We start from the raw sequence: 52280 nt of genomic DNA, 5'->3' as shown, positions 1-52280 counted from the left end.
ATGGGCAACAGAGTGAAACAAACTCCAAAAAAAAAAAAGAATATCTTGTTTTATACATTTTGGTTGTATCTTGTTCTTTTCCTATTTAAAAATTATTATAAAAATATTTTGATGATGAGAGATAAGAAAGCTATATCTATTTTTTTTTCTTTTTGAGTTGGAGTCCTGCTCTGTCACCCAGGCTGCAGTGCAGTGGCATGCTCACGGCCACCGCAGCCTTGACCTGCTGGGTTCAGGTGATCCTTCCGCCTCAGCCTTCCAAGTAGCCAGAACTACAGGCACGTGCCACCATGCCCGACTGATTTTTTTATCTGTTGTAGAATTGAGATCCCGCCAATTGCCCAGACTGGTCTCGAATCCGTGGACTCAGGCAATCCTCTCGTAAAGTGCTGGGATTATAGGCATGAGCCACTGCGCCCAGCTATCTATTTTGAAAAACAGACAATAAGCTGCTTTTCTGGTTTCCAAATCAATCTCTTATTGGCTTAGCTGAAGAATCAGTTCTTCTGGGTCTGAACTACCATATGTTTACTCACAAAACTAAGCTGCTGGGGAGAAGCAGAGCATGATTGTGGTGTCTCTCTGCAGCTCTGTGTAGTCAGACAGCCTAGGTATCCTGAGCTATTCTGACTGTTGACTCACGAAGCCCTTCCCAAGGAGATACTAATACCCACCTCCCTCACATATGACACTCATGACATGCTAGCACATTGAAGGCGGGACACAAGGAGAAAGCATGTGCTTTCCAGTCAGACAGAGAGACAGACAGAAGAATCCTCTTGGTTTTCTCATCTGTAAAATGCAGGGAATACTGCCTTGCAGAAGTGTTGCCAGGGTTGAATAAGAGAATGCTGGTAAAGCACCCAGCATGCAGAGGGTGCTAAATAAATGGTTGCTACTATTACTGCCCTATGTCCAGATCAAATATAACAAAAATTGCGTTAAGCAAACAGTAACAAGCAAGAAATATTTTATTGTATGCATATTCTCAAAAAAAAAAAACCAAAACACAAAAATAGGAGCAAAGAACAAAATTTTCTAGTATCTCTGGGATACACAGGGCACCATATCTTATAGAAACATAGTGAGTACAAGAACAAAATGTACTAATTAGCATTACCCTTTGCTTCCCCAGTCAAAAAAGGCTATAGAGAAAAACATTTTAAATTGTACTCTAATACAAATTTGTTACACAATTAAACTTCAGCTTACTCAAAGAGTTATTGTATTGTAAACTGCAGAAAATAGAGTAGGCATTCAATAATCTGCTCACAATTAACAATTAAGCAATAGACACTTGATAAATATAGCATGTATTACTTACTTGTTAAACCTCATGTTTATAATGAGCAGATGGTTTACCATTATAGTAACTATTTATTTTTACATTTTAGGAGATACCAGATCTAATAACAGAAGTAGAAAGTGCTTTAATGAAAAGTGATTTTAGAAAAATATCTCCTTGGGTCTGAGTTACTACAGTATTTATTACATATTTGGGTCAGATCCAGTAGTTTAAAAATATAGATACCAACAAACAAATTTTTGAGGGGGAGAACAAAGTGATATATTCTAGAGCAATATTTTTTGTTTATATCCTCAAGGTAGCAGGACAGAGCTAGAACATAGTAAACAGATTTACAATGTAATGAATAATTTGTTTGTATGTAATGCGACAGAGGTATTGCTATCACTTGGACTAAAAAAGCAATTAAAAAACATGTTTTTAAGGAAGAATTGGCACTTCCTTATCACATAAATACTAGATCTAAATATAAAGATCTTCTCTGATATTCTGTATTCCTTAATCCCTATCTGTACAAATTAGCTTGTGTATTCAGGAATGGAAAGGCCAGTAAACTGTTACTAGAAGAACTAATTTAAATGACCCATTTAGGAGAACTATAGTCAAAATAAGGTAATAACTATAAGCCTATCTGTACCTGCCTTGTGTGCCTAGTCAGTAAAATTGAGAAAATAATTTTTGCCCACCTCTATAAAAAAATATTACCCCATTTGCTAAGTAGCGTGTGACAAAGACAAGTCTGGCATATTTGACTTTGAAAAGAAAAAATGAGAACAGGCCCAGTGGAGAGCAAGCTATATTGAAACATTCTCCTTTCTGTATCTAAGATATCTCACCCCAATTCCTCCTTAAATATAAATTTTCTCCTTGATTCACATTAACTTAACCCCTTAGGAGGCACTATAACAACTTAATGTTCTCTATGGAACACAGAATTTTTCATTATGAATTTCTTAAAGTAAAAAAAAAAAAGATTGAAAGCTACACAATATTCTCAGCAGCTGTGATATTCTGTTTAATCTACCATAGACATTAAAAAGTCACATTTTAAAGAAGTTACAAGACCGGGCGTGGTGACTCACACCTATAATCACAGCACTTTGGGAGGCCGAGGTGAGAGGATTGCCCAAGCCCGCCGGTTTGAAACCAGCCTGGGCAACTTGGCAAGACCTCATCTCTACAATAAATCAAAAAAATCAACCGAGCGTGGTGGCGTATGCCTTTAGTTCCAGTTACTTGAAAGGCTGAGGCGGAGGATTGCCTGAGCCCAGCAGTCAAGGCTGTGGTGGCCGGGAGCATGCCACTGCCCTTCAGCCTGGGTGACAGAGTGAGACTCCAACTCAAAAAATAAAAAATAAAATAAAGAAGTTACAAAACCACAGTTCCACACTCTTCCACAGGGCAAGGAATCGATCATATTCTATTTTCCTTTCAGGACATAATAAAATCCTCAGGATAGCACCTTTGTATAGGCTGAATCACTAATGAACTAATGTTAATATAGGAAGCTTAACATTCAACACTGTGGTTGAAAAGTTACCATCACTCAATTTTTCCTTCAGTCTATGTTAGTAATATACATTTTGCAAAGAGTCCAAAAAAAAATTTTTTTTTAAAAATATCCTGGCTGGGTTCGGTGGCTCAGCCTGTAATCCCAGCACTTTGGGAGGCCGAGGTGAGTGGATTGCCTGAGCCTGCGTGTTCGAGACTCGCCTGGGCAATTTGACGAGACCTCATCTCTACAATAAATCAAAAAATTAGCCTGGCGTGATAGCGCACACCTGTAGTTCCAGCTACTTGGAAGGCTGAGGCGGGAGGATCGCCGGAGCCCAGCAGGTCGAGGCTGCGGTGGCCGGAAATGGCCACTATACTCCAGTCTGGGCAATAAAGTGAGACTCCAACTCAAAAAAACCAAAAAAACAAAACAAAACAAAAAAGAAATATCCTAGCTTGGCACAGTGGTCATGCCTGTAATCCCAACACTTTGGGAGACTGAGACAAGAGGACTGCCACAGGCGAATAGGCTCTACCTCATGTGTCTGGTGCACTTCCTCAGGTGCAGGGCTGTGCCTCAAGTTGTGGGCCTCTTCCCCAAGTCAAGGGGCTATTCCCGAGGGGTAGCGGCTCTCCAGGAGGAAAGGTTATTCGAAAGGTGTGTGGGTTTGATAACAGCCTGGGTAACTTGGCGAGACCTTATATCTACAATAAATAAAAAAATTAGCTGGGCGTGGTGGCATGCACTTGTGGTTCAAGCTACTTGGAAGGCTGAGGCAGAAGGATCAACTGAGCCCAGGAGGTGGAGGCTAAGGTGGCCGTGAGCATGTCACTGCACTCTAGCCTGGGCATCAGAGCGAGACTCCTACTCAAAAAGAAAAAGAAAAGAAATGTCTTTTTCAGATGGGGATGTGACACAAAAATTATAAGGAGCAAAAAAAAAAAAAAGCCCTTCAGTGTTATTTCTGAAGACAAGTCAGTTTTTAATGCAGATCATTCCAGAATATGTGCCTGACCTCCTTTCCTTATTATTTGTGCCACATAGCTATGAAGACATCTTAGATTAATTGCCTGACTTAAACTTTTTTGTTATTGTTATAAAACAGATTTAGTCCTTTAGTTCTGTCATACTGAATGACCATATTGTCTTGATATGATCCCAACACAATGACGCAGCTCTGAGTTTTTAAAAATCAACAGCCATTAGAAAGGCTAACAAAGACACTATTGCTATTTATTTTATATTTGTCCATTAGAAAAGTAAGCCCTTCTCCATTCCCGTCCAGAACCCTAAAGTAATAATGTACTACTGTTTAAAAAAACCAAACACATAAGTATTGGAACATTAAAAGATAGGCCCCCATTTCCAATCTTTTTCTCATCCTGGTACTTAGTGCTTAAAAGCTTTAGAAATGCCACTATAAACAACAACGTTTGCTAGTTGTGTTATGAAAGCAGTTTATAAGTTGGGAATTACTGTGCAAGACCTGACTGGCGATTAAAGCTGTGGTTTGCCAACTTCCTTCTATGAGATATGACCAATACTAGTTGCAACTAAAAGTCAACATACTGTCAAAGCTGTGAAGTATATTAAAATCACCAGAATATCACAAAGGCTCATCCTGGAACTACAGATAGAATGTGTCAGTTAGGAGGACTGGGCTGTTCCAAGGAACAGACTGATCATTTCCGACCACAATCATGCTGGTAGCTGGGTTTTCCGTTAGTCTTTACTAACTGCAGTGAGAAAAAGTCAGGTGAATTGTGCGACTTCCATGTTAACAGCACCACAAAAACGTTTTGTCCTCAGAGCACATCTGGAAAAAGGGAAGAATGCAGACTGCCTCAGTTATTATAAAATCACAACTGATTTAATAACAACTGCAAACTTCCCCCATGGCATACTGGCTGGGAAGAGAAACCAAAAGAAGCGAGTACAAGCCGGGCTCGGTGGCTCAGCCTGTAATCCCGCGCCTTTGGGAGGCTGAAGTGAGTGGATTGCCTGAGCCGGCGGGTTCAAGACCCACCTGGGTAGGCGAGACCTCATCTCTACAATAAATAAAAAAATTAGCCGGGCGTGGTAGCTAAGTGCACCTGTAGTTCCAGCTACTTGGAAGGCTGAGGCGGAAGGATTGCTGGAGCCCAGCAGGTCAAGGCTGCGGTGGCCGGGAGCAGCTACTACACTCCAGTCTGGGTGACAGAGTGAGACTCCAACTCTAAAAAAAAAAAAAGCGAATCCAATGCTAAGTGCAGACGATGGCACTACCTGAAAAGAACACGTATCCATGTATCTCTAAGGAGTTTATCAATAGCTAAGTGTAGAAGATATTCACATAGTGTCAGCACATAAGGAGAGATTTCTGGTTTCTTAAATTCCTATTGCCACTCCTCAAGGAAGAGAGGACAAGTCCTCCTGTCCCCAACTCCTGCCCTGACAATAGCCATGGAAGCCCTGAAGGGCCCTCTGGTCCGAGTGGAAGTGTGTTTGTACTTGGGAATGCTTTAAGAAAGTTCTAAGCATTCGTTTTTTTGTTCGATTTTCTTTTTCCCCTCTAAAATTCTAATCTGCTAGATTATTCTTTTACTACACATTAGCACACTGTTCATGAGGAAGTTTCCGTTCCTCAGGAAACCACAACAGATAGATCTTTTCCAAGTTAGTCCCTCAGGTAAGTTCCACAAATGGCCAAAAACACACCTTCACATTTTTTTTCTTTTTAAAAATGTTGATTTGTTTTTAAGTGGTTACTGCCAATTCACAAGACAGTGACTGTGGAGCTACGCAGGAAGGATTGCATTTGGTGGAGTTGCTGTTCTTAGGTGTGGACATCACCCAGCTCCTGGATCAATGTGGAGTAAACCCTGTTGCCAGACTGCAGCCCACCACCGGCGTCATGTCCCATATCTACAAGGAAATAAGAAACGTGGAAGAGGTAGCACTGATCGTGTGGTCTAATAACAAGCGTTAACACAGACGAACTGCTGTTAAACTTGAAAAGGTATCCAAATAATGAATTCTCTCATTCTCTTTTTCCACCACAAAACTTTCTTAAGATTTATACAGCTATAAAACAACGTGGTTCACCAAAACATGAAAGAAACTTATAAGTAGTATGGTGGCACCTAAAATTACATCATAATAATATTTTTACTATAAATTTAAATTTTTTTAAAAGCCCACTGGGAATATAAAATATTTACGTTCCATACTCAAGAGTGGTATTAAGTATAAAAAATTGCTTTAAATGTCTGTGGTAGTGACCTGGGGATTTAATTTTAAAATATGTGGTTATTTCTTAAAATGAAGAGGCCTTCTCCTCAGGATGAAAAGGAATGCTGAAAGGAAGGAACATTTTGAAATGGGGTTGGTGAAGACCCAGGTCAGTGGGGGAAGAGAAAGGCCAGCTCAGCACCCACAGGGATCTAAGGGTGCTAGTTCCTCCCCAGCTCACCTTGCCAGACCTACACAGCACAGGAAAATGCCATGAGGATTAACTACCAGAGAAGGTGTGGAAATTCACAATCAAGCAATTCGTTACTCAAAGTTTTAAACTGGCAATAAGTTACTTATAAAGTCTCGCCAGTTAGAAAGGATGACTGGACAAGAAATGTCCTTAGCCCATTCACAGCACAATGATGGGGCAACTGAACTGAGATGCTAATTGACACAATTAGCCAGCTTACCTTTACAACACGGTCTGTCCCACAGGTGACCATCAGTCCCCTGGCAATGTCCATGGACATGTGGGAAATGTTATGTTTTCCTTCATGAAAGGTTGCTAGAGAAGTTCGACTAATAAAGAGATAAGAGATCACTGAAAACTCACTAGACTATACCTAGAGCTTTGGAATAAGTTTTATTTAGCAAAAGAAATACAATTAAAACTGTTAGCATTTGTCCCTAAAAATGTAGCCATGGTTTTGAAAACTAACCTTACCATTAAAGAAGGAAAGAAAGCATGATAAATTGCAAGACTGTTTTCCAAAATGTTTTATAAAATTCTCAAACTAAATGGTTTTTACTTTATTTTTTTTACTTGAAAAGTTGACACATTCCTAGATGTAAAAACAAGAACCTTTAGCATAGAAGAGAAACTGCACTGAATGAGACTAACTATATGGTATGAGTAAAGCACTCATCAGAGAGCTGCAGGATTCCCTGAAATCTCTCTGCTATCCAGGGAGCAATGCTCTCTTACAGTGCAGGTGCTAACTCGGCCCTGAAGCTGGCAGCCCTAACTCCCACCACTAATTCATTTACCGATACCAGGGATGAGGTACTAGCTTTCTGATTTGGACCTCTGCTAAGGTTTGCCAGTCTGTTACTTTAAAAAATGATTCAAAGAGAAGGAAAACTAAAACAGTGGTTCTGTTCCAATGGATCTGCCTCAGTCAGGGTGGAATGGGGTATACAGACAGATGTATCTTTCATACAAAGAACTATTTAAGAACAGACAGCTAGGTTGGATTTTTGTCGAAGAAAGAAAATTGGTCCCTAGAGCTTTCTCAGTAGTTGAATTTATTTAAGTGTGTAAGCAAACCTCTGGGTACTGATGTATTTGTGGAGAGCCAGCTCAACTACCGCCATCCATGTGCACATGGGCTTGTTCCTGCACAGCACCTGGAGGGACGTGGGGGCTCACAATGTCCACAATGTTGCCGGACTGGCCTTAGCATTTCTCACAGTGTTCAGGAGGAATTTGTCCCCACCAATGGGGCAGCTTGAGATACACAGTAGCATAAGTCATAAAGTTACAAGAGATCCTCTCTTTAGAAATGGTTTATGAAATTCAGAAGAGATAAACACATGGCTAAAAACATATCCATATCATTTCTTGGCTCGTCTCATTTCCAGTACCCATTAGACAGACATAATAAGATGCAGTAAGACAAAGCTATATAAGCACTCACTCTTCATCTTTGATGGAGTCATAACAGGAATCACAAACCCGGACTTGGAACTCGAAGCCCATGACTGGGTAACTGGAGCGCTTGCTGCTGCACTTGCCACAGACAGCCTGCCCGCATTTCCTGCAGTGATGCTTTGGGTGACCGGCAGGAGGAAAATAGGATGTTAGCCTTTGCTTTCATGCACATGGCCTCCCCTTAGATTAGGGGAACAGGAGTGGGATGGGTATGCCTTGAGTTATAATAACCCCCAATTCAATGCATCAATTAATACAAAAGATAGACAATTTCGATACAGGATTTCCAAACAAACTTGCCTTCTTTATTGATCAAATGCTGCTTTTTTCAGTCACTTACATTATTTGTCTACATGTTAACATTATTAAAACCCAGTTCAAGTTCATTTAGAAGTCTAATCACTAAATTTTGGGAAGGAAAAGAAATCTATTCCTACATTAGAGAAAAGTTTTAAAACAAGTTTTAAATGTGCTACACCCTCATTAAGAAATGAATATGCATGAGCATATGTTTTGCTATTTAATCTCTCAAATTGTGATTCCAGAAATAAACCTCACAAACGTTCTAAGAGTCCGATTATTATTACTGATTTTGATATATTCTTTTACCACTAAAAGCTTAGTGACCAACTTTTCTCTCCCTTCTATTATCTGTTAATGCATAAGAGTAAAATTCATTTCTCCATGTTTCCTTTAGAAGCAGGAACTACCTCACCTATCAATTACAATGCACTAGTTACTGCCACCAATGCATTGCAAGGACTTGGCTGATGATAGAATTCAGGTGCTATTTAAGAGCTTCAGACAGTTATGAGCACTAAAATAATTCCTGCATTGCCTGCCAGTCTTATATCAGACTGTATAATAAATAGCTTCGTGAGTAAAACTATAGAAAGCTTATTTTTATTTTTTGCATCGGGGTCTCACTCTGTCATCCAGGCTGGAGTGCAGTGGCATGACCACGGCTCACCACAGCCTTGAGGTCTTGGGCTCAGGGGATTCTTCTGCCTCAGCCTCCTGAGTGGCAGGGACTACAGGCACATGCCACCACACTGGCTGATTTTTATTTTTTTGTAGAGACGGAGTCTTATTATGTTGTCCAGGCTGTCATAAAGTTTATTAACAGTTATAAACTTTAGGCTAATCCTTCATAGAAGTGCAGCCAGTAATAAAAAGAATAAAATCAGCATTCTTTTATACTTACCTGCACGAATTCATTTTCACCCTGAGTAGCTACCTTCATGACTGCTGTAGAAATGTATCTGTTTGAGGAACCCTAGTATTACATGAATACCTGGTGCTAACAGCATCTACAGGCTATTTGGGGCATGTTTCTTTAATTTAAAAAATAGGGCTGGATACAATGGCTCACACCTGTAATCCCAGCACTTTGGGAGGCTGAGGCAGGAGGGTTGCAGGAGTTTGAGACCAGCCTGGGCAACATAGTGAGACCCTGTCTCTACAAAAAAATTTTTTTTTAAATAATTTAAAATAAAATAAAATAAAAAACTATCCAGGCATGGTAGCACACACCTGTAGTTCCAGCTACTGAGGAGGCTGAGGCAGAAGGATTGCCTGACCCCAGGAGGTGAGGTGAGGTATGATCATGACATTGTACTCTAGCCTGGATGACAGAGTAAGACTTTGATTCAAGAATAAAAAAAAATTAATATAACAAAAATATAAAGTGTTCCAGGTATACTTATAATAGAACAATTTAGAACAATCTAAAATGTGTAGGGTCAGAGTATTGTGGTGAGTTCTAGATTTTACTTTTTATCTGTTTGTGACAGTATAAGGCATATAGTTGTCTGCCCTAATTTATTCTAATTTTGTGCCTAGCCAGTAGAAAACACTGACTTTAATAAGTAATAGTCCTCCTAGACTAAAAGATCTTTTACTTATTGAAAGATAGACTCTCAGGACTTTCTGTGTACCCTGCCTCTCCAATCCAGGAAGAACAATGGAATAGTGAGGTAACAGTCTCACTGGTCGCAGGAAAGGTCTTATTCATTGTTAGTCACATGACAATGATATAAAAAAACAAGAATTAACAGCATTTGCAGCCACAAAGTGTAATTCCCCCAAAACTGACAGATTCATTATGCAAATAATAAAATACAGAATCAACCCAGTGATGACGCAACATGGGTTACTCACTTGTCTCAGCCCTAGTGTCTTTGTGTCCCACATCTGCTTTATGTTCCAGAAAAAGGGCTGCTCACATTTCTGACAAGAATCGCTTTCTAACCACTGAGGAGCCTGAGGTGAACAGAAAGTCAAAGCCAATGTCAGTGCATCTGTATATTTATGCTAATGTTTCAGAAATTAGTACAATTCTATATCTCCTGGTGTTAGTATTTCTTTTCAATTCAGCAATATATTCTACCTGGTTGCTATATTTAATACCATGCTTAATTGAGTAATCATGACAATTTTAGCAGTGGTTATAGGGTTGTTCAATTTGTAATCTGTAGGCAAGAGGGAGGAATTCAATTTGCTGTGTGAACTTTTAACAGTTGTCTTTATAGATTTATTTTTTATGCCAAAGTTGTTTGAAATCTACATCCAGCTGAGTAATAACCCATTGCTTGCAGGATCTGGTAAACAACCACTTGGAAAAGCTCAGAAGGTCAGAGGCTACTAATAGGAGAGGAGCAACAAAACACAACTGCCTAGTTGCTCTGGGTGGGCAACACACTGACAAATCTGTCACCCCTCCCCTCCCAGCTCTTAGCAGTGGTCCCTCCCTCCTGGGAGCCACACAGCTGCATGCAGCCTTCCATGAGCAATGAACTCTGGGATGATGTCTTTCTTCCTACTAATCAATGAGTCATCTGTTGGTCTTCTTTTTCTTGAGATAGTCACAGCCTGTCACACAGTAGGTTTTCAATGCATTTTTGTTGAAACAGAGGACTCAAACTCTCAAAATTACTTTATTAAGAACTTAGAAAATATCCTAAGCAAAAACTTACAAACTGTATCAGATGGACCTGTTAAAATTCTCTTTAACCCCAATCGCCTAACAATATATAGGAGCACTAGCAATAGTAGAAAATACTATTTTCTATGAATTAATCTAAATAAAGATTATGGTGTAAGAAATTGTTTTTTATTGACCTTGAAAGTTAACACTCAAGAAAAAAAAATCTGATAAGAGGACACAATGATGGTAGAATCATAGAATTTCTAAATTACATTGGTCCTTAGAAAATACTCAGTGAAGATATGGAACTTTATAGAGATTCTAAAGGGAGTTTTGGTGGTTTCAAGAATGGGTGCCCCTAGTTCATTATTTTGTTTCCTATTGCATCAGAACTTCTGGTATCTTATTTTGTATATGTCACCACAAATATTCCTGCATATGACAGCCATTTCAAAGGTCTTTATTTCGGGGCGGGGTGGGGGTGGGGGAGCCCTCACAAGTAGACTGAAGTGGGCTGAGATAGGAAATTTTTATTTTTTATTTTTATTTTTTGAGTCAGAATCTCATTTTGCCACCCAGACTGGAGTGCAGTAGCATGCTCACAGCCATTACAGTCTCGACCTGCTGGGTTCAGGAGATCCTTCTACCTCAGTCTTCCAAGTAGCTGGAACTACAGGCATGTGCCATCACACCCGACTAATTTTTTCATTTATTGTAGAGATGAGGTCTTGCCAAGTTGCCCGGGTTGGTCTCAAACCCGTGGGCTCAGGCAATCCTCTCACCTTGGCCTCCCAAAGTTCTACATTATAGGTGTGAGTCACTGTGCCCAGCATATAATAAAAATCTTAACAAAACATTAGTTGTCTGGAATTCAGAAGTCTGGCCCTCAACCAAAACAGAAGGGGAATTAAATACTTTCTTTTTTTTTTGAGGAGAGAAACAAACGAGGCTTGTTTATTAGAATGCAAAAGAGAAGAATTTTCCACAAATACAGAGTGCTGCTTCTCAGTCTATATCAAGAGCAAGACAGTTGAAAATCGTATTCCTGAGAAGAAGCCAAAAGTTACCAATTTGCAAACAAACATAACAGGTGATTTAAACAGAAGATTAAAAATTTTTTTTTTTTTTTTTACAAAAACCAAAATTTCAAGTATTATTCCAGATGACATGGCAAACCAAATGTCGGGGAAGTAAAGGCCCATGTGCTCCCCTTGAGCTTTGTGGGGTCTCAGTGGGGAGGGCTGGAGCAGCACAAGGGAGCAGGGTGTCCTGGCGCCTGTGGCCAACCCTGCACTAGGGATGGCAGTCACTCACACCCAGTAGCAAAAGCCGCTCACTTGACATCCACGTCTAAGGTTAGCAGTTTTGGACACTTGAAGATTTTTTTAATAAACAGAAACATATGCTTATTCTTTCAAATACCATACTATACCCAATTTTAGTCAATTTGTAAATTATAAATTACATTATTTGTGCTACAATCTGTGATATTTAAATCTTATTAGAAGCACCAAACCTATTAAAATAAAAAATATATAAAATGCTGTGGCTTTCCCGACAGCAGAGTATTCTGTACATCCTGTAGGCTGTAAACATATGCTCCCTTCTCCTGAAACAGAATGTGATAAACTTTCCCCTTTCTCTCATGAAACTTTTCCTGAAAAGATTTCTGCTCTCACTGTAGCTATGGAAAAGGTACAAAAGAGCAAATCTGTGCTGCCTCTCTGGGGCAGCTGTCTGTCCTCCGGCTACTGTGAGCCCCAACCAGTGCTCACCAGGAGGGTGGGCTGTGCACCCCCAAAGGCCCCCAGGCCTCTTGGTAGAGTCTCACTAGGAAGGTGAAACGCCACAGAAGAGGCCCACCAGAGTCCCTGCCCAGAGCCCTGCATCCCATGGAGGCTGTGAAAATGCCCTAATGTGTGTGGCTTCAGTATTCTCTAAACACACTCTCGTCGCCTCCACGGCTTACAGCAGCTGGGGCCTCCTGGAGCTTAGTTCTTGAACCTCGTCTGTTCACAGATATGATTGAATTTCATCGCGTGGTGAGCCTTCACCTGAGTGCGGCAGAATATGATTTTTAAAATTCTTGAATGAAAAAATCTGCATTTTTCCCCCTTAGCCTCCCATTTATGACATTATTGGTCTGTTTATATCCATAAGTTTTAAAAATCTGTTTCTTGGTTCACAACAGATTAAAATCTGTCCTAGGAGGAATTAAGGTGGGTAGAACTGAAAGCCAGAACACAGCTTCAGGAGAAACTTTGTCAATCCTACATGAAAAAATATTGTATACCGATACAGCACACAATGATCTGTGGTCCAAATGGTAAAACTGCATCACCAAGAAATGAGTAAACAGTATCAAATTTAGACATTTTCATCAAAATTATGGTCTTTAAAAAGGGTTGGCATTTAAAGAATTATGTTTCAATTATCTAGAGCACTCATTTAACATGAAAGGCCTCTGTCTCTGGCAATGGCAGTTAAACAATGGATTTCCTAACATTTTAACCTGTTTTCAAGTGACTCAATTGCAAGAAGGATTTTTAAAAAATATACAAATAGGTCATCTTTACTTTCTCAATTTCTTTCTAATAGTCATAGCAAGTGGTTGTAATAGCCCAGACTCAGGTTAGGATCCCTTGCATTCATATCCTGGCTCTGCCGATTCCCAGTGCTATGTCCTCAGGCACGTTACTTAACTTCTCTGTGCCTAGGTTTCCTTATTCATAAAATGGAATAACAGCAGTATACACCTCATAAGGTTGTGAAGATTAAATGAGCTAATAGTTGTGAAGTATTCTGAATAGTTCCCAGTATACAGTAAGTGCCACATGGCCACTGTCCAGACAGTGTGCCAAGAGTTTTTATATGCTTTATTTCATCTCCTTTCCATCACAACCCTAGGAGACGTTATCCCTAAAGAAGCTGGCTAAGAGACTGAAGCAATTGTCAGTGAATAGACGGGAATCCTGGGAGATTCAGGAATCTGGCCTGCACCCCTCAGCTTGTCTATTACACGTAGACAGCCTCTGTATGTACGTCCTATTCACTTCTATGTGTAGGGGGTCTCCAAAAATGGCTCAGGGTTACGGCAACCAACAGAACTGAACTTCTGCCCCAGCGAGCATGATTCTGCTGAAAGTCTTAAGAAATAATATTACATTGTTGAACAGGAGGGCAGAGAGGCACAAGGGAAGAAAAAGTATGCTTAAAATAACTTGAGATCCATGAAAATCAAAATCAGAAATAAACAAGCTTATTAATCCTTTGTTAGATGGGTCGTTTGCAAATATTTTCTCCCATTCTGTGGGTCATTGCTTCATTTTGTTGATTGTTTCCTTTGCTGTACAGAAGCACTTTAGCTTGATGCGATCCTATTTGTCTACTTTTACTGTGTGTGCATGCTTTTGAGGTCTTACTCAAGAAATATTTACCCAGACCAATGTCCTGGAATGTTTCTCCAGTGTTTTCTGCTAATAGTTTCATAGTTCCAGGTCTTTAATCCCTTTTTATTTGATTTTTGTATATGGTGAGAGAAAGGGGTCTAGTTTCATACTTCTGCATATGGATATCCAGTTTTCATAGCACAATTTATTAAAGAGACTGTTCTTTCCTCACTGTGTCCTTGGCACCTTTGTCAAAAATGTGCTGACTGTAAATACGTGGATTTCTGGGTTTTCTATTCTGTTCCATTGGTCCAGGTGTGTTTTTATGCCAGTACTATGCTGTTTTGGTTATTATAGTTTTGTAGCATAATTTGGCCAGGAAACGTGATGTCTCCAGCTTTGTTCTTTTTGTTCAGGAATGTTTTGGTTATTCTGGGTCTTCATGTTCCACATTTATTTATGGAACATATTTTAATATAAGAAACCCATAATGTTATTTAATGTTCAGAAATTGTTGTTACACTATAAGCTATCATGAGTCACCCTGCTTATGAAGAAAAAGTTTTGTTTTGTGCTGAGTAGAGCAAAAGAGAATATTAATCAAGTATTATGATTGCTTCACTTTCTTTTCCACATCTCGCTCCATCTGCCTACTCTGAACAAAGATGACATGACAAGAATAATTCCACTGCATTACTGTCACTGATCTCTGCACTCATCTATGTTGCACTAGTATATAAAACGTTATACACTCTGTAATCTACTAGTTTAAATAAAGTTCTCTTTCCAAAATGATTTATTCTAATGATCATTACTTTCTCATTTATATTTTGTGTCTACTTCCAAATAAGGAGCCCCTCTAATTATAGTCTGTCAGGGAAGCAAATTTGCTTCCAACCTGATAGTGTGGTGGTTGCCAGCCACAGTGGGTTGGAAAAGCTCCAGTCAGTACTGACAGGGACTTAAAAAGAAATTCCAGGCAAGCATTGCAGCACTAGAGATTCTGGGCTCAATCCTCTAAGTCCTTGTTAAGAAGATCCTACAAATTGTACAAAACCCTAACTCAGGGTCAGAAACTTACAGATAAAGGCTACTTACTTTTATATGACATTTACTCAGTTAGTTTAAAAATGAAACAAAACTACTAAAAATATGCATCTTTCTGACACAATTTGCATTCCCCCCTTTCACAGAGGCAGTGAACTGCTCACACAGGAAGTACCTTGACTGATGGGACTATCTTTTATTTTTCTAGAGGTACAAATACACTTCATGATGATGAAAATTTGAAGGTAGGAATCCCACTTCTACTTTCTAAGTACTTTCTCTAAAAGATTTTACCAAGGATAAGAACAGCAGGCTGAAACTCAGGTTGTAAAACCCTTGGGAGAGCTGCCACTAGCACTGGGCCCCAATTGTCTCCTTCTATCATCATCCAGGAAATATATCCTCTCTCTGAGTTTCCTCCTCTCTCGAATTAAGACTGAGAAATGATGGGTCAAGAGCCCAGAACAATATATGAGCTGTTCTTGGTGTATGTAACTAGTAACTGATAACTATAAAACACAGTTCAAACAAATATTTCCAAAGAAACTAGTATACATTCTATAACATCAAACATGTATGTTTAGCAATGAGTTACTTTAAGCCTTACCAGATGATTTTTAGAAAAGTCAAAAACAGCAAATAACCAGCAGACATGGAATCAAAATTTTCTCTATTTAGCTTGTCTTATAAGGTTACTGAAAAGCCTAGCAATTAGGATGCCTTGGTATTAAAGACTGCATTCAACTACTTATAGGGTACTCTATTTCCTTCACCAGATTACAAGCTTCTTGCAGGTAAGAATCTCTGCATATAGAATATAGTAAACGTAAAGTCTGGATATGAGTAATGTCACCATCGTTTTTAATAGACTAAACTCCCTTGATTACTACTTCTAGGCTGTGCTAAAAATGAAAGTTTAATCAGGGAAAATCAGACTCACAAATAATCAGAGACAGCACAAAACAGATACATGTGCAGGGTTTGTAGAAGACTCTGCATTAATACATCACGTCCATTGCAATGGTGCATAGCACACTGAATTACACATTGCTTTGAAGGACAGCATGCTGAACAGATCGTGTGACATCATGCAACCTAGTAGATATTGCCATGTAGTATCGATAAACCACTTTCTATGTATATTCACCTAAGTTTCCAGACTCTGTGGCCACTCTTTAGGTGCTCAGCAAATATTTATGATGTTGAACTGTAAGTTATGAACATCCTTCATACTCTAAAATCTCTCTGGAATCAACTCTTTTGCTATCTATACCACAGGTTATAGTTGTCACATAGAAAAAGCAGTGCAGGTAGAGATGAGAATGGAAATCCTGCCTGGAAATCATCTGACTACATCTATAAAAAGCATTAAGAATGTATATGTGCTTGGACCCAGAAGGTCTATTTTCAGAAATTTGTCTGAAATAAATAACTGAACAACCACATAACATTTTTCAAAACAGACAAGACAAAAGAGTGATAGTTTAGACAATTGAGAGTGTCTGTCTAAAGAACTGGAAGAGATTTTATAAGTCATTTCATTTGATTTCACTTTTTATGGGTAAGGGAGAGACATTCAGAGAAAAGAAGGCCCTTCCCTACACAAGCTCTCACAACTAGTCAGTGGCCTTACCAAGTTAGAAATTGAAGTCGCTTGAAATAAACACCATGTTGGCATGGACTCAGTGGAACAGAATTCAAAGGGAAGAAAAAGCAGATAAACAGAAACCTATTTTGGAGAAAAACGTCAAGCACTGAGCTATGCCCTGATGGGAGACACCAAGCACCTCTCAAGTTTCTGTGCAGGGATGCGATGGGATCACAACAGTGCTCTGGAGGAGCTCTGTGCCGTCCAGTTCCTGGATGTGCCAGAACACTCTCTCCAAGCATTCTCTCAGTGTGTTTCTTAAGGCTGAGAACCAGCCTAAATGCTGAATGTATGTATTGTGTGTCACTGGCAGACACTCTCAAATGAATGAAGGAAGCAGTAACTGACACGCGGGGCCTTGTCAGACAATAATCCATAAGCAAGCAAGAAGCTGCAACTATTTGCACACTGCCCAGCATTTACAGTCTTCGGGGTGAACAACCAAAAAGCCAAGCTACTGGGGATCTCTCCTGGTCAGCCCTGGTTTCCCTTGCCTCTTACCTCTTCTCTGCTAACATCCGGTTTCCCTTGCCTCTTACCTCTTCTCTGCTAACATCCATGTTCCACACTGCAATCCCACCATCTGAGGAACAGGACACGAGCTGCCTCGTGAGCTGGAGGTAGCACAGCGACTGCACCCGGTCACTGCAAGTGGCACAAACAATGGTCACTCGTTTCAGTGTGGAAAAGCACAGAAACTCTTCATTTAGGCTCACCTCTCTCCCCTCATTAGAATTAGCAAGTGGCATAGCAATATGAATTCTAGTGTAAACTTTACTTGTCATCCTACTACTCCTACTTTCTATAAAATAAACACTAATACTTCCAAATCATCTCAGTTTAGAGATGAGAACTATGGTTTTCTGGACCAGTCATCATGATGTCCCTTTTTCTACTTGCTCAGAAAAAAAGAACAAAGAAAGTGGAACTCTCTTGCTGCAACACAATTCATATGAACAAGCAGTTAAATGCCACGGAGCTCACTAGCAGCATGTGCATATGTGTGTGTGTACACATGCACACACAGAGGGGGTGAAGACATCTGCCCGCTTCCTGCATGCTTCTCAGACTACCCCTCCTCCCTCCCCCCAGATGCCCAAGAAAACGATCTTGGTCTGCTTACTGCATACAACACCTTTCCTTGGCTAATTTTCAACTTGACTGTGATTATAGTAAACAGTTGAGCCTAACCAGAAACAAGGACAAAAAGAAAAGGGGTGAAGAGGTGTTCCTTTTCCTTTCAGGACTAGAAGGCAAGAACCTAAATACTACAATATTCGTTTAGGTGAAGACAACTGTAAAACCATTTATTACTTCTTAATGAAACACTTTTTGGAATAAAAAAGCGAGTTAGGCACCCAGGTCAAGAAAAGCTTAATATGTTGCACATCATCACCTTCTGTGGTCAAAGTCCTCACCCCCAGTTTCTAACCCAGGCCTTCCTTAAGCAGATATTTCGATGGGGGGGAGGATTCCTTGGGAGAGAAAGTAGCAAATGATCCTTGGTCTAACAAGGAAGAAAATCTTGTACCCTTTCTTTTGCTACTGAACACCAGGCACTCAGGGCTGACAGTAAGCAGTTAAAAGCAGACTGAGTCCTATAAAATTATCATCTTCCAAGATGGAATTTGGAGAAAGTGGTATCAGAAAACTAATGCTTTCTCTCCTGGCTCCCCACAAACACAGATTCTTTCCCCACCCCCACAAATGGTCACTCACTGATGGCCCTGAAGTAAGAGCGTGCGGCCTTTCCTTCCTCCAATGTCCCACATGATGATGCTGTTGTCAGATGCTCCTGAGAAGAGTAACCGTTGAATAGGGTCCCACCAGAGACAGGCAACACTACCTAGGGATTTGTGAGAGACCGAGAGAGAAGGGGGAGAAGGGAGGGAGGGAGAGGTAAGATAAAACTACATCAGGACATATACATCTGACAGTTGAAGACCAAACTAGAACCAGCTGAGTCTTTAAGTAAAAAAATGTATCTTAGCCACATAAAATGGGTCATTCAACCATGTTATCAAGAGTATAGAGAAGACACAACACTATTATTCAATGTTGTAAGATTAGAATTTTCAGTTGTGCATCAAACTACTTTAAATACAAGAAACCCCCCTCCCTCCAGGTTTCTTCTTTTTTGACCTACCAGGCTCAGGGGTTTTCTGCCTCAGCCTTCCAAATAGATGAAACTATAGGCATGCATCACCATACCCCGCTAATTTTTTAATTTATTGTAGAGATGAAGTCATGCCAAGTTGCTCATGCTGGTCTCAAACCCCTGGGTTCAGGCAATCCTCTCCCCTTTGCCTCCCAAAGTACTGGAATTACAGGCATAAGCCACCATGCCTGGCTTGAAAACAAGAATTTTTAAAGAAGTTTGTCCTTGCTCTGTACCAAAAAATTATAAAGTAGCTATATATTGAATGTTAGTTCAGAAAAAGTATTTGAAGAAAAAAATGCTACTCATACTTAATAAGAAAAGTTAGCAAAGTTTACTGTGGTCATTTGACATGAGACAAAAATCTAGGTTATTTCAAGTCTCTAGGACATCGCTGGCATTTTACCCCAAGATCCTGATGTTTAAGAAAATTAAATTAAGTGCCTCAAAAAAAGTCTTTAGGTATACCACACAATTATGCCAAATAATTTAGGAAAAATAAAAAAATTCTAAAAGGTATGTTTCACACTCTACATTGGCTAAGTTATCAAATTTGAGATCCTTGGAGAAATCTTTGCTTCTACAGATTTCTCTTTCAATAGATTCCTTCATTGTTCACTAACTACTGTTTGTGTAGAAAAAGATTATTAATAAGCTTAATAAAATTGAGCCAGTCACACAAGCTAATAATAATTTAGTAAGTATACAGAAAATGAACGAAGCAATATTCAAAGGTAAATAAAAGACACTCGTTTATTACATAACTTTCCAAACAAACAAACAAACAAAAAAAGTGTTCTGCAAAGCCAGTTTCAGTTTATTTTGCATAAATTTTGACCTTGTGTGAGCTATGGCCTATATGCTTCAATTAGAAGCTTAACAGCAGATAACATGGTCTTTCAATATCAAAACTACTAAGAAGTTACCAGAACCCATTTTTCGCTTAGAAACCTCGAAAAAAAATCTAAGAGCCTGGGGGTCATAAGATAATTAGTCATAAACAGAAAGTAGTTTCTTCCGAGGCTTGTGCTTCCTGCCCAAATGTATCTTAATTTGCAATTTCCTTTCTTCTTTTTCCCCTATAAAGTCCCTGATCTGATATATTCCATTTCACCCAAATAGATTGCATAGAGAGCATAGAGTATGTTTAACTTGTTACAACTAAAACACTATTGTCCCTTAGTTCCATCATTAATTCTTTTTTTTTTCTTTTGTTTTTTAGAAGCAGGATATATTGAGAGGACAGAAAAGCTTCCACAGTGGGAGGGGACCCAAGGGGGTTGCCCCATCATTAATCCTTACAATAAATTCCCATTTTTCATACATCAGATGGCCTCAAAGCTTATAATTTGTGATTCACATCAAAATTTGATCCTGTGATCTGTATAAAAACGGTATTACGTTACAGCTTAGAATTTAATGACATCTCTTTATTATATGTGTACATGGCGAATTACTCAATACAATAAATGGAATTTTAAAGCCTCTCCACAGAGCTTTGCCAATTCACGGCACTATAGAAATAATGAAATTTCACCCACTAATTTTTTTGTCCTTGAACCCTACTCAGGAAAACAAAAAACAAAAAACCCTACTCAGGTATGTTTCCCAAGTAGAGGCTGAATCAGCCCATACATTTCTTCTAATTGTATCAATCCTTTGGGTCTTGTTCAGTGTCCTAGAAACTGACAAATAAAACTAAAAAATAATACTAATTCCTCCAAAGGCCTTATCACCGAGAAGAAATTTTAAAGGTCTTCAGAAAACAATAAGACTTTTAAAAGGCAAACAATACAGAAAGTATCATCCGCAAAGGCAACTTGGGATTTTGACAATATAAAACAAACCCATCACCCAACCTCACTTAGTTTCCACTCTAAAGCCCATGTCTAGCTTAACAAATTGAAATCTTACAGATCATGAGGAGTTGATCATTCATAAAACCACAGAGCTAAGAACTGAATCCGGATGACCAAATTGGGGAAAGGCTGGTGGGTGATATACAGCCTACCTTCGTGTCCTTTGAGGGTTGTAATAACTGAACTCGTGTTCTGTTCAAGCTTCAGCAGGGTGATCTGTCCAGAATAATCACCAACAAAAGCATACTGAGTGTCAAAGTCATATCTGAGAAGCAGCAGTCAAGGACATAGAACAGAATACCCCGGAAAATCCTACTGGAGAGATACCAGCCTTAGTCAAAGTTAGTTTTCAAGGTTAGAAAATGTGCATCTTACTGAGAATAAACAAAAACCTAAAACCATGACAAAAAAGGAAATACCCAACTAAAAATCATGTAATATGTAAGTATCAAAGGAAAAAAATTAATACAGCAGTCATTACTGGGAAAATTAAGATTCATTCATTCAAGAGTTGAGCACCTGTTACTCTACAAAGTAATATCCTAGAAACTGACAATAAAAAAGATAAGAACTAGTAGAGAAGGCAGATATGAAAATAAGTAGTTATAATCAAAGCATAATGAAGTATAAAAGAGTAAAATTGCTAAATAATGAAAATAGCAAGAAAGCACTGTAACCAACAGCTAGCTATCCATAAAGTATCTCTGAAAATAATGTAAAACTGACAGCAAATACAAGACATAGACCTCTTTCTTGTGGCCTACATAATTTAGCTTAAATGAAAGCGATTATTTTCTTTAAATTATAGTGGACAGTTCAATAGTTCAAAAGGCAGTGATTTGTGGTAGTATTCAATTTAAATTTTAAAAACATATTAACTATTGGTAACAACTCATTACTTTCTCAGTTTGTGGCTTTAGAAATTTGTGGAAAACCAGTAATTTATACAAAATAGGGTAAGTACTATTTACAATAGGATAACTACTACCATTCCAAAACACAGGTCAAAAGAAACACCGCAAGCTAGGCCATGGCTGTGATTCTGAGTCATGTTCTATAAATCCATTATGAGAGGCCTCACACATAACGGGAGCACTCATTGAGCACACCATACATCTGAGTATTCTTCCCTTGTTTGATCTTAAAGTATATGGTAGTATTTTAAATATACCTTGCTGGGCATTCATTTGTAGCAAAATTTTATTTATTAAAAAAAATTTTGTTATTTATAGAGTGGTGGGGTACAAATGAGGATTAACTATATGAGTAGGCTGCATGCAAGTGAAGTTTGGGCTTCCAACTAGGCCTTCACTCCCCCGGTAGTGAACCGGTACTCTTTGTGTTGTCACATGTAGCAAAGATTTTAAATAAAGGCTTTCAATAGGTTGGGCATGATGGTTTACGTCTGTAATCCCAATACTTTGGGAAGCCAAGGCAAGAGGCCAGGAGTTGAGGCCAGGAGTTCTAGACCAGCCTGGGCAACAGAGTGAGACTCCAAAAAGAAAAATGGCTTTCAATAGAAAGGAAAAACATTACTGTGCCAGACATTCAACTCTGAGAAACTACCAAAGGACATCTGTCGGTTGTTGACAGTCTTGATCTTGCCATCACTAAGCGACCAGAGGTAGCCTTAAGCAAGGGCAAGGTCTGAATGAAACAAATTTCATGTAGTAGTAGGGAATTTTTAAGGCAGTAACTGTTAGCATTTTGGCAGATGCTGAGACACCTCTGAGAGTATGTATTATAAGGATTACAAACCTTCTCTACCAAAAAAAAAAAAAAGCATACACAAAACTTTTGTGAAGAACTCCTTGTAGCCCAGTTTTGTATCCCAGGGCTATGAACACTTTCTTTACACAATAAAAAGTCAATGTGAAATGCAAAGACATGAGGGGAGGGATTTGCATTAATGGACTTGGGTTTCCCATGATTTTATATTAAAAACCTATAGCACTTTCCAGCAGAGAACAGCAATACATTTAATTCTTCCTCTTCTTTTTTTTTTTTTTTTTGAGTCGGAGTCTCACTCTGTCACCCAGGCTGGAGTGCAGTGGCACACTCCACTCACGGCCACCACAGCCTCAACCTGCTGGGCTCAGGCAATCCTTTTGTCTCAGCCTTCCAAGTAGCTGGACCTAAAGGCATACGCCACCACACCTGGCTAATTTTTCTTGATTTACTATAGAGACAAGGTCTTACCTAGTTGCCCAGGCTGATCTCGAACCCCTGGGCTCCCAAAGTGCTAGAAATTACAGGCATGAGCCACCACACCTGGCTTACTATTCTTAATAAATACAACTTATACCCCCCAAAAAGGAGATACAGAAATTCTTGAAGTTTAGGTGAAATAAGTAGATGTCACTCAGTCTTTAGATCTCAATTAACAATTAATGACCAGATTCAGAACCAAATACTGAGAAGAAGAGGTCAGAGGAAGGCAAGATCCAGTGCCTGGAAGGATACTGCAGACATGAAGCCCAGGAAGTGAAGCCATGCCGCCCAAGCATGCTCCCACTCCGTGTGCACATCCAGCTAACACACTTGTCATGGCCCGTGCTGATCACCCACTCGGCGGCCAAACTGAAGATTATCGCAGACACCCGGTTCTGATGAGCTGTGGAAACAGAAAGGTGGAGACATGGGATCTTCAGAAACGACAGAAGAACTGAGGCTCAACTTCTCAATGCAGTTGGCCACTACATCCTTGCACATGGCTACACAGTCATGTCCTGGGAATGCCTGTCCTCTGTGGGCACATTAGACAACCTGCCCCACCCAACACACTAGCACAGGCTCTCTCCAACACCTGTCCTCCATCCCCCACACACAATCCCACCAGAAGTTACACATCATTCAAGAGAAAAGCTCAAGAGGGATTCTAATAATAGATGAGCAAATAGTTTTTTTGCTATGCACAAGAGAACATTTTTACTTTGCTCTAAAAAAACCCAAAAAAACCTTAACTACGTAGAAAGCAGTAGTCTTTTCTCAACAGAGCAATGTTTTTTTATTGTCTAAAACTTTAGTGTTTTTACCATTACAAATATTTGCATTGTAAATAAGAGCAAAAACACTAAAAAATAGTGTTAAGCTTTCTGTTCCTGGAATAATTTTTGTTAGCATGCAACTTTTTACTATTTATGGAGACAAAGTATTTGTAAAGTTCTGTATTCCAAAATAGTAGCTAAGAATGAAGAAGGTATTCTATTACCTAACTTCTGAGATTTCCAGGTTGATTATAAGCCACACCAGGGCAGTAACCTGCCTTCTACTTTATCTGGTACAGAACCTTGCATGCAGTTGGAGTCTAGAAAATGCCCAGTCTGATTAATGAAGTCAGAAGCTACACAGAGAAACTGCTGACCTTGCTCTCAGCTGCATAGACCGCTTTGGAAGAACTGAAGAACTCTCCCCAAAAGTTTCTGTGAAGGTTAGATACATCCATTGCTAAAAGATTATGTCTAACAATTAAATACTCATGAAGGATCCTGAAACTTGAAGGGAACTCTGATAGCTGTAATCTTAAATTTGAGTACAAGTCTCAGCTAACTACAACTAACATGAGTTGAGATCTGACTCAGTGACTGGTGTGGGGTGCGGTGCTTGTTCTGCTTTAATATTTGATTTGCATAAATACTTACAAGATACGCAATATGCCCATTTTCAGATAAGAAAACTGAGAAGCAAACACATTAAGTCATGTGTAAAGTCTAATGAGTGACAGATTAACTTGGTCTGTCTGACCCCAAACACTTTCTCCACTACATCTGCAGTTGTCAAACTCAGGACAAACAGTGATGAGGTAGGTTATACTAGGTTGTGGTAAATATGTTGGAGTGAAAAGCCAACTACCTTTTTTTGGGAAGGAACTGTCCTATATTTAAGATTATACCAGTTCTGCTGTTTTGTTTTTTAGATGTCCTTTCTTTTATGAAATTATGGTGCAATACAGTAATGCTTATTTTGCTTCATTTTTATTTTTTAAACTCTCTCACTTGGCAAAATAAAAAATCTGGTAATCCCTATCTTAGCTCTCCAAATGTTTTCAAAAATGTTGATAGTCAAAGAAATACAAAGGTCTAGAAACCACTACAAAAACCATGCTGTCATATAGTCCAGAGAACTTTGACAACCAAAATATACATAAAAATAACATGATGCATATAAATATGAAATAATTTGATAAATAACTTAATGATAGATGAAATAATTTATTAAGGAATTTGCCTTTTGACAAAAAATACTGACTAGACATATAAGTAAAAGTCTCCAAATGCCTAAGTATATACGTCATAAAAGGACTTGCAGATTCTTGATTATTTTAAAGATAAACCTGCGAGTGATAGCTGACAATTCAAAGCTGTCTCTGCTGCTGTAATAACACTGCAGCACTCCAAGATTGGAAAGTGTTACCATTCATTGTCACAAAACAGATTCCCAACAAACATACTCCAAGTTCAAAGGTATGGTCACTGTTGTAGCACTTTTCTCTTATTTTAAATTTGAAATAGGTGAAATAATATCTAGAAAAAAGCAATTTGGCCTTCTTATTAAAGTTCAAAAAACTCGTTCCTGTATCCTATTATTAGACCAAATTTCACCAAGATGAATAACATATACATAAAACATCTAGACTCTAATGTTCACCTTTATGCACAAGCAAGAAATATAAAATTTTAGCAAAATAGGCTGAATAAAATGAGGCTAACTATGTTTTCAGGCAAAATTTCTGGGAATTAGTTAATTGGTCTGATGGGAATTCACAGCTTAATCAAATTGCCTTGGTTTTGCAATTTCAACCCAAAGTTAACACTGGGAACTTGCGTTTATTAACTTTTAAAATATCAAACTTACAAGGCAAAGTAAAAACTGAGAAAAATGAATATGTCACAGACGTTCTAAAGCATTGATAGCTTTGAAATGAAAGGTGCAATGAGAAAACACTACAACTCCCTGGGAATATGGGCAAAATCATGAATAGGCAGTCATAAAAGATGATAAATGGCTAAAAAATTACATAAAGATCAAATAATTTTCAAAATAAGAATTTCCTGACTTTAAACTGGCAAAAAAATAAAATTTATGCGGCAGCAATGTTATGAAAAGTCAAAGAGCACCAATCTCAGTCACCACTCATAGGACTGTAAAAATTTAAGACTACTATTTAGAGTTAGTAAGATGTTAAAAGAAGAAAATAAAACTAAACAAACAAACACAAAAATCTGTCAGTGATATATATATATATATATATATTTAAGATTATACCATATAATTGTTGTTAGGAAGCAGTTTGCAAAATAAATCTAGAGCATTACAAAGCTTTTAATATTTCACCCAGTTATTCCACCTATAGGAATTTGTCTTAAATAGAAATAATTAGAATTACAGGAGTAAAGTCAGAGTAACAGTTAACACACACACATACACATATGTATATACATTTACACATATGTATAAATTGTACACACACTCAGATATATACATGTATATATAGTAGTGGTATCAAAAATAGAAGAACACGTCTAATAATAGAAAAATGGTTAAATTAAATCTGATACATGTACCCAATATACAAAATTTTAAATGTTAATGAGCAGGAAAAAGATGGCAAGTAATTCTGGGTTTGTTTTTGTTTTTGAATAGAATTCTTACTCTGTTGCCCAGGCTGGAGTGCAGTGGCACACTCACAGCCACTGCAGCCTCGACCTGCTGGGCTCAGACGATCCTTCTGCCTCATCCTTCCAAATAGCTGGACCACAGACATATGCCACCATGCCCAGCTAAGTTTTTGATTTATTGTAGAGATGAGGTCTCACCAAGCTGCCCAGACTGGACTCGAACCTGTGGGTTCAGGCTATCCTCTCACCCTGGCCTCCCAAAGTGATGGGATTACAGGCATGAGTCACAGTGTCCGGTGACAAGTAACTCTAAAGAACTAATGTCTCTCACATAGTTGGGGAGACAAAACTAAAACATTAGCCAGTCCTCTTTTGATGGGCAGCATGGTTGGTTCCGTGTTCTTGCTATTGTGAACAATGCTGCGCTAAACATACGTGTGCGGGTATCTTTTTCATAGAGTGATCTGAGTTCTTCCGGGTATATTCCCAGTAAGGAGATTGCGGGTTCATATGGAAGGTCGATTTTTAGATCTTTTAGGAATCGCCACACTGTTTTCCACAGAGACTGTACTAGTTTACACTCCCACCAACAGGGTAGAAGTGTTCCCTTTTCGCCACATCCTCTCCAGCATCTATTGTTTTTAGAGTTATTGATGATGGCCATCCTGACTGGAGTTAGGTGGTATCTCAGTGTAGTTTTATTTTGCATTTCTTTAATGACTAGTGAGGCTGAGCATTTTTTCACGTATCTGTTGGCTACTCGTATTTTTTCTTTTAAGAAGTGTCTATTCATATCTTTTGCCCACTTGGTAATGGAGTTGCTTGTTTTTTTCTTTTCAGCCCATTTGAGTTCCTTGTAGATCCCAGATGCTAGGCCTTTGTCAGACATACCCATAAAGGAGGACAAAATCACGACCTTCACAGCAACCTGGATGAACTTACAGTCTTTAATACTGAGTGATGTATCACAGAAACAAAGAACTGAGTATCACATGTTCTCATTCATAAGCGGACCTTGAACAATTATCATAATACTATAAGAAAAGGATTGGCAGTAGTGGAAAACTGCCAGGGGGGTGGGGGCGGGATTGGCAGTATTGGGAACCTGCCTGGGGAGGGGGCAAACCTCATCAACAAGGATACCTGCATAATGAACATTTGTATACCTAACCCTGACTTTTACTCCACGTCTTCAAAATTAAAAAATTAAAAGAGAAGAAAAAAACTGAAATATTAACATGAAAACCTAATTTTCATCATAAGAGATGATGCTCCAGTTTTGTGTCGTTTTACATGTATATGTGTGCAAGAGAGTATGTGTGTGTATTATAATTACCTGGGTAGGTCTTGATAAAGTTCATTTTATTAAAATCTTCAGAAACATGAAATTCCTAAAAGTAAACACATACAGTAAGAACACAGTTATGGTTTTAAAAACAACAGGAACTCAATTTTAAAAATGAAGTAAAATCCGAACATGATTATCACAAGACATAGGACTTAAGATCTGCTATTTAAGGACAATATGAATTGCTTCTTTCTTCAGACCTGTCCTCAGGCTATCATTTCTCTGGGAATGTAGACCAAATTGAATGAGGAGAGTGCTGCTGACCAGCACCATATGTTTGTCCATTTCTCGCTTCACAAGTGAATACGTTGTAGTCTCTTTCCCTTGAGCTGCAAAATTGTATTAATTTTGCTCTCTTGGTTACACAAAAAGCAGATCCCTCAAGATGATGCATATAAAGCAAAACTGCAAACATCCCCATCACTAACAGGGTTCTCAGCTACAGTAAAAGTAAAGTAGTGGGCATCTCAGTAATTTAGTGGGGGAAATTATGCCTATGTAATATGTAAACACACGAAAAAAATGTAGAAATTTAGAGACTGTTGGTGACTTTTGTCTTCTTTTAATATTCTTGTATTTCCCAAATTTTCTATAGATTATGTGATTCTTTATAACTTGGAAAAAATTAAAAGTGCATGCTACTTTATTTTTATTTTTTTTTGAGTCAGAGTCTCATTCTGTCACACAGGTTGGAGTGCAGTGGCACACTCATGGCCACCACAGTCTTGACCTGCTAGACTCAGGTGATCCTTATGCCTCAGCCCTCCAAGTAGCTGGAACTATAGGCGTGCACCACCAAGTCCAGCTAATTTTTCTTGATTTATTGTAGAGACGAGGTCTTGCCAAGTTGCCCAGGCTGGTCTCGAACCTCTGGGCTCAGGCAATCCTCTTGCCTCGGCCTCCCAAAGTGCTGGGATTACAGGCGTGAGCTACCGCATCTGACCAAAAGTACAAACTTCTTAATAAAAAAAATAAGCCTCAGTGTAAAATTGAAAAGTTAAAACTCTAAAGAAAAATTACTAATTAAGAAATCCTATTGATCAATGCTTGACACGAACATTATAAACTGTTGACTAACCAGAGTGAGGGGGAAAACGTATACAAAGGAATATGGATCTCTTGTTCTCCATCTTGATTTTACAAAGTACAAAAATGTATCAGCATTGCATATATTAATCTGTATTGGGTAGAAGATGAATAGATCAATTGCTAGCTAATGCTAAACTGGGTTTCCATTGCCCTTTCCCACCAGAGATGTAAAAGCTCTTCCTATAGCCACAGTCTCCTCTTGAACCAGAAGATGCATGAGCATTTCCACCACTGAACTATCGGAGCCTTGCACTTGGTGGCTTCTACTTACATATGTGCATGCACATCATCATGATGTTCTATAAGAGTTTCAGGATGTAATCCCGCGCCTTTGGGAGGCTGAGGTGAGTGGATTGCCTGAGCCCGTGGGTTCGAGACCCGCCTGGGCAGGTGAGAGCTCATCTCTACAGTAAATCAAAAAATTAGCCGGGCATGGTAGCGCATGCCTGTAATTCCGGTTTCTTGGAAGGCTGAGGCGGAAGGATCGCCGGAGCCCAGCAGGTTGAGGCTGCGGTGGCCGGAGCGGCCACTGCACTCCAGTCTGGGTGACAGAGTGAGACTCCAACTCAAAAAAAAAAAAAAAAGAGTTTCAGGAGAAGGAGGAGAGCTTGGGCACTCATCATGACATGATGCATTTCCAGCAGCCCTCACCACCTGTCTACAGCCATGTGACCTACTTGGGCAGAACCTGAACTTCCCAATGGCTCTTTCTTCTCAGCCCTTAAACACAATAAAGGCTTCTTCTTTAATTTAAAAACAACAGTGAGTCTCTTAACTATATGACAACTTTCCTCCTCTTTGTCTCGGCCAAAAAGAGGCTACTCTCAGACTCCCTGGCTCCCTCACCTCCTGGACACTCTTGAGTTCACAGCATATCAGGGAAGTCCACCATTGTATGGAAGAGCTCTCCCTGCCTATGAACTGTTGTCCCACAGATCCTGTTCTAGTCCTGATCACATCCTCTCTCGGCTGCCCTTGATGCTGCTCCTCACCCTCTCTGAAACTCACTAACCTCTCTGGCTTCGATGGTTGTACTATCCTGGTTGGCCCTCCCCTAACTCTGCCCATTTTGCCTGTGTCTCTCCTGTGGGCTCCCAGTCCTCTGACATTCCCTTAAATATTGACATTCCCCAGAAAATGGAACCTTGGCCCTCACTCTTCTCAATCTACCCACAATCTCCAGTTAATGGCAGCCACGGGTGTAGTTTCCACTGATATCTATGTTCAGAGAACTCCCAACTCCAGGTCACTTGAGGTTCAGGCTCATGCACCCATGTGTCAAAACTGAGCTTGCCACATTTCCCCAAAAAACATCAGCATCTTTTCTGTCTCTGAGGACCACTAACCTTCTGGCTAGAATCTGAAAGTCACCTCAACACTGCTCTCTATTTCAATACCCACGTCTATTCAAATCCAGCCCCAATTCCCGGCTAGTTCCTGAAGTCACTACCTCTTCTCCGTCACCACCTCTGTGTTTCACAGTCTCATGTTGGGGTCTTGAAGCAGCCTAACTGGCACCCTCACTTTCAGTCCTGCCTCCTCAGAGCCACCTTCCACACACTGGGCACTGAGCACAAAGAACAGAAACCTGATAATTCCACCCACCCCCTGCTTCACAATCCCCAGCGGCTCTCCACTGTGCAGTTTCCCTAAAGGTTCACCTAGAGGACTTGCTACAACATAGATCCCTAAGCCCCTCTCAAGTGATTCTAAAGCTATGGGTCTGGCGTAGAGCCGAGGACTCTGTATTTTATTTAGTCCCCTAAATGAATCGTATGACTATGTAAGTTTGGGAAACTCAACTCCTTAATGTCACAGTCAAGGGTCATCATTTTCCTTCCTCCCTGGCTGACCTCCTCCTCAACACTTAAATACTGGAGCTATTTAGGACTCAGGTCTGGGCCCTGACTTCTCACATTCTCTCCTAAGGTGATCACAGTCATTCTTATGGCTTGAAAAATGATCCACAAACTGATGACACCCCTGCCCAAGACCTCCCCCAGGCCCCAGGTTTGCACATTCAATGCCAACTCTGCATTGCCCTTCGGACATCTCTTGAATGCACACTTAACTCCTCATTGTCCCCCTTCTTTCCACTGTCTCTTCCCCATACAGCCTCCTCCCCCCACCAAGTCTTTTTCTTCTCAGGAAATGATGTTATTGCCTATCCAGTTGCTCAAGCCCAAAACCAGGCTGTTGCCTGACTTCTTCCTCTTTCTTCCCTCTACACACCCAGCCTATCACAGATGTATCTAAGACGTATCTCAAATCTGTTCACTTTTGTCCATCTTCATGGCCACTGTACTCTCACCCAGACTGCCACAATAGCCTGACTCTCCCACCTCTACTCCAGCTACCCTTCAATCCATTCTCCACTAGGCAGTTAGAGGGATCTTTGAAAAATGTAAATTACATCATCCCATTCATCTGCTGAAAATCCTTTAATAGCTTCTCACTGCATTTACAATAAAATTTAAAACATTACCCAAACGTACAGGATCCCACATGACCTGGTCTCGGTCCATTTATTCAATCTTCCTGGGGTCCCTCCCCATCACCCAGCACCTTTCATCCATGATAACCTCTCCCAAGTTCTCTAATGCACAGAGATCCTTCTCATCTCAAGTCTTCACTAAACACTTCTGAAAATTCTTCCCTGGCTCTCTACCTGGCTGGTTCTATAACAAGGATGCCAAGACAACTCAGTGGAGGAAAAATAATAGTCTTTTCAACAAACGGTGCTGGGCCAGGCATGGAGGCTCATGCCTGTAATTCCAGTACTTTGGGAGGCTAAGACAAGAGGAATGCTTGAGCCCAGGAGTTTGAGATCAACCTGGGTAACATTGCCAGACCTCATCTCTAAAAAACAAACAAACAAACAAAAACCAAAAAGAGTAGTTGGGTGAGGTGGCATATGCTTGTAGTCCCAGCTAGATCAAGAGTTCGAGACTAAGGTAAGCTGTGATCTTGCCACTGCACTCCAGTCTGGGTAACCAAGTGAATCCCTGACTAAAAACTAACAAAAATGAAGTGTTGGGAAACCTGGACATATTAAACGTAAAAATGTAGGTGAGCGCAGTGGCTCATGCCTATAATCTCAGCACTTTGGGAGGCGGAGGTAAGAGAACTGCCTGAAGCCAGGGGTTCAAGACCAGCCTGGGCAACTTGGTGAGACCTCTTCTCTATAATAAATTAAAAAATTAGCTGGACATGGTGGTGTGCATCTGTGGTTCCAGCTACTTGGAAGGCTGAGGTAGAAGGATCACCTGAACCCAGCAGGTCGAGGCTGCGGTGGCCGTGTGCTTGCCACTGCCCTCCAGCCTGGGTGACAGAGTAAGACTCCGACTCAAAAACAAAAACAAACTCTTACAACTCAACTAAAAAAAAAAAAGTAACTCTATTAAAAATGAGCAAAGGACTTAAATAGATATTTCTCCAAAGAAGATGCTCAACATGACTAATTATTAGGGAAATGCACATCAAAGCTACATTACGGCACTATTTCACACTCATTAGGATGGTCATAGTAAAAACAAAGCAAAACAAAACAATCAGAAAATAACAAGTGTTGGCAACAATGTGAAAAAGTGGAACCCTCATGCATTGCTGCTAGGAGTGTAAAATGGTACAGCCACTTTGGAAAAATAGTCTGGTAGTTCCTCAAAAGTTAAATATAGTTATCATATGACCTAGTCATTCTACTCCTAGGTATACAGGATATATGCCCAAGATAATTGGAAACATTTGTTTACACAAAAACTTGTTCATGAATGTTCACAGCATCATTATTCATAATAGTCAAAAAGTGGAAGCAACACAAATGTCCATCTACTAATGAATGGATAAAGTGTGGTCTATCTATATAATAAATATCCCTTCCATCAAAAAAAGGAACGAAGTAACTAATTCCAGATATGACAGGTATGAACCCTGAAAACATTATGCTAAGTCAAAGAAGACACACATAAAAGGCTACACATATTGTATGATTCCATTGACATAAAATGTCTAGAATAGGCAAATCCCTGAACTGAGACAACAAATCAGTAACTGCCAGGAGCTATAAGGATGGGGCTATGGGGAATGACTGCTAATGGGTACAGGTTTCTTTTGGGGGAAGCGGTAGTGGTGAGGAGGTGCTCTGGAATTAAAGAGCAATAATGGTTACACAATCTTATGGATACACTGCAAAACCACTGAATTGAACACTTTAAAAGGGTATACGGATGACATCCCAATTAAGGAAAAAATAAATATATGCACACAATGAGACCTATGAAAAACTAGTCTATAGTAGATTGGAAATTTAAATATTGGGTCTTCATAAAGATAGTTTTAGAAGCACAGCTGTAAAGAGTTCAATGAGTTGTTTGCTGAAGGGCTCACTCCTAATCTTGCTCTTTCCTGCTCCTCTCTTTCACATATCACACAGACACACACACACACACACACACACACACACAGTAATAGAGGCTCTCCACCATCACGGTTGAGGAATGGGGTTGCCACAGGCATCACGTTCACTGTGTGAAGGCTATACTCCATGGGCCGGTCCAAGCACCCAGCCACCAATCATGACAGCCTTCTGAGCTCTGTGGAACTAGTCTAACATTAGGCACTAATTTAAATGAACTTTTTTTTACCTAATGTCTATGCTGAACTAAACATTTTTCATGCAAAAAACCAGGCCTCTATTGTTAACTTTATTGAAACTGTCCAACATAAGTGAACCTGAGGGGTTAATCTAAGGAATATAATGAATGTGTTCTGGAAGCTACCTACCATTACGGCTCCGTTATCCTGGCCCACAAATATCCGTCTGCTATCATGATGGTAAGTCATAGCAGAGCAAGGAGCTGCCAGAAAGACAAAGACCATATTATGAGCAAAGCTAAGCATTTTAAGTCATTGTTCAAAGCACATTATGATTAAGAAGAGCTATGTAATTTTGGTTTTTTAAAAAAGGACAAAATGTTATATAAAAGAAAACTATGTAAATTGAAGATGTCACTGAAGTTCTCTCTGTTGTCTTAGTTTTAAATCCTAATTTTACAAATCTTCTCAATTATTTCTATAATTTTGAGTAAAGGGAGCCAGCATGAAGCTTCATCTAAATGAAACTGCTACCTGTAGCCTGGCAAGGCTTGGGGATCAATGCTCACAGCAGGTGATCTGTTGCCCAAGGGCTCAGGAGTTCATCCTGCCCCTGACATCTTTCCCCATTAAAGGTCAGAGTGGCTGTAATTTGTGCAAAGTGGGGTTTTCCCAGCACCAGAATTCCCATTCCATGGCATATGTGAGCAAGCTGGGAAAGCCACTTTGGGATTACTCTTCTTCCCAATGATCAAAAATATTTCCTTTTGCATCAACACATATAACCCAGTTTGTCGCAACTGGAGTTGAAAGGTGTAGACAGATTTCTGTCTACAGCAGTGTTATGTACCTGGGATGACATCTGTCTCTCCTTATGTACATTCTTCCACACTCTACCTAACCTCTTCCAGAAACCATGAGCCAGAGAAAAAGTTCCAGAAAAAGAAACAAACAAACAAAACCTCTAAACTGTCCCTTTCTGCCAAAAATTAGAATTAAAGTGATTTATAAAATGGAACATTTGGAAAAAGGAATGTTGGGTTCATTTTGGCCTAAATAATTTTAGTTAACAATGAAAAACCCACAACAAGAAAACGCATGCCAGAAAACAAAACAAAACAAACTTGAGTTTACTTTGAAATAAAACTTCCCATAAAGAAGTAAAAGAAAACCCTTCTAAATGAAGTCACCATTTGAGTAAAATTCAAAGTTCTCTCTCTATAATGGGCTGATATTCTCCACCAAAGGAAGAAAGTAAACTATAGTATTCAATTGGGTACTCAGTTATATCCAAGCAAAAACAGCTAAATGACCATAGAAAGAGACTGTTTCAGTTGCATTCAAGAACTATGTAACTGAAAGGTAGTTACTGAAATTGTCTGTGCACAAAGCCATTAGAATTGACTATAAGCCTATATACCCTTATCCATTCTGTTGATGTTTGAGATTAAAGGAATGATCATGCTTAAGAATTATAACTGGTCAGGCTCAGTGGCTCAGCCTGAAATCCCAGCACTTTGGGAAGCCGAGGTGAGTGTATTACCTGAGCCCGCGGGTTTGAGACCAGCCCGGGCAACTTGGCAAAACTTCATCAGCAAAATAAATTTTTTTAAAAAAATTAGCTGGGCATGGTAGCGCACGCCTGTAGTTCCGGCTACTTGGAAGGCTGAGGCAGAAGGATTGCTGGAGCCCAACAGGTGGACACTGGGGTGACTGTGAGTGTGCCACAGGACTTCAGCCTGGGAGATGGAGTGAGACTCCAACTCAAAGGAAAAAAAAAAAAGAATTATAACCATAAAGACACATGTACATATATACACATATCTTCAATTAAAATGTTCTTTAATAATCATAAATAAAATTATCTTCGACAAATCAAATTACGCTTTAATGATTTCAAAGATTCACTGTCATCATTTTTGCTTGCTCTTTAGTGGTACTAGATGCATTAGTTTTAAGCTTCTTTTCCATTTTTTTAATGCCCAATCCTATAACAAACTACATAAATATGTAAAATCTGTCTTTTGAGTAAAAATGTTAATATGTTAGGAAATTTTATGAGACTAGAGAATTTTTACATGTAAAAAAGAAAAAAAGAAAGATCTCTAGTTTGTTTTGTATATAATAATGTCCCGGCTTTCTTCCTACAAGGGAGGTTCCTACTGAAATAAGCAACATAAATCTGAAATAAAAGGACAGGGGTTGAATACTCAGGTATATCAAAACATAAATCATCTTCTAAATCAGAGAATTTTTTAAATTAAGATAATTTTTTTTTAATGAAGACAGGGTTCTCACTTTGTTGCCCAGGCTAGTCTTGAACTCCTGGCCTCAAGCAATCTTCCTGCCTTGACCTCCCAAAGTGTTGGAATTACAGGCATGAGCCACTAGGCCCAGCCAAAATTAGTGAACTATTTTTTTTTTTGAGTTGGAGTTTCACTCTGTCGCCCAGGCTGGAGTGCCATGGCATATTCACAGTCACTCCAGCATCCACTTGCTAGGCACTGGCGGTTCTTCCATCAAGTAGGCGGAACTATAGGCACATACTACCATGCCCAGCTAAGTTTTTTTATTTATTGTAAAGACGAGGTCTTGCCAAGTTGCCTGGGCTGGTATCAAACCCACGGACTCAGGCAATACACTCACCTCGGCATCCCAAAGTGGTGGGATTACAGGCTGAGCCACCGAGACTAGCCAAGTGAATTCTTAAGAAGGCGTCACTGCAGTCTAAGAACTCTGGATCAGACTAGAGAGCCAAGTCCAGTCCACTGAATACTTTGTTAATAAATAAAGTTTCTGGATTTTTGGAACACCGCCAGGTCCTTTCATTTATGCATTATTTATGATGCTTGCATGCTACCCTTACATACTGTTTACAATTGCTTTCTTCCTATATTCATGTATTATTTATGTTTGCTTGCATGCTCCATTTACATATTGTTTACGATCGCTTGCATACTACCATGGCAGAGTTGGGTAATTGCCATGGAGATTGTTTGGCCCACATAGTCCAAATATTTACTGTCTGATCCTTTGCATACAAAGTTTGGGGGCCCACCCCATAACAGTAGTGGGTGGCATAGTTTGAGTCACAGATGGGCATGGATTGAAATTCCATCAACTTAACCTCTCTGACTTCAGTTTCTTCATTCCCAAAATGGTAAAAATAAAATCTACCTTGCATAGCTGTTGAGATGATATCATAAAATGTCATCAAAAAAAGGCATGAGGCACATAGTAGATGCAGAAACTAAGAGTTATCATTTTTCTCAGCTAAAGCAGATTCTGAAAGTTACTTTTGTTAGGTGAATCAATGTTATGGCACATAATTGGACTAAATATAGCAATATACTAAAGTTTGGCTTATTGATCATTATGTCAGGTCACAGGAAAATGTTCAAATTAGTGGATAACCAGTAAAACATCCTAAACTGGATAATCTGCCAATAGCTTTCAGAACCAACATGACACTTTTCTTCTTGAATTTTCAATTTAATTTTGAAGTAACAGTTGTTCTAGAACAATTAATTTATTTCTCAAAAATTATTCATTCCGTTTTCTTCTTATAGTGTTCCTGCAGTTTTATCAATAGATACAGGTCCAAATGGAGGCAACATGCTGAATAAAGAAGCATCTGGAAGCAACATGCTGAATATGTGTAGACACACACAAACACACAGGTGTTAGCCACCCACTGCAGAGAAGCTGTGACTGTCCTTTCCAGTCCCTCCTTCCTGATCTGGGAACTCCTTCAGGAGGGAACAGTTAAGCCAAGTTAGGGAAGAATGAGAACACAGGGAAACACAGTCACTTGCCCAGATCTTGTAGTCAAAAAGGTGTGCACACCTCTACAGCTAGGGCTTTGGTGCTCTGAGAGAGAAACAAATTACAAAGTTGTACTAAATATTTGGGATAAATATAAGCCAAGGAGTAATGAACTAAACATAGAACAAAATCTGTATCAGTCTCCTTTCATCTCTATTCTAATGAGTATTAACACCAAGGTTGAGGACTCAAGGAGGTTAAGTTACAACCAAAATATTAACTATGGAGGAAGAAGGGGTGGAAGGAATAACAGCAACAGTATCAACAAGATTCTCCACAATGATGGCAAGGCATTTCCCAGCACTGGTCTGAGTTCCTCAAGCTGCTGCTACTTCCAGCTAGTAGAACTATCATTGGGAAGGTAAGGAGTTATTGGCCTAACAGAAGCTTTTGTTTGTTTGTCATGGGAAGGTAAGGAGTTACCGGCCTAACAGAAGCTTTTGTTTGTTTGTTTGTTTGATTGTGTAGAGGATGGACTGAGAGGCTCAGGGTATCCCACCTATGCCTTGCTCCCAAAATTCCCAAAGCAAATTGATGAATCAGGCTCCAAAAGCACTTTCACTAAGACATCGGTCACTTCATATTTCAAGGTAAGAATGCAGTGTGAGAACCAAGATTAGGCATCCACAGTACATGCAGGCATGGGTAATGGGGAGATGCTACCACTCAGCAAGCCAGTTATGATCAGGTTTTCAGGTAGTCTAATGTGCCATGTATTGTAAAAGTTCATTTCTCCTTTTATAACAGTTATCTTTATGTCAGTGTTCCAAGAAGTCTTTCATTTTCATTGAATGATTATAAAGACAGAGAAGTTGACCAGCTTGCCCAAGCTGTTGGTAGAAGGTAGGAACAAATAAAAATCTTGATAAACTACTAACTTTCCATGAAAATTATTACAGTATCTACACACTGCTTGCACAAAGGAATATAGGTAGAAAGGAGGAGGCGCTAACCGAGAAGAGAGGTGCATGGAAGGATGACTCAAATGGATGATATGTAATCTGTCGGATAATTGGCTACTCTGTGTCTACAGCCAATCTTACAGTTCTGGAAAACCTCTTAAGGAAGCTGTAAACAGTGTAACTGCATCTGAAACTACTGTCAAGAATTCTTCTTTACAATGGTCTTCGATAACAAATCATCAAGTACACATCAAGGAAAGTCTTTTTTCTTTTCCTAGGAGCTCCACTGCATAGTGAAGGAAAATCCCTCATTAAGGACCAAAACCTCAAGAAAATTAGCAGCTCTGTTTGCTTTCTGCAAGGAAATTTGGGACAGCAGGATTCAATCCCCCATTTGGGCTTGGGTGGCATCTAGGCATTCTCTGCAGAGCTTTCTCTTCAAGAAAGGCCGAAGAAAAGAAGTGGGAAGGGAGGGTGGCAATGCTGTTTAGATCTGCATGACGGGCTAGAATTACCTGCAATCTGATGTCACTCCATCCCAGGGCTGTCTTAAAGTCTCAATGTGAAAGCTATATCTTCCTGGTTTATTTTTAGACCATAACTGGCTACTGCGAAAATTCTCTATTGAGAATGTGTTGTACCTTGGACCACAGGTCTCAGTGGTACCCAGAGGTCTAGGAAAAGGCTGGGCAAAGGTGAGTCATAAAGCAATGGAGGGTCAGAGTCCTTTTTTTAGTGCCAGTATCAGCAACTATAAAGTACAAAGTTACTACTAATATAAGTCAGCCAAATAAAGACAAAGGAAAACCTGGGCGGGGGTTGGGGGGGATCATGCCTGTTTTCCTTTTTTCTTTTTTTAGCATTGCTCAAGTCTGCTTCAGTTAAGCCCATAGACCCAACTTCCTTTGAAAAAGAAAAGCAGTTTTCCTGCAGTTTGTTATAGCCTGTCAGAAGTATTAGGCAACTCAGAAACTCATTTTGAAATCTAGTAGCAATTTTTAATCAGACATTTTGAAATGTAAATCATCAAAAGTATTAGAGACATCTTCCTCAAATGGAACAGTTCGGTCACTTACAGGCCATTGTGTGGTAAATGCTGGGCCAGTATTGACCGCTGTCTCTTTTCAGCCATACCCGGATGGTTCTGTGGAGAAAAGAAAAGAAACAAGAGTAGTTTTCAGTGATTTTACCTTCTTTTGTATTGCAAGAAAACTTAATTTTTTTATTTTCAATACTTTTTCCCAAATAATTGGACAAATATATATACATATGTATATTACACACATGTATAGTATATAGCATGTACCATATATATATATATAATTACATATAGTATGATGATATATGGAATGGCATGTATACCTAGAGGCCAGTATGTCAAATTATATGGAAATGTTCATAATATGATACACAAAAACTGAGAACTATTAATTACTTTTCTTGGTAAAAATAAATTATGTGAACTTAGTTGCTGAGTGTTTGAACCCCAGAGGCAAGCAGTAGATACATTAACATAAACGGGAAGAAGCAGCCTACAGAGGACAGGAATGGAATGGAAGACAGGCTGCGCATACAGCAGAGCACAGAGCACTGCTCGTGTCCCGGCAATCCTGTCTTCCACCTCCAGGAGGAAAGTATTGCAAACCATGGCTCTGAGTCTGTTTTTCATCAGGGCAGTGAGGAAATCCCGTGAATATGCAGGAAAATGACAAACGACCAAAGGAACCAAGGCTTCATAGTTGGGTTATGACCTCAGAAGAACAATGGCGACACCACAGTCCCCCCTGCACACTCACCAACTTCTCCCTCTTCTGTATCCCCAGGATGCTCACCCTGCTCTGCCTCCACAGTTACTCATAACCAGCTCATCATCCTCATTGTCAACTCTGTGATAATCGTTTTTATATTTCTAATGACACAGGTTCTGGCACACAATAGGTACCAAATAGATGTTTACAATGCAAACTAAAATTCGTGAAGACTAAATGTTGATGCTATACGTTTTCATCGGGGGAGGCAGTCTGTGCATGGCACATGACATGGCAAGTGGCTGTGCACCTGACTGGCGGGGGGGGGAGGGGCAGAAGCCAGGTACCGTGGAAGCCAATGTCCTCTCTGATGATTAAGGACTTCATTGAGGCCAGTGAGAGACCCCCACCCCTGGGCACTTCCCAGGAGGTTCATCTGCTCCTTCCCTGAGTACAGTGCCAATAACCACAAGGCCTAGAAGCTAAACACGCAACTGTGAAAGCATGAGGAGGGGGAACCATTTGCTTGTGACTCTGAAGTGTGTGGAAAGACATTCATCAGCAACTACCACCCAAGTCGCCACGTCCTCATTCATTCTGGGGAAAAGCTGTTTGTGCAGCTAGTGGCTGTGACCAAAAATCCAATACAAAATTCAACTTGAAGAAACATCTTGAACACAAAATGGAAATTAGGGAAAAAATGGGGCAAGGCATGGTGGCTCACGCCTATAATTCCAGGACTTTGGGAGGCAAACACCAGAGGATTGCCTGAGCCTAGGGGTTTGAGACCAGCCTGGACAACTTGTGAGACCTCGTCTCTACAACAAATCAAAAAATTAGCTGGGCATACTGGTACACATCTGTAGTTCCAGCTACTCAGAAGGCTGAAGTGGAAGGATCATCTGAGCCCAGCAGATGGAGGCTGCGGTGGCTGTGAGTGTGCCACTGTACTCTATATGGGTGACAGAGTAAGACTCTGACTCAAAAGAAAAAAAAAGAAAAGAAAATGAGCAAAAACAATATGTATGCAATTTGAAGGTTGTAAGAAGACCTTCAAGAAGCATCAGCAGCTGAACATCCATTATACCAGTGTCCCACTACTCATGTGTGCCAGGAGGGATGTGGTAGCTCTCTGCCTCACCCAGCAGCCTGGAGCCATTCAGCCAGGCCCACGAGGGCTGCAGTATGTGTCAAAAGGGATGTTCCTCTGTGGCAAAAACATAGGTGAACTTCTGAAACATGAAAGAAGCTCTTTAGGAGGATATAACGTGTGAGGTATCTCGGAAAACATTTACACAGAAAGATTCTTCTAGGCAGCATATAAAAACTCACACCCCAGAAAGGGACGTGTGCCACTGCCCAGGAGAAAAATGTGGTAGGACCTACACAGTTGTTTGATCTCCGGAGCCACATTCTCTCTTTCAGGAGGAGAAGCACCCTGTTGTGTGGGAACAAGTTACTGTGAGAAAACCCTGGAGGAACAAAGAATCACAGGCACGCTGTCCTGCATGATCCTGATGAGAAAACAGTGAAGCTGAAAGTAAAACCATCTTATGAAAATGGAGTCTGGCTCTTATATCAGTGAATGTATCCCTCTAACAGGAGGCAAGAAGAGCAAGGCTTACTGTCATCTAAAATAGAGAGTTGCTGAACTGTATGGAAAACAAGGTGCTCTTGACAGTGGCAATACTCACTCTCAGCTAAGTTTTCAGACGCCTATTTTTCTTTCTTAAAATCACTGATGCAGAATAAAAAAAGCAAGGCAAGTAAAACTGGTCTCTGGGGATAAAAAGCCATTGTTTCTGAGGGAAGAGAAGGACTGTGTGTGAAGGGATGTAAAGGAACTGTTTAGGGGAATGGCAAGACTCTGGGAGCTGGAGACCATGAATGTGTGCATTTGTGAGAACCTGTCCAACTATACCCAAGGTCTGTATAGATCACTGTAGATAATGAAGAGAAAATTACATCTAGTAGTTGACCAAATAAATAAGATGACCTCACACCACAGCAAGCATAATTCTATTTTGCATATGAACTAGATACAAGGTTTGATCAACACAATATGATAAAGCCCCGAAATCCACCTGCCAATTTATTGAAAACACAGAGAACAGAAGAACATATCAAACACCACCACAAGAGTGTGTTCAGCAAAATCAAAACTGCAGGAAACTCGAACGACAAATGACTCAGTTTCTTCTACAAGTTACATGCAAGGGAAGAAAAACAGAGATGAAGGATACCTGTGATCAAAGAGATTTTGGCACTATCTCAAGCAACAACAATGTGTAGACATATTTAGATCCTAATTCAAATACACTATAAAATATATGCATATCATTATGAGCAACTAGAAACATGAACACTAATTAGATATTTGGTATTAAAAAAGTGTTTCCATTTCTTTACGTGTGATAATGGTGTTGCTATTTGTTGTTTTTAAGAAGTAAACAATAATCCCTAAATATCTCACTGGCCTTTGTGTGTCACCCTCAGCATGACCACCGTGGTCCAGGGTTCATCACTCGGAGTATAGCCAGCCTCCTCTCAAGGTTCCTAGTAAACTCTTATCTCCCTCTGCTCTTTCTCTAGTACACTCTCTGCCAGCTACATCTCCCAAGGAACCACTGCATCCTACTGCTCCTGTGCTCAGAATCTACCAGTACTTATCTCAAATCCAGTTTCAACTGTCACTTAGTTCCTGTGACTCCCCAACCCAGACCCTGCATCCCAGTGAGCTGTCATCCTCAAGTTCCCCAAATATGCCAAGCTCAGGTTACACCCTAAGCCCAACTTTCTCACCATTCTACCAAGAAGACAGTGTTTTCTGGACAGACTACAGAATGAGTACCATTTCAATACAACTCTCTCATTTAAAAGAATCGATGGGAGCTTGTAATGATGATCTTAGGCCTGAACTACTCATTATTTTGAAAATTATTATGTTGACTATATTCTACATTAGTTAAATCATAATGCTTATGGATGCATTCCAACAAGGGATGAAACCCAAGAAGTTGGAATAAGTGAAAGGTGAACTCCCTGCTAAGCATTAATTTTGTTCAAGGATTTGCCTACACTTCCAAATACAGGAACAAAGGTCGAGGCTTCTGAAGACCAAAACTTCATGCTGTGCCACCTCAAGCTTACTGGCTTCATTTGTACAAAGATCATAAAGTAAATCTGCCAGCTACCTATCAGTTAGGATTCTTAGGACCAAGAAAGAACAGAATACTGACACACTCTGAAACTCTTCAGATCAAACCTAAAGGTCTTGAATGTGTAGATGGCTCAAATATTTAGTGCCCATGCTCTTTCCCTGTACTCTTGGAAAGAAGGGCAATATCACAGAACTCTGTAGTGAGGAGGAAATCTTGAAGGTCATCTCTTTCAACCATTTAACCTGCAAAAGCCTCATTTTAACTTTGTACAATTTCAAAATGATATTTAAACTAGCCCAAGGTTAAAATGGAACCTACCTAGATTTCAGCATTTTGAAACACAGTATTATTTCCTTTGGAAGACAAACAGGATATAAATTGGACCCATGCTAGAACCCAACTAACAAACTAGGAAATTGGAAAGATTCCCATGATCTTTTATGGTGTCTTGTTTGAAAACTGTTTGTCCCTTGTTTGGGAATCAGATTCCAGATTAGACAATTCACCTTAGCCATCAGCACTACCTTTATATTCATTCCCACTTTCTAGCTGGCATTCCCTTCCATCTCTTTTCATACCTGACCCTTCTTCTTCCAAGATTAAATCAAACCAATAGTAACACTTAGCACTCCCAAGGACTTATGTATTAAACAGAGTATGGCTGGGCGCAGTGGCTCATACCTATAATCCCAGCACTTTGGGAGGGCGAGGAGAGAGGATTGCCAGAGCCCACGGGCTCAAGACCAGCCTGGGCAACTTGGCAAGACTTCATCTCTACAATAAATCAAAAAATTAGCCTGGCATGGAGAAGCGTGCCTGTGATTCCAGCTACCTGGAAGGCTGAGTCGGAAAGATCATCCGAGTCCAGCAGTTTGAGGCTGTAGTGGCCATGAGTGTGCCACTGCACTCTAGCCTGGGTGACAGAGTGAAACTCCAACTCAAAAAACAAACAAACAAACAAACAAAAGTTGTATAATATCTATGAGTAATATAGGAATTTATTTTGTATTATGTCCAGAATATTTCTCATTGGGTTAACAAATGGTAAAGATACTTGTAAAGATGCTTTTAAGTTTGGCTACTTATTTAAAAATCAACAAATTCTAGACTAAAAAAATTTACTCTACTGTAAATTGGAAGTAAAATCTATTCAATAAGATAAAAGCAACATAATAATATAGTGTAGCAACATTTTATAGGAGCAAACTATTTAAAACTCTAGGATGATATTAATAAACTGAAAAAACATGAAAGTGTCAAGATCAGATGGTTTTATTTTACATAAATCACAATATTTTCTGCCTGGATGTATTTCTAAGCTACTCTCTCCACTAAGATAAAGTAAAACAGCATCATTTTTCCTTTAATATTTTCACAACTTTACATTCACTCACCTAAACTCATTTTATGCTTTTCCTGCTGCTTATTTTACCCATTTTTCTAGTGGCTGAATTTATCTTACATTCCAAGACCCTGTCAATTTTTGGGAAAAAAAACTTTCCTTAAAATCACAACCTTGGAAATATGTTCATTCTTTTTCAAGCTCTATTTTTAAGTTGTTTTAAAACAATAGTCTATTTTTCTAAAAGGTACTTAGAAAGGAAATATGTCATTTCTTTTAAAGCCTACATAAATGTCTTCCAAACTTTCCCATGCTACCATTCTTGTGGAGGGCTTTGCCCTTCTTGTTAGAGAAGCAGGGACTTACATATAAATGTAGTATCTTCCATGGACAGATGAGAAAAAAGCTCTCTTCTTATGACTCCAATGCTGTACATACATAACTACAATACATGCACATCACTACTATCACTTTATTTGTCTATCATTATATATGATTCACTTATTTTCCAAATAAATAAAATGCCAAAGTTGATTCATATTGCTTTATTTTAAATATTTTAGATTAAAAAGTTTTTTATAGCCGGGCTCGGTGGCTCAGCCTGTAATCCCACGCCTTTGGGAGGCTGAGGTGAGTGGATTGCCTGAGCCCACGGGTTCGAGACCTGCCTGGGCAGCAAGACCTCATCTCTACAATAAATCAAAAAATCAGCTGGGCGTGGTAGCGCATGCCTGTAATTCCAGCTACTTGGAAGGCTGAGGCGGAAGGATCACCGGAGCCCAGCAGGCGAGGCTGCAGTGGCCGGGAGTGGCCACTGCACTCCAGTCTGGGTGATCAAGTGAGACTCCAACTCAAAAAAAAAAAAAAAAAAAAGTTTTTTATAATGTATTGCTGTGTAGGGATAAGCAAAGGAATAACTCAGAACAATAATGAAATGTCTTTTCTAGGGCTCTCACATTTTTTGTAAGCATTATAAATGAGAACTAACTCTTTGGCAAAACTTTTGTCCTATACTGAGAAAAACACAAACCTACCAATAATAATAATGACAACAACAAGAATGATAAACTTTGATTCAGGAATTTCAAGCTTGGAAATTTGTTCTGAAAAAAAATTATTTAATAGAAAAAAAGAACAACGTATAAAAAAAATAATGTTCATATGAGCATTATCCAAAGAGTAAAAATGGGAACAAAATGTTAAATAATGAAATGAAATGGGTTAATGACATAGTAATCCAATAGCTTATATAGCCATTAAAAAGCATTAAGAAAACCTGAAGCCCTGAAAAACATGTTTATGAAATGCTCAGGTTTTTCTTTTTTATTTTCCCTTTTTTTTTTTTTTTAACAAAAGTCATAATACAGGGATACCTCAGAGATATTGCAGGGTCAGTTCCAGATCACAGTAATTAAGCAAATATTATAACAAAGCAAGTCACACACATTTTTTGGTTTCCCTGTGCATATAAAAGTTATGTTTATACTATCTGTTGTCTATTAAGTGTGCAGTAGCATTACATATAAACTGTAATGTAAGTAGCTTAACTAAAACATACTTTATTCCTTAAAAAATGCTAATAAACATCTGAGCCTTCTTCAGTGAGTTGCCATTCTTTTGCTGGGGGGTTGGGGGGGGTCTTGCCTCAATGTTAATGATGGCCGCTGATCAATCAGGATGGTGGTTGCTGAAGGCTCACTGTAGTAATGTCTTAAAGTAAGACAGCATTGAAATCTGCTGCTTCAATTAATTCCTCCCTTTGCAAATTATTTCACTGTAGTATGCAATGCAGTTTGATAGTATTTTATACACAGCAGAACGTCTTTCAAAATTGGAGTTAGTCCTCAAACTCTGCTGTGGCTTTACCAATATTTATTTAAGTAATATTCTAAATTCTTTGATGTTACTTCAACAATGACCACAGCATCTTCACCAGGAGTACATTCCATTTCAAGAAACCACTTTCTTTGTTCATCCTGAAGAAGCAACTCCTCATCCATTCAAGTTTTATCATGTAACTGCAGCAAGTAAGTCACTTCTTCAGGCTCCACTTCTAATTCTAGTTCTCTTGCTATTTCCACCCCATCTACAGTTACTTCCTCCACCTCAAAGCAGCAGTCCCCAGCCTTTTTGGCATCAGGGACTGGTTTCATGGAAGACAATTTTTCCATGGACCAGGAAGTATGATGGATAGTTTTAGGATAATTCAAGTGCACAACACTTATTGTGTACTTTATTCTATTATTACACCAAAATACAAAATAATTATACAACTCATCATAAAAAAGAGGTGTGGCCAGAAGTAGGAAATAATATAATGGGTGAGCCACGTGTGGACTGAAAAAAGTGTCAGATTCTGACTTAAAGCCTGCTACCAGATGCAGCTGTACAATTGAAGTATATCAACTCACTTGCCATGGGTAAGATTTTGATATGAGTCTGCAAGCAGTTGATTTATTATGGTCTCTATGCAGTCAAACCTCACTGCTAATGTTAATCTGTACTTTCAGCTGCTCCTCAGCACGAGCATCACTGCCTCAGCTCCAACTCAGATGATCAAGCATTACATTTTCATAAGAAGTATGCAACCTAGATCCCTCGCACGTGCATTTCATAATAAGGTTCGTGCTCCTATAAGAATCTGATGCCCCCCGGAGCTCAGATGGTAATGCGAGTGATGGGGAGCAGCTATAAATACAGATGAACCTTCACGTGCTTATCTGCCACTCACCTCCTGCTGTGCAGTCCAGTTTCTGGCAGGCCAGGGACTGGTAACCCCTCCATGGTCCAGAGATTGGGGACCCCAGCCTCAAAGTCACTCATGAGAATTGGAATCATGTTCTTCCAAACTCCTGTTCATGTTGATATTGTGACCTCCTCCCATGAATCATGAATGTTCTTAATAACATTTAGACTGATTAATCCTTTCCAGGAGGTTTTAAATTTACTTCATCCAGATTCATCAAAGGAATCACTATCTATGGCAGCCAGAGTCTTAAAAATTGTATTTCTTAAATCATAAGACTTGAAAGTCACAGTTACTCCTTAATTCACAAGTTACAGAATGAATGTTGAGTTAGCAAGCATGAAAACAACATTAATCTCTGTGTACATTTTCACCAGACCTCTTAGGTGGCCAGGTGTATTGTCAATAAATAGTAATATTTTGAAAGGAATCTTTTTTCTAAGCAGTAGATCTCAACCATGAGCTTAAACCATGTAAACAGATGTGCTGTCATCCAGACTTTGCTGATCCATTTATGGAGCCCAGGCAGAGCTGATTTAGCATAATTTTTAAGGACCCTGGGATTTTCAGAATGGTAAATGAGCACTGACTTCAACTTAAGCTGCAGTAGCCCCCAACAAGAGCATCAGACTGTCCTTGGAAGCTTTGAAAACAGACAACTTCTCTTCTCCAGCTCTGAAAGTCCTAGATATCATCTCCATCCAATAGGAGGTTGTTTCATCTACACTGACAATATGTTGTTTAGTGTAACACCCTTCATCAACTGATCTCAGCCAGATCTTTTGGATTACTTGTTGCAGCTTCTACATCAGCATTTGCTGATTCGCTTTGTACTTTTACAATTTAGAGATGGTTTCTTTCCTTAAACTTCACAAACCAACTTTTGCTAGCTTCCAACTTTTCTTCTGCAGCTTCTTCCTCTCTCTTAGGCTTCTCAGAATTGAAAGGAGTTAGAGCCTTGCCCTTAATTTGGCTTTGGCTTAAGGGAATGTTGTGTCTGATTTGGTCTTCTATCAGGAGCACTAAAACTTTCACTGCATCAGCAATAAGCCTGTTTTGCTTTATTTTCTTTCTTTCTTTTTTTTTTTTTTTTTTTGAGTTAGAGTGTCACTCTGTCACCCAGGCTGGAGTGCAGTGGCATGCTCAAGGTCACCACAGCCTCAACCTGCTGGGCTCAGGCAATCGTTCAGCCTTGGCCTGCCAAGTAGCTGGAACTACAGGCACATGCCACCATGTCTGGCTATTTTTTTTTTTTAATTGTAGAGATGAGGTCTCACCAAGTTGCCCAGGCAATCCTCTCACCTCAGCCTCCCAAAGTGCTGGGATTATAGACATGAACCACCACGCCTGGCCTGTTTTGCTTTCTTATCATTCAAGTGTTTACTGGAGTAGCACTCTTAATATCCTTCAAGAACTTTTCCTTTGCATTCACAACTTAGTTGTTTGGGACAAGAGGCTTAGCTTTCAGCCTGTCTTGGCTTTTGACATGCCTTCCTCACAAAGCTTAATTATTTCTAGATTTTGATTTAAGGTGAGAGACTTTGATTCTTCTTTTCACTTAAACACTTAGAGGTTATGTAGGCTTAATTAGGTTATGGTCTAATTTCAATATTGCTGTGTCTCGGTGAATATAGAGGCCTAAAGAGAGGGAGAAAGACGGGGAAACAACCAGTTGAACACACACTCATTTTTTTTTTTTTTTTAATCATTTAAGTGAGCCATCTTATATGGGCATGGCTCATGGTGCCCCAAAACAAATACAGTAGTAACACCAAAGATTACTACCGATCATAGACCATCACAACAGACATAATGATTTTTAAAAGTGTGAAATACTGCAAGAATTACAAAATGTGACACAGAGACACTAAGTGAGCACATACTGTTGGATAAAATGGTGCCAAAAGACTTGACTGATGCCAGATTGCCACAAACTTTCCATTTGTAAAAAGTGCATTATATGCAAAGTGTAAGAAAATAAGGTTTGCCTGTATAGAATTACATAACTAAATTATATAACCATGCTGCATCAGGCTGGGCAGGGTTGTGGAAGGGCAGATAAGGGGCAGACAAAGGTCAGGAAAAGGGAACACACCTGTGAGGCAGACAATGACTTGCACTCCTTGTGAGAGCTCCAGAGAAAAGATTAGAGGCAGAGTCCACAAACCTCCCAGCAAGCCAACAATTAAATGCCTCACAATGAGCCTTGGGCCACACAGGGACTTATTCTGATTTTCAAGAGTGGCTTCCTAAAATTCTAAATGTAAAACTGTTCCACTCCCTAAGACCATGTCTTTTAAATCACTGTCCCCACTGAGAGCAAAGGAGACTCAGGAATAAAACAGGAGTCAAGTCTTAAGCTCTTGTGTAACTGGAGACACTAGAAATAGAAGTGACTTCAAGTACAGTGGAGCCACTTGCCTTGTTTCAATAAGGCAGACTCTAGAGGCTTGGACTGTCCATCATTGAAGACATTCATTCTGCTCTGTGCTGGCCTTCAACGTGAACTTGTGTCTTGGGTCAGGCCTGGGAGTCTGGAGCATGATATTTGCCTGATGAGTCTGTTAGGGGATCTCTATCCACAGAGGTCAGTGGAGAGGGGTAGGGGAGCTCTGGTGCTGACAAGGAGACGTGGACCTGGACACCAGGCTAGAGGTGCCTAGCTGGACTGGGGGCCCTGACAACATCATTCCCAGAGAAGCAGTGAGCAGAGGGCAGGGCCAGCAGAGCTGGCAAAGAAATCAGATGCAGAATGCCAAGGAAAGAGACCAAGCTCATGGCAAAAAGGCACCTAGATCATAGGTCTGAAAGTTACAAGGCAATAGACTGTGCCTCTTCATCAACATGTATCCCTGCTGACCCTTTCTCCTAAGTGCACAGCACTGAACCATACTGTGGTGCACATGGCTACTTTGTGCATTCTGGACACACATTAGGGTACATGAACAGCTTATGGCCTGTTGAGAATGAGATGCCACATCCTTGTGGCAAAGATAACAGACACTTCTGCCTCAAGGCAAAAGCTAAGAGAGATATAATCCTAAAATCATACAAACCAACAATAGCAAATTGACTGCATCAAACTGACTGACTTCATTTAGTTGTTTTGTCTAACTATACTTCTCTCTTGTCAGAAGATGGTGAAAATTCGTACTTCAAAATGTTACAAAAGTAGATAATTCAAAGCAAAGAGGCTTTAATGGCAAATAATAAATAAAATCATTTTTAATGTCCTTTCAGAAAGCTCCATACTTTTATCTTCCAAAGCAGTATTCCTAAACAATAAGGAAACATGAAATATTAAATTACTCCCCCCCCCAAAGTAAACACAGAGTGTGGAAAAGTATAGTTCTAACTTCAAAGCTCTCTCTTAATTCAAAGAATTCCTGACTTGTGTGCTAAATAGAAATGGTGATTCTTACAAAATCTCTCACTTTTTCAAGGTCTAGATTTCACTGAATTTAACTTCAGCACACAATATAATGTGAAAGTGTTTGCGGCAGATACGCGGCAAAAAAAAAAAAAAAGTGCCCAATTATTTATTCCTCCTTGTCCGTGTCTATCCCCTTTACAATGACTTTGTAGCTCTTTCCATCAAGAGGTGGAATCTGCCAGGCTCGGTAGCTCAGCCTGTAATCCCGCGCCTTTGGGAGGTTGAGGTGAGTGGACTCTCTGAGCCCGCGGGTTCGAGACCTGCCTGGGCAGGCGAGACCTCATCTCTACAATAAATCAAAAAAATTAGATGGGCGTGGTAGCGTGCACCTGTAGTTCCAGCTACTTGAAAGGCTGAGGCGGAAGGATCGCCGGAGCCCAGCAGGTGGAGGCTGCACTCCAGTCTCGGCGACAGTGAGACTCCAACTCAAAAAAATAAAAATAAAAGAGGTGGAATCCATTTCCCTTCCTTGAATGGGCTGGTTGGTGATGCTCTGTCCAACAGAACTTGCTGAAGTGATGGAGTGCCAGTGCTGAGTCCAGAAGCTCTGCCGGCTCTCACTCCCTCTCTTGGAAGTCTGCCATGGCACATGAACCACAGGGGTCAACCTGCTGAAGGATGAATGTTGGTGTAGAAAAGAGCCCAGCAATTCTTGCTGAAGCCATCCTTGGTCGGCCTTAGCCAGTTCACTCCCAGGCATGTAAAAGAGACAGCTAAGGTCAGCAGAGCTGACCGACAGCTGGCCACAAGCACAAGTGGGCCTGGCTGAGGCCAAAAGAACTGCCCAGGTAACTCATAGGCTTATGAGCAATGACAAGTACCTGCTGCTTTAAGCCACTGAATTTTGAGGTGGCTTGTTACAGAGCAAGAGCTGACTGATACAATATTATCTGTTCCAAAAAATAAAAGGAGCATTTGGCATTTATTGAGTGCCATGGATTTCAATGTAGTTAGTACAAATACTTCTGCTTCAACTCTTAATTGAAATATGGAATCTCCATTATTCACAGGTGATCATTTGAATCCTTAAAAATGGAAGAAGTCACTGGAAAAGCAAAAATGATATACTTTTAAATATTGCAAAATAATATTTGTCATCCTGTCTACCAAGATAATAATTGTGTATGTTTGGCCTTCCTATGGTAGATAGTTGAAAAGTAAACTTAAAACTACAATTCTGATTAAAATAAGGCATTTATTTCTAGGAGATTAATCTCTGATCTGCTGAAAGATATGCCTGATGATTAGAATAGGTAGAGGGCATCCTTTTTATTTCTTCTAGTCCCTTTGAACTGTCTCAAAGAGCTAATTAAAAGCAAGGTTAAAATATACTTCAGGGAATCACCAAATCTATAAAGCTTCATCTGTTTAAGCCACAATATAGTAGGAACAAAGATAAATTCAAAGTATGCTTTTTCTTTTGAAAAGCATTGGCTCTCAAACCAGTAGGCATCTTTTAGGAGTAGTGGCTAATATTTTTCAACATGTAATTCCACAAGGACATACATTTGGGTTCAACACATATTTTCTAGTATATACTACCAGTATGATTATCTTGAAAATCATGCCCACATTTTGATAGACTCAAATAGTACACAAGTATTGTAAAATCACAAGACCAAGTTATATCTTGCCTGAAAAATAGCATTTCTAAAATTTAGTATCTTTTTGTTTTGTTTTGTTTTGTTTTGAGTTGGAGTCTCACTCTGTCGCCCAGACTGGA

At 39.7% G+C, this 52280-nt stretch overlaps 1 protein-coding gene across 2 annotated transcripts; it reads right to left on the bottom strand.

The window, feature by feature from the left end:
• Nucleotides 1-5505: 5505 nt before the first annotated feature.
• WDFY1 (WD repeat and FYVE domain containing 1) lies at nt 5506-39269 on the bottom strand. 2 transcript variants are annotated; one of them, XM_021717165.1, is made up of 11 exons: nt 39204-39269; nt 33590-33663; nt 27707-27761; nt 23216-23366; nt 20905-21017; nt 18455-18581; nt 17275-17380; nt 9886-9987; nt 7712-7842; nt 6485-6593; nt 5506-5705 (listed from the first exon to the last, which is right to left on the bottom strand). In XM_021717165.1, exons 1-11 carry the CDS (start codon nt 39208-39210, stop codon nt 5646-5648), a joined length of 1035 nt encoding a protein of 344 aa, XP_021572840.1. In that variant the 5' UTR covers nt 39211-39269; the 3' UTR covers nt 5506-5645. The 2 variants fall into 2 exon arrangements, with proteins under 2 accessions (XP_021572840.1, XP_021572841.1); XM_021717166.1 differs by lacking the exons at nt 27707-27761; nt 33590-33663 and having other exon boundaries at nt 39204-39267.
• Between the last annotated feature and the right edge of the window lie 13011 nt (nt 39270-52280).

The sequence above is a fragment of the Carlito syrichta genome, unplaced genomic scaffold (genome assembly GCF_000164805.1).
Source record: "Carlito syrichta isolate Samal-C Ts95f unplaced genomic scaffold, Tarsius_syrichta-2.0.1 Scaffold309429, whole genome shotgun sequence".
NCBI lineage: Eukaryota > Metazoa > Chordata > Mammalia > Primates > Tarsiidae > Carlito > Carlito syrichta.
This window is presented reverse-complemented; position numbering and strand designations above follow the sequence as displayed.

What these genes read in the sequence shown, in the direction of transcription:
- WDFY1 (XM_021717165.1), bottom strand. An exon ending in CTTTATCAAGACCTACCCAG is followed by an intron (nt 23,367 to 27,706) that starts GTAATTATAATA and finishes CTGTTTCCACAG; the next exon opens with CTCATCAGAACCGGGTGTCT. An exon ending in AACCCTCAAAGGACACGAAG is followed by an intron (nt 18,582 to 20,904) that starts GTAGGCTGTATA and finishes ACAAATCCCTAG; the next exon opens with GTAGTGTTGCCTGTCTCTGG.